Source organism: Epinephelus lanceolatus, chromosome 14, assembly GCF_041903045.1.
Source record: "Epinephelus lanceolatus isolate andai-2023 chromosome 14, ASM4190304v1, whole genome shotgun sequence".
NCBI lineage: Eukaryota > Metazoa > Chordata > Actinopteri > Perciformes > Serranidae > Epinephelus > Epinephelus lanceolatus.
Genome location: NC_135747.1, coordinates 3,107,781 through 3,179,869, shown reverse-complemented (window position 1 = coordinate 3,179,869; position 72,089 = coordinate 3,107,781). Strand labels below are relative to the sequence as shown.

The 72,089-nt window shown below is 42.2% G+C and overlaps 1 protein-coding gene and 2 long non-coding RNA genes across 4 annotated transcripts in view; 2 read left to right on the top strand and 1 right to left on the bottom strand.

The window, feature by feature from the left end:
* The window catches only part of LOC117263561 (uncharacterized), a 3,575-nt gene extending 837 nt beyond the window's left edge, over positions 1-2,738 (top strand). The window contains exon 2 of the long non-coding RNA XR_013493251.1: positions 712-2,738. This is a non-coding gene — a long non-coding RNA (uncharacterized LOC117263561). The remainder of the gene's footprint in view (positions 1-711) is intronic.
* Positions 2,739-6,719: 3,981 nt separating this feature from the next.
* LOC144466847 (uncharacterized) lies at positions 6,720-8,243 on the top strand. Its single transcript, XR_013493252.1, has 3 exons — positions 6,720-6,900; positions 6,973-7,166; positions 7,950-8,243. It is a non-coding gene; the product is annotated as an uncharacterized LOC144466847 (long non-coding RNA).
* A 5,700-nt stretch (positions 8,244-13,943) lies between these two features.
* c14h2orf76 (chromosome 14 C2orf76 homolog) lies at positions 13,944-54,527 on the bottom strand. Of its 2 annotated transcripts, XM_033617185.2 has the most exons (5): positions 54,175-54,524; positions 54,033-54,083; positions 34,472-34,509; positions 29,258-29,339; positions 13,944-14,298 (listed from the first exon to the last, which is right to left on the bottom strand). In XM_033617185.2, the coding sequence occupies exons 1-5, from the start codon at positions 54,302-54,304 to the stop codon at positions 14,222-14,224; spliced, it is 378 nt and encodes a 125-aa protein (XP_033473076.1). In that variant the 5' UTR covers positions 54,305-54,524; the 3' UTR covers positions 13,944-14,221. The 2 variants fall into 2 exon arrangements, with proteins under 2 accessions (XP_033473076.1, XP_033473077.1); XM_033617186.2 differs by lacking the exons at positions 13,944-14,298; positions 29,258-29,339 and adding an exon at positions 30,771-30,900 and having other exon boundaries at positions 54,175-54,527.
* Positions 54,528-72,089: the final 17,562 nt, after the last annotated feature.

Below are 72,089 nucleotides of genomic sequence, written 5' to 3'. Positions count from 1 at the left end.
CTCTTAGCCACGGCTACTGCTGCCGCTGCTACCACTGCTACTACTGTTACCGCGGCTATCGCTGCTTCGCTGTTGCTGCTGCTTTGCCGGCTTGGACTGGGCTTCCTGTCGGCTGCGTGTGTGTCAACCTGCTTCCTGCTGTCGGCTTGCTCTCCTGCTTCTGCGGGTGTGGTGCTGCTGGATGCGTGTGGCTGCCGCTCGTGCTGACCGGGCTTCCGATCAGTGGGACGCCACGAGCTCAATCAGGACTTTCAGCCACCCATCTGGACTGGGCTCTGTGTGTGTGTGCACGTGTGTGCGTGTGTGTGTGCGTGTGTATGTGTGAGTGTTAATCAAGGTTTGGCTTAATTGTTTTGTTTATTTTCTTATTTAATCATTGGTCGATTTCCTTGAATTTCTTACTTTAGTTCCTTGTTTTGTTTTGGGGAACTTATTGTAATTAAGTTTCATTTGGGAGGGGAACTCCTCAGTTTGAGTCCTCAGTTATTTGTGTATATCAGTTATGATGATTAACTGTTGAATTGATATCTCTGGCCAGAGACTCCTTAGTTTCCTTTGTGTTTCTTTTGTTTGGTTGATTTATTATTGATCTAAATCCATATTTGTCAGTTTATTAATCCATTACAATTTGTTTCCTTATGTTATGGGATATTGTTTGTTTTCTTTTTTCATACTTGAGCCTTGACTGTGTCTCTCCTTTTTCCCCTACAGCTGAAGGCCGACGGTGGTGGTGGTGGTTTCCCTGGGTGGTGGTGATCCCCTGTGTGCTGTGTGACCCCTGTTCAAGATTTGCTTTGTGTGCACTTCACGTTTTTGCTGTGTGTTTGGGGTGCTCTCCCTTTTCTTTTTTGACTTCACTCCCCCTTGTCACCCCCTTCTCCAGCCGGTAAGCCTCAGTCTGTATCCCCTAGTTGGGCTCTCTTCTCCTTTTTTTGGTTATTGTGCCAAACCCTGTTGTTTTAATTAATAAAATATTTTTTTATGATCATTGAACTCCGTCTCCTGCCTGCCTGAACGAACGAACCTGAGTGTCTTTCTGGTGATAGTTCACCTTTAATATGGGTCCTTGGGCCCTACCCCAAGGTGGCGTTGTCGGTAAAGAGATCCCCTACTATATAAATTAATAATCACCCCTTCGTGTTGCCACAAATCTGGCGTTGTCGGCAGGATCAACTCAGTGGAGACGGAGACGTGTGTTCTGTTTTTTTTCCTTCCTCTTTGTCTTTTGGGTTTTCAGATTGCCTGTGTGATTGTTTGTGTGTGAATAAGCAGCAGCTTAAGGCGAACCAGCGGGGGGGTCCATTGTGTTTTTTTGTAGCAGCGGTACTCATAGCATAGTTGCAGAAAATGGAGGGAGAGCTGCAAGAGTTGAGGGATTTGGTGGCACAATTGAGGGCGGAGAATGTCAGGTTGCAGCAGGAGCAGGCTGCGACCGTGCCTGGTCCTAGTGCTGCACCTACCATTCCTGCTGAACATCTCCCAGCATCATCCACTTCTACCGCTCCTGTCACAGAGCGACTGGTCCTTGTACCCCGAGATAGGAAGTGCCCAGTGTTTAGGGGTAGATCAGGTATAGGGCTAGAGGAGTGGATTGAGGAAGCTCAAGCTTGCATGAGGGCACGCCACCTGTCCCCGTTCGATCAAGCGTACTTTCTTTACGACCATTTAGAGGGAGAGGCGCGTGAAGAAATAAAATATCGCTCGACTGCAGATAGAAGTGATCCAGCTAAAATTATTGCGGTTTTGCGAGAGCTGTATGGTTGTTCTGATTTGTACGTTGCTTTGCAAGAGGCATTTTACTCAAGGCGACAGCAATATGGGGAGACCCTTCAAGAGTTCTCCCTTGCGTTGATGGGTTTGATGTCTGCGGTGAAACAAAGCGCTCCAAGCGAGATGCCAAATGCAGACGTCTTGCTGCGCAATCAGTTTATTGAAAACGTCATCGATGGTTCCCTTCGCCGAGAACTAAAACAACTCGTACGTAGGCAGCTGTCTCCCTGCTGGAGGCTAGGGCGGAGGCAATTAGGTGGGAGCGAGAGGGATTGCCAGGGGGTGTGCGGGGCCGAAGCCACTCAGTTCCTTTGATGATGGGCTTGCAGTGTGGTGTCCAGACTGCTCCTTCAGTGGCTAGTCCACCCCAGGCTGCAGAATTGCAGGAGGTGAAACAGATGCTGAAGCTCCAACAGGAACAGCTTAATCGTCTCACAGAAGCTCTTGCTCAGCTGCCGATCAATCAGCAGCGTAACCATCCTCCTTACCGTGGTCCGGTAATTTGCCGGCGGTGTCAGCAGCCTGGCCATTTCGCCAGGGAGTGCAGACGGGGCCGTGCCCCTCTTCCACCTTCTCCTTCGGGCGGCCAGCCGCTCGGCAAGATACGGGTCAGCATTCGGAAAACTAGCGCCCGTCGAACTGCGGAGCCAAAGTTCGGGGGGAGCTGCCACTGGCTCACCAGTCATGTTGGGGGGTGAGGGAGAAGCTAAGCTAGTCGGCACTTGTCCACACACGAATGTGGTTATGGGCGGAGTAAAGGTTCCTTGCTTGGTGGACACTGGGTCTATGGTGTCCACGGTCAGGGAAAGCTTTTTCCGGCAACATTTTGGGACTTGGGACCAAGAGAAACTCCAGTCTTGACATTGGCTTCAGCTTCAAGCCAATACCATACCTTGGCTACTTGGAGCTTGATGTCGAGCTCTGTGGTAGGACTTTGCCAGGGTGTGGGATACTGGTTGTCAAGGACCCTCCAGCCGATGCATCTCCTCCTGCCTTGGGTGTCTTAGGGATGAACATCTTACGACGATGCTATCGTACCTTGTTTGGGCAACATGGCTCTGCCTTGTTCGATCTTCCCACCGTTACTGAAGCACCACAGTCTGTGGTTCAGGCATTGCAGAGATGTCATCAAGCCTCTCTGACTTCCCCTTCTGATTTCATTGGCAAGGTCAAGCTGCGAGGCAAGAAAGCTTGCCGTATTTTTGGTGGCACTATGCAGCTTGTTCCAGCCACCTGTTCCGCCCAGCACTCTGGGACTTCTGTGCTTTTTGAGCCCTTGGAGCGGGGCCTTCCTGCTGGGCTGCTGGCGTCTCCAGCACTGGTTTAAGTTGAGGGAGGTACTGTGTACATACCCATTGTAAATGTGGGCACTTCTGATGTGTTGCTTTACCCCCGTACAGAGGTTGGTGCTTTGCGTGAGGTTTGTGTGGTGAGCTCAACTTCTGGTGTTACGGAGGTTCCATCTTACCTGGCCACCATTGCATCCCAGGCTGCGGTTCCTACGCTGCAGGATCAAATGGATGCGATTGATCTGTCTGCTCTGTCAGCTGAGGAACAAAAGGAAGCCAAACTCCTTCTCTGGAAGTATGCTTCAGTCTTTTCTTCTCACGATGGCGACCTGGGTTGCACCAACTTAATAACGCATGAGATCCCACTTCTTGACGACACTCCCATCCGTCAGCGTTACCGGCGTATCCCGCCGTCGGAGTACGAAGTGGTCAAGGAACACATCAACCAGCTGCTGGGTGCGCAGGTCATCCGGGAGAGTTGCAGTCCGTTTGCTTCACCGATTGTTCTGGTTAAGAAGAAGGACGGTAGCTTACGCCTATGCGTAGACTACCGACAGCTTAACAACAGGACTAGAAAGGACGCATTCCCTCTCCCTCGGATTGAGGAATCACTGGATGCACTCACTGGAGCCCGCTGGTTCTCCACTATGGATTTAGCCAGCGGGTACAATCAGGTTCCGGTGGCCGAGGCTGACCGACCCAAGACGGCATTCTGTACTCCCTTCAGACTGTTCGAGTTTAACCGTATGCCCTTTGGGTTGTGCAATGCACCCAGCACTTTTCAGCGACTCATGCAGAGGGTCTTTGGAAATCAACAATGTCAGTCGTTGCTATTGTATCTGGACGACATTGTGGTTTTCTCCTCTACCTTTCGACAACATCTTGAGAGACTGGAAGTGGTGCTGCAGCGGTTACAGCATTAAGGTCTGAAGGCGAAGTTGTCAAAGTGCTCGTTCTTCCGAAAAGAAGTGGGTTATTTGGGCCACGTCATTTCGGCCGAGGGTGTTTCCACCGACCCAAGCAAGGTTGAAGTGGTAGCCAACTGGCAGCCTCCCACCACCATCTTGGCCCTGCGGTCCTTCCTTGGGTTTGCTAGTTACTACCGCCGTTTTGTGGAGGGCTTCGCCAAGTTGGCTGCCCCTCTACATCGCCTTGTCGCTGATCTGGTGGGGTCCAAGTCTAGACGGTCAGAACAGCAAGTTTTTGCAAAATGGACCGAAGGACATCAGCAGAGTTTTGACGCTTTAAAATCCAAGCTTACTACAGCTCCGGTCCTTGCATATGCCGACTTTTCCCTCCCATTCATCTTGGAAGTCGACGCAAGCCATGGAGGCCTAGGTGCCGTGCTCTCGCAAGAGCAGGAAGGAAAGGTCTGGCCTATAGCATTTGCCAGCCGAAGTCTGAGACCGACAGAGCGAAATCCAGCCAATTACAGCTCCATGAAGCTGGAGTTCTTGGCGTTGAAGTGGGCTATGACGGACAAATTTCGTGAGTACTTGCTTGGTCACAAATGCATTGTCTTCACAGACAATAATCCGCTTAGCCACCTGTCCTCGGCTAAACTTGGAGCCCTTGAGCAACGCTGGGCAGCCCAACTTCCGTCGTTCGATTTTGAGATTCGTTACCGCCCGGGCAAGAGTAACACATGCGGACGCGCTGTCTCGCTTGCACCCACCAAGAGCTGTAGATCTTGAGACATTTGTCTCCGGCACATCACTTCCTCAGCCCTTGAAACATGCTCTCCAGGTCAGAGGACCTGTAGCCTGTCAGGCTGCTGTCCAGGCCCTGCCGCAGTATTTGCCGGCAGACACTGGGGAACTTCAGTGTGCCGACCCCGTGACCCAGGAAATCTTTGGGTTTTGGCAGCAGAAACGATACCCGAATCACGAAGAACTCAAGCAGTTATCCCCATCAGCTTTGGTGCTTCTCAAACAGTGGGAGCGGTTGACTGAGCGGGCCGGAGTGGTGTACCGGCAAGTCTCTCACCCCGATGGGGGAGAAGTGGTTCTCCAGGTGCTGTTGCCAGCTGCACTTAAGGATAAAGTCCTCATGGAGGTCCATTAAAATCACGGCCACCAGGGGGTGGGCAGGACTTTAGCACTGCTCAGGCAGCGGTGCTATTGGCCGGGGATGTCGTCCGATGTCAAGCGTTGGTGTCAAACATGTGAGCGGTGCCAATTGGCTAAGGACGCCGGGCCACCAGTTTGCAGCTTCATGGGACACTTGCTTGCTTCGGAGCCTAATGAAATCCTGGCGATGGATTTCACCATGCTCGAACCAACCCATAATGGGCTGGAGAACATCCTTGTGCTAACGGATGTTTTTAGCAAGTACACCCTTGCTATTCCCACCCGTGACCAGCGTGCCCCTACAGTGGCGCGGGTGCTTGTCACAGAGTGGTTTTCCAAGTTTGGTGTCCCAGCACGCATTCATTCCGATCAGGGTCGCAATTTCGAAAGTGCGCTCATTCAACAGCTGTGCAATCTGTACAACATTGAAAAATCCCGCACCACACCGTATCATCCTGCAGGTAACGGTCAGTGTGAGCGTTTTAACCGCACCCTTCATGACTTGTTGCGCACTTTGCCTACCTCCCGAAAGCGTGATTGGCACTCTTGTCTACCGCAAGTACCACACGCTTACAACACCACACCGCATCAATCCACTGGGGAATCCCCGTTTTTCCTCATGTTTGGTTGGGAGGCAAGGCTCCCTGTTGATTTCTTGCTGGGAAGAGTGCGGGATCCTGTCGATGGGACAGTGAATGATTGGGTCCGGGAGCATCAGACCCGGTTACACTTGGCTTTCGAGGGTGTCCGGGACAGGCTGAAGGAGGCAGCCCAACGTTGGAAAGAAAATCATGATCAGCCCGTCCGGTCAGAGCCGCTTGTGGTGGGACGGGCAGTGTTTTTAAAGGAGTTTGGTTGGAAAGGTCGTCATAAGATCCAGGACAGGTGGAATCTTGTAGTGCATCAGGTGATCAAAGCTCCCCCCGGCAACGATGCAGTGTATACAGTTGCCCCAGAGGACAACCCTGCCAAGGTCAAATGGGTGCACCTAACGCTGCTTAAAGCCATAGTCGGGGTGGCTGCTTCAGGCGACACCCCTGCTCCCCTTCCCATTTCCCTTGACCGGCCTACAGCGGCTGAGAGCTCATCTGATGACGAGGACTTGATGGTTGTGGTGAGGGACACCATCCCCCCACCAGCTGGGCATCCTGTTGTAGTTCAACAGGCCCCAGCATCGGCAACACCTGTTGCCTCGACTGTTCGTTCGCCCTCAGGTCTTTCAGCCCACTTGGCCGCTCCTTCTTCTGGGAGTAGTGACACTGCTGTGCTTTGTACGCCATCGTCATCCTCTGTGCTTCCTGCCCACTTGACAGTGCAGCCACCTTCTGTCGGTGCTGCTCCCTTAACAATCCCTCCTCTAAGGAGAGATGAAGCTGTCAGACGACGGACGGCCCGACCTACAGCTGGCCAACACTCAAATCTCCATCATCTACCCAGGCCTGCCCACGAGGTGTCTCAGGCTGGGTCCTCAGCCGTTCAGTCGAATGCTGTGTCTGCTTTCTTTAGACCATGGTCTTAGAGACACGCTCTGTTAGGAGCATCGTCGGGTCGACGATGAAAATTGGGGGGGTGGATTGTAGTGGTATGAGATACCACTGCCACACTGAACGCAAGTCGTGGCTTCACCATGCCCTTTCTGGGCTATTAGCCTATCACCGCTCAGGCGAAGGGGATAAAGGAAGGCCATGTCCCTCCTCCTGACCTCTCGCTTCCTGCCTCTTCGCCCCGCCCACTTCCAGGTCGTTGCACTCGCCGCTCGCTGCAGAATACAGGTATGCACACCTTAGCATTGTATTTATATTCGGCTGCGTGTTATGTATCTGAAACCATAACCTTTTCATTAGGTCTGGCGTCTCACCTGCAGTCGAGGCGATTATCCAGGGTGGTCTATCGCTGCCGACCGGAGCGTAGCCTGCTGCACGGGGGATACGCGGTGGCTGCCTTCCCCTGCCGCAGTGACTCTCTTCACCCCTCTCCCTCTTTGGGCGGACACCGGTTCTACCCAGCTGGCCACCAGAACACACGAACGCTAAGCTAAGTAGGAGCATTGCTGTTTGTTTATGGTCTTTTAGCCACGGCTCCTGCTACCGTTGCTACTGCTGCTACTACTCTTAGCCACGGCTACTGCTGCCGCTGCTACCACTGCTACTACTGTTACCGCGGCTATCGCTGCTTCGCTGTTGCTGCTGCTTCGCCGGCTTGGACTGGGCTTTCTGTCGGCTGCGTGTGTGTCAACCTGCTTCCTGCTGTCGGCTTGCTCTCCTGCTTCTGCGGGTGTGGTGCTGCTGGATGCGTGTGGCTGCCGCTCGTGCTGACCGGGCTTCCGATCAGTGGGACGCCACGAGCTCAATCAGGACTTTCAGCCACCCATCTGAACTGGGCTCTGTGTGTGTGTGTGTGTGCACGTGTGTGCGTGTGTACGTGTGTATGTGTGAGTGTTAATCAAGGTTTGGCTTAATTGTTTTGTTTATTTTCTTATTTAATCATTGGTCGATTTCCTTGAATTTCTTACTTTAGTTCCTTGTTTTGTTTTGGGGAACTTATTGTAATTAAGTTTCATTTGGGAGGGGAACTCCTCAGTTTGAGTCCTCAGTTATTTGTGTATATCAGTTATGATGATTAACTGTTGAGTTGATATCTCTGGCCAGGGACTCCTTAGTTTCCTTTGTGTTTCTTTTGTTTGGTTGATTTATTATTGATCTAAATCCATATTTGTCAGTTTATTAATCCATTACAATTTGTTTCCTTATGTTATGGGATATTGTTTGTTTTCTTTTTTCATACTTGAGCCTTGACTATGTCTCTCCTTTTTCCCCTACAGCTGAAGGCCGACGGTGGTGGTGGTGGTTTCCCTGGGTGGTGGTGATCCCCTGTGTGCTGTGTGACCCCTGTTCAAGATTTGCTTTGTGTGCACTTCACGTTTTTGCTGTGTGTTTGGGGTGCTCTCCCTTTTCTTTTTGGACTTCACTCCCCCTTGTCACCCCCACCTCCAGCCGGTAAGCCTCAGTCTGTATCCCCTAGTTGGGCTCTCTTCTCCTTTTTTTTGGTTATTGTGCCAAACCCCGTTGTTTTAATTAATAAAATATTTTTTTATGATCATTGAACTCCGTCTCCTGCCTCCCTGAACGAACGAACCTGAGTGTCTTTCTGGTGATAGTTCACCTTTAATATGGGTCCTTGGGCCCTACCCCAAGGTGGCGTTGTCGGTAAAGAGATCCCCTACTATATAAATTAATAATCACCCCTTCGTGTTGCCACAATACTATATGATAAAAACTGTCCTGTAGAAAAAAATAATAGGAAATGAAAATATGCTGATCATCCTTGGATCACAAAGGGTTTGCAGAATGCCTGCAAAAAGAAAAATACATTGTACAGAGAATTTGAGACAGAGAACCAAGGAGGCAGAAAATAAATATAAAAAATATAAAAACAAGTTAACTAATAAGAACAGCTAGGAAATATTATAACAAACTATTAGATGATAACAAGAATAACATTAAAGGTATATGGAACATACTGAACACTGTAATAAAAAATGGCTCTAAACAATTAAGTTATCCTAAGTATTTTATTATCAATAACACCGAAAAGCATGATATGAATGAGGTGGTTAACAGCTTTAATAAATTCTTTTTAAGCGTTGGACCTGACCTGGCAGAACAAATCAGATCCAGTAACATCTGAGGAGCAGTATGACAGTCTAATAGACCGGAATCTGAGTTCAATGTTCATCACAGCAGTGGATGAGAAAGAAATTATAAATACTGTTACCAAATGTACAAATAAGACATCTAATGACTGTGATGACATTGATATGATTGTTGTGAAAAGAGTGATTGAGGGGATTTCAAAACCATGAACATACATCTGTAACCTATCATTTCAAACCGGTACATTTCCAGACAAAATGAAAATAGCAAAAGTCATACCTCTGTACAAAACTGGGAACAAACACCAATTCACAAACTACAGACCTGTGTCATTACTATCTCAATTCTCTAAAATTCTAGAAAAACTTTTCAATAACCGACTGGACAAATTCAAAGACAAACACAAATTACTCACTGAAAGTCATTATGGATTTAGATCCAACAGAGCAACATCATTGGCATCAATCGATTCAGTTGAGGAAATTACAAATTCAGTAGACAAAAAACAGTATACAGTTGGGATATTCATAGACCTAAAAAAAGCTTTTGACACAATAAACCATGATATATTATTCAAGAAACTAGACCGGTATGGCATCAGGGGGAAAGCATTAGAGTGGATCAAGAGCTACTTAACTAAAAGGAAGCAGTTTGTGAAATTGGGTGATGTTTGTTCAGTGTGCTTGGACATTACCTGTGGCGTCCCTCAGGGGTCAGTGTTGGGTCCTAAACTCTTTATACTTTATATCAATGATATATGCAATGTATCAAAAGTTTTGAAGATGGTTTTGTTTGCAGATGACACAAATATTTTTTGTTCTGGCAGTGATTTACAAATTTTAACACAAGTGATTAATTCTTAATTGAATAAATTAAAAGCATGGTTGGACAGAAATAAATTATCATTAAACCTGAGCAAAACAAGAATGATACTTTTTGGCAATCATAGAACTAATATGCAATTAGAGATACAGTTGGATGGGGTTAGTATTGAAAGAGTAAATGAAATCATATTTTTAGGGGTGATGATAGATGACAAGATCAGTTGGAAATCACAAATTAAACATATACAAACCAAAATGTCAAGATGCATCACAGTATTAAAGGGGAACTAAACCCCCTCTCTGGGCATTACTCCGCCCAGAGCTTGATTTCAAAAAAATCAGAAAAGGTGCAGGCGAGCGGCTGAGGAAGGGGGCGGAGTGAAGATTGTCCCTCGTTGCGGGGAGAGGAGAGAGGGCTTTCATTGTGCCGATGGTGGCTTGGAACCCCCCCCCCCCCCGCCCCAACTGTGTCACACGGGCAGAAGGGAAGGCAGAAGGGAAGGCGGTCGGAGCTCAGCTGGTCCCCTTCTCTCCCGCTCCTCTCTAGGAGCCTGGGCTCACCGCACAGCAGCCCACGCATCCATCCACCCTCCCTCCCTCGCGGCCCCGCACATATACCCCCGAGGCTCGGCTCTCTGTCACGGCGCAGCGGCCCTCCACATCCCTCCCTCGCCGCCCCGCACATATACTCCCGAGCCTCGGCGCTTCTCCTTGACCAACTAACCTAAATACTATAAACACACTACTAACTGTAAACCTACACTAAAATACACTATGCTAACAATACAATTCGACAAATTACTAGCTACTCTCTCTGCTCTGATCCAACCTACTCGCTATCGTTATCGTTTGATAACTGCGGACAGAATGGTTTTATAGTAAGAGGAGGAGGAGTAAAGGGAGGAGGGCAGGCTTTAGCGTAGACGGTTAGTGACGTCATTCGCCTCCAATGTAATGTAATGTAAATTCAATTCAATTCAATTTTATTTATAAAGCCCAATATCACAAATCACAATTTGCCTCACAGGGCTTTACAGCATACGACATCCCTCTGTCCTTAAGACCCTCACAGCGGATAAGGAAAAACTCCCCAAAAAAAACCCCTTTAACGGGGAAAAAAAAAACGGTAGAAACCTCAGGAAGAGCAACTGAGGAGGGATCCCTCTTCCAGGACGGACAGACGTGCAATAGATGTCGTACAGAACAGATCAGCATAATAAATTAACAGTAATCCGCATGACACAATGAGACAGAGAGAGAGAGAGAGAGAGAGAGAGAGAGATGCAGGTAATGACAGTAGCTTACAACAACATTAATGAAAGTAATAATATTATAGTTATAGTTCTGGCTACTGTGGTACAATATGTTGAAAGTATGTATTAGTATCAGACAGTATACTTGTGTGACAATAGTCATATGTGTATAATAACAGTAGAAGTATGACTAATGACTAATGATGGCAGCAGCAGCAGGAGGCATCTGGCAGGACCACGGCAGCAGCACAACCACACACGTCACACTGTCCAGGCACCGCTGCGGTATGAGTTATTCTGAGAGACAGTGGAGCACAAAGGCTCCGGAGAAGAAGCCGAGTTAGTGACATCCAGAATGGCCGAGTTAGCAAGATGCAGTAATAGGATGAGAGTGAGAGAGAGAGAGAGAGAGAGAGAGAGAGAGGGAGAGAGAGGGAGCCCGGTGTATTATAGGGGGTCCTCCGGCAGACTAGGCCTAAGTCAGCCTAACTAGGGGCTGGTACAGGGCAAGCCTGAGCCAGCCCTAACTATAAGCTTTATCAAAGAGGAAAGTCTTAAGTCTAGTCTTAAATGTGGAGACGGTGTCTGCCTCCCGGACCGTAACAGGAAGATGATTCCACAGGAGAGGAGCCTGATAGCTGAAGGCTCTGGCTCCTGATCTGCTTTTGGAGACTTTAGGGACCACGAGTAACCCTGCGTTCTCAGAGCGCAGTGTTCTGGTGGGATAATATGGCACTATGAGCTCTCTAAGATATGATGGAGCTTGACCATTTAGAGCTTTATAAGTTAACAGTAGGATTTTAAATTCAATTCTGGATTTTACAGGGAGCCAGTGCAGAGAAGCTAAAACAGGAGAAATATGATCTCGTTTCTTAGTTCCTGTTAGTACACGTGCTGCTGCATTCTGAATTAGCTGGAGAGTTTTTAAGGACTTAATCAAATGTAGTAACCAGGTCCGCATTCTATATTGTACATTCCCAGCAAGCAATAGTCGTGATTTAAACGTATTGGCTATATTTAGCTCCGATTTAGTCTATATGCAACCCAAATCTAGCCGATTTAATTTTGAAATTGATTAAATGTAATTTTCGCCATTGCAGATGGTGTGCGGTATGATATTCAATCACGTATGGAGAGTCAACAGTAATTAAAATATGTTTATCTCCATTTTTTGGACATGGTCTCTACATAGCCGTATAATTGATGACGTCTACACTTTGGCTATGGTTAGACGTCTACCAAATTTTCACTGACAGCCCAAATTCAGCTGTGATTTAGCCTAGACGTCAGGTCTTCATGTAGACGGCTATTAGATGTTTTTTAAACCAAAAAATGCTTGCTGGGTTAGTTCTTCCATACCTCATTTACTGTGCAGAAGTCTGGGGCAATAACTACACAAGTACAATACATCCACTTCTAATTTTACAAAAGAAAGCAATACGGATCATTCATGGGGCAGGATACAGGGATCACACAAACTCACTATTTTAACAGTCAAAACTCATAAAACTCAAAGATATTGTGGAATTTCATTCAGCACAAATATTATTCAAAGCAAAAAATAATCTGCTACCAGAAAATATTCAGAAACTATTCACTGGAAGGGAAGGGGGTTATAATTTAAGGGGAAATTTTAATTTCAGAACACTGAAGGCACGCACAACAAGAAAATCTTTTTGTATTTCAATTTGTGGGGTTAAATTATGGAACAGTTTGGAGGGGACGCTCAGGGAATGTCCAAATATAAACCAGCTTAAAAAAAGTATAAGGAGATGATTTTTACAAGGTACAGAAATGAGGAGGGTGTTTGATTATCATTGTGTGTTTACTGTTTATTTTTTGTTATTTATGTATCTTTATCTTCAGTATGTGTGTGCATGTCATATGTATGTGTAAATGTGTATATGTATGTGTGTATGTGTATCTATGTATATATGTTTATATTTATTGTATTCTGTGTTATTGTCAGTATGTGTGTGTATGTTATATATTTATAATAATATAAAGAATAATATTTTATTAGGATAAATATTTTCGCAATAGATTTATGTCTTGTTAGATATAGCACTAAGGTAATTGAAAAATGACAAACAGAATTTATTATTATTGCTATTATTATTATACTGATAGGAGGAATATATTATTATTATAAATATTTAAGTGTTATTAATTTATTAAAAAGGGGTGGGATAAAATAAGTTTATACTTCCTCCCACTCCTTTTCTGATATGTAAACAAGATTTATAGTTTTCAGTTTATGTTTAGCTTATTTTTTTTAATTTTTATTATTTTTATTTATGTCTGTCCATTAGTGTATGATAATTTTGTTTTTTACATGTTTGAAATTATCTGTCTATCCTTAAAAGAACATCTGTACAGATGTGAAGCCCTGTATCTGACTGATCTTTAATGAAAGCTGTTGTCTTGTGTTTTTTTCCTCTGAAAATATTAAACTCATAGTCAAACACAATTTATTTAGCCTATGTAGTTGAGGGGACAGGTCTGCTCTGCAGCAGCAAATTGATATGCTGATTTACATGAGAATTCATGTAAAATGGAGATTGAACCGTGAACATAAACTGTCGGGAAACAGCTTTTTGTCACCGCCCCCTGCTGCAGCCGCCTGATCTCATCTACTTTCTAGGGGAGGCGCAATTCATCTCAAACAAGTCTAATGTTATACAGACACCGAAGACATCGCTGCTTCCATTTAATGGAGCTATGACAGACATTTTAGATTCCAACCACTTGAGTGCAAATTGAAAATGTGGTCAGTGGTTTAGATATCTTTATAAAAAGTAGCTAACAGCTAGTGCGCCATTCTTACCGAATGATTGACTACCAACTTACCAACCTTTTCCGTTTTGTCCATTAAACAGGGTCAAGGGCATTTGCAAGTTTGTTCAAAATAGATTTTGTCCCTGAGAGAAACTACCATGGTAACGGTTCTCCAATTGAGTCAGACTCAGCATAAATGTTTTTTCTAATAATCATAACTGCAGCACCTAACCAAAGCTCACCTTCTAGAGTACAGTGCAGTACATTTTACTTTGTTAGTACCCTATCAAAAACTACAGTCAAAGGCCACCTGTCAAAGAACTTTATTTAGCACATTTTAAAACAACATAAAAATGTCCATGGTCATAACTACCACAAGAAAAATCAAAGAACATGAAACATATAAATAAAAAAGGCATACCAGTGTGGTGGACAATAAGCTGCACTTTTAAAAACACCCCCAAAAACTAAAACTCTCTGATAGAAATACAATTTCACCATTGTTTCTGGCATGCTTGACCTTTGACCTCTTTCCTCTAAGAATCCTCTTTGCTAAGTAAAAGTAAAGTAAGTAAAATACTGCAGTCACCAAGCAGTTTTTGGATTTGCTTTGTAGAGTCTGTAGTCATCTTTCTTGAAGAAGGCAACTTCAGTTTCATTTGCTGAAACAACAAACACAAAAAAATTTAAGTTAACACAGTCTCATACTTCCAGCAGCAGATCATTAATATTAAGCTCCTAAAATTATAGCTTTATTGCTTGGAAATTCATTTATAGGACCTATATTACTGGCCTTAGTATATCATTACAAGACATTAGGCCTGTTTCCACTGAAGAAGTTCCTGGTACTATTTGGGGGGCAGGAACTACTACAGGAACGTCCTCTCGCTCGGCCCCCTCAACCGCCGTGTCTCCACTGAGAGAGCGGAGTAGGAGGACAGTTCCTGTAAAGTTACCGGGCTCTGGATGTTATGTAACCGTTGCGCGACCATTTTGACCGGGGCAACATAGTGGCGTAGGGACGCTGTTAGCTGTTAGCCGATAGCGGTGTCTGTAAAAACTCACTAAACTCACAAAGTGGCCCGTGAAAAAAATATTTTTTCCAGCGGATGTCTTAGTTACAACATGATTGAGCTAACTGGAGTAGTTTCATGTCGTTTCCGACAACGGGAGGCTTTTAACAGATGATGTCCTGATGTTAGCTTTGCTGCTGCTGTTAGCTGTCCCTGTCAGCTGATGCTTTCTAGACATCGTGATTTTCCAAAACTGAATAAATACCACACATAGCCACGCAAAACTGCTTTGCTAGCTCAATCATGTTGTAACTAAGATATCCGCCGGAAAAAATATGTTTTTCACGGACCGGTTATTGAGTTTGTTTACATGGCGGTGGAAGCTATGAACGGGCTAACCCTCATCTGCTGAGTTTTAAAAATGCCAGCTATTTTGTTGCTTTCTGTTGACGTCACATTCCGCCTTGAATATATCTAATCAGCACCAACTAACCCCCAAGTCCCAGCCAGGAGTTTTTCGGGGCCGTTCTGAGTACCTACTCTGAGGCAGGGACTTGTTTAGCCCCTGTAAAAGTTCCGGAACTCTATCCTTCGGGGGTGGTTCCTGCGGTGGAGACACGCACCAATGGCCCCGCCCCCTGTAAATTTACCCCGAAGTTCCTGCGGTGGAAACGGGCCAATTCAGAACTTATTACTGTACAATATGAATACTATTTTCTGTGAATAATTATCACAGACACATATACCAGAAATCTGGGGAGATGCATTTAGAATAATTGTTATAATAATAATAATAACATAAATAAAAATGTTAGTTATTTATATGGCAAAGAACAAACTGAAACAAATAAATAGTCCTTTTTCACACATAACAACCAAAAAACTTAATATTTTGTATGGCCTCCTTTGGCCTTGATAACAGCTTGCATTCTTGCTGGAATTGTTTTTATGTACTTTTCGACAGTCTCTTTTGTTATTGAGTTCCAAATAGTTTCTAGCTGTTCCCACAGACTTGCTTTAGATGAAATTTTTGTGCGATCGATTTTTGAATCTACTAAATCCTAAATTTGTTCAATAGGATTCAAATCCGGACTTTGACTTGGCCAGTCCATCAGTTCCAGTACTCCAGATTCCTTTTTCTTGGTCAAATAGTCTCTGCACAGCTTTGAAGTATGCTTGGGGTCATTGTCTTGTTGGTATATCTCTTGGGTAGTCCTTTTGAAATTTGTCGCTGATATCTCTGTAGTGGTTAAATATAAAATGTAATTCATTTGGGGTATGTCTAATGGGCAATATTCAGTCTCAGTATATAATCATTATAATATTACATGTTGTAACATTGTTAATTTAATTGTTGTTCTTTGTATGTATTCTTTTGCTTATGTGTTTTTACCATTCAATAATGATTTTTAAGATTTTTTTGTAATTTATTTATTGTATTTAAAGATTAATTGTATTTATTGTAGTTTTTATTCAACAGCATTTCAAATTTTGATTATCTGATATGAATTGTATACCTGATGTCTGAAGTGTGGCTGAATAAAATTTTCCTCTAAACATCTGACCTGTTTGATCCCATTTATATTGGTGAGGATAGACTAAATGAGCAACTGCTGTTAGTATAATCCAGTACAGTTCAACAGCACCAAAATCTACAACTCAACACTTCAATAAAATGTTAGACTTACATTAAACTGCTTTTGTTTTTTTCTTGGTGTACCAAGTGATTTGTCAAGTCTACATAAAAATGCAGACAGAAAGCATAATGATGAGACAAATGCAGTGATGGACAGTAACTAAGTATATTTACTCAAGTGTACTTAAGGACAAATTTGATGTACTTGTACTTTGGGTATTTCCATTTTGTGCTACTTTATACTTAGAGGGAAATACTGTACATTCTACTCAAGCTACATTTATTTGATAGCTATAGTTACTTTTCAGATTTTCAGTTTGTTTTACATGTTGTAAGTTTCATATTTACAAGTTGATGTGCGTTGTTATAGATTAGACTAGTACACTAGTGAAAGGTGTTAAAATTAGTTCTACCATGAAAACATTTAAATGCTTACATGTAGCCTACGTGTAAATTGATCAATTAATACTCAATACATATTCATGTATATGATGATTACAACACTCTGCATAATGAGTACTTTTAACTTTTCATTTTAAGTAGGCGTATGTTTTGCTGACAATACCCATATACTTTTACTCAAGTCAGATTTGCAGCACTTTTACTTGTGGCTGAGTTTTTGTTCTTTGTTGTGATATTACTACTTTTTCTGGGTACCTTGTCCACAACCGTACAAACATCAAACAATAGAGACATGCAAACAGCACGTCTCATCCTCATCCTCCGCCTCATTCTCTGCTGTCTTTCTCGGACCTGCCTCCTCAGCTGGGAAGCCTCCTCCTCAGCCTGCAGGTACAGCAATCCTGCTGCAATAACTGCACCAACTGGCTTTTGTTTTGATTATGCATAATCAGACGCCAGGTGCGGGAACTGGATATAGATTAAATATGATCAAACGCCAGCTGCGGGGAAAAGGTTTTAAAAGACATGAAAATATTTCGGCTATGTCTATGTTTTTGTATGTCAGTTATATATGTTGAAACGTTAAAAACATATACATATCAACTTCTTACAATGACAATGAAAAGACGCAGGGCTGGGCTGTGTTTATATTGTTTTATTCTAAATGCATGTATACAACACAGTACAACAGCCAAGTCGAGCAGAGGTGGTGGCATCATCAAGTTCACTGCTGTTCCAAAAGCAGAAATGACTGCACTCTCGCTTGGACTTGCCAAGTCCACAAGTCTGAAACTGCTGAACTTGAGTATTGAGAAACGGCTACGGTGTAGGTCACCTGTACGAAAGTAGTTAGTGCTGAGGATGCGTCCACCAGTAAGCACGCGGACACGCGCATCTTTGGAGCATGGGCACGCGCCTCGTCAGTTTCAAGCAGCACAGTGCAGCAGTGAGAGTTTAACACGGACAATTAACAACTTTCTCCTTCTCTCTTTTGATGTATGTGCATAAATGATTATGGTGAGAAGCCATATTTGTAAGAATTGAGTGTAAAGCTATTTTTCCTTTTGTTTATTTCAGAACCACACACATACACACTTGTTGTGAACCTCTGGCATTGAAAATTGAAGTATCCTCTCGAACCTGATTCTCTGGCCGGAATCATTTACTCCATAGTTGTCCTACCCAAACCAGTGTGTCCTTGAGGTCCCCTTCCTCGCATCGCCCAAGCCGTGAGTTGCACATGTGCGTGCGCTGCTGATGTTACACGATGTCAATCGTGTAGCGCGCCAGGAATTTGACCGGCGTTTTAAATCGGCATATTTTAGACTGACCGGCCGGTTGCAGGTCATGGCTGATCACGTGAAAACTGGCCCGATTCCAAGCACTGCCGATTAATCGGTGCAAGCCTAACAGTTATCAAGACAGACGTCATGCAAGATGATGTAAATCCAAGTGACAGTGTGTCAAATGTGGGAAGCAGAGTATCCAAATCACAAAACTCTGCTACAGGAAGCAAGTCTGTTGCTTCCAGTATTTCTTCTGCGTGTCTCAGAGCCGAGGCTGACTTGGCAGCATTACGGATAAGACAAAAATTATTAATGGACAAACATGAACTGGAAGAAAAGGAGGAACGGCTACGTAAAAGGAAGGAACAGCTTAAATTGGATGAGGAAATCGCAGCAAACATGGCTAAACTCAATGTGCTCAAGTCTCAGAGCATTCTAAGTGGGAAAACCTCTGTTACAAAGCACTTGGATGGAATGAACTCCTATTTGGAAAAAGGACAAGGAAAATCACAGACCCTCAGTGCTAAAGCAAAGGCGTTTGTACCACAAATGTCACAACAGGAAATCAAATATATCCATCTGGATACAGGAACAAGGCCTAAGGAGAAAAATCAATCTCAGTTAATCCATTCAGAGCCTATGTCAGTTACATGCTATGAACCCAAGCAGCATTCAGTGAATCACAGTCCTCAAGAAAAGATACAAATGCAAGATGGAAATACCCTGAATGTAAATATTGGTCCAAATGAAGATCAAAACAATATGTTTGGCATTATGAGAAAGCAAAATGAAATAACTACACTGTTGATACAGCAGCAATGCCATTCATCTTTGCCAAAGAGGGAGATACCAGTTTTTGATTGTGATCCATTAAAATATCATGCATTTGTGAAGGCCTTTGAGAACAGTTTGGAGAGGAATACTGCAAGTCACAGTGACAGACTGTATTTCCTAGAGCAGCACACAAAGGGTCACCCCAAAGAACTGGTAAGAAGCTGCACATGGAGCCTGAGAGAGGATATGCTAAGGCAAAGGCTTTATTAAAGGAGCAGTTTGGAAATGAGCAGAAGATTGCCTCTGCATGGAAAGAGCTCTTTCACGGCCACCCATCAAGACTGAAGATGTAAAAGCTCTTCAAGATAACAGCATTTTCCCAAAGGCTGCTGTAATGTCATAGAAGAAGTGCATGAGCTAGACATGCCAGCTAATATGCTGACCATTATAAGGAAGTTGCCTTACAAATTCCGGGACAAGTGGTGAACTGTAGCCTGTGAACTGCAGGAAAGGTGCAGCCAGAGAGCTACATTCATTGACATCACTAATTTCATTGAGAGACAAGTGAGGATTTTAACTGACCCAGTGTTTGGAAACATCCAGGATGCCCCATCACTGACAACAAATAGGGGTGTAAACAAACCTAATCTACAACCTCGTTCTGGAATTAAAGGAACCAGCTTTGCCACCACTGTAGCCCCTGTGGAAAACAAAACTCAGCCTGGAACTAAAGGGAAGGAACATGTTCAGTCTGCAAGGAGGACATGCATTTGCTGTGGAGGAGGACACGCATTGGATTTGTGTCCACAGTTGGGGAAAAGGGCACACAAAGAGAAGATAGGCTTCATCAGAGAAAATGGTGTCTGTTTTGGCTGTTTTGAGTATTGGACACATCAGCAAAGTTTGCAGAAAAACAGCTTTCCTGTGCAAAATGTGGTCTCAAACATCCAACTATACTTCACATTCCTCCAAAAGAAAAGGGCAAAGATTCTGACCAAGCCGAGAGGAAATCAGAGGTGTCAGTGGACAGCACTCTGGTGTCAAGTGGTCTTACTGGGGCTGGTGGTCATGACTGTAAACTTTCCATAGTTCCAGTCCAAGTTAAGTCCAAGGAAGGCAGCAAGATTGTCACCACATATGCTTTCTTGGACCCATGAAGTACAGCAGTATTCTGTACAGAGGCTTTAATGAACAAGCTTGACCTTACAGGAAAGAAAGTTCATATTCTCTTACGGACAACGGGCCAAGAGAAAGTTGTGAGTAGCCACATTGTGCCAGGACTGGAAGTAGCTGGCTTGAATGAGGAGCCCTTCTGTGAGCTGCCCAAGGCTTACACACAAGTATGCATGCCTGTTCACAGAGGGAACATTCCAAAACAGAGTTATCTTCAGAAATGGCCTAATTTAAAACAAATTCATTTGCCTGAGATCGACGCAGGGATCGTGCTGCTGATTGGGACAAATGTTCCTAAGGCCTTGGAACCATTACAAGTCATTTGTAGTATTGATAATGGACCCTATGCGATCAGGACAATGCTGGGTTGGACTGTGAACGGGCTGCTGAAAGGAGACAGCAGGGACGCAGCAGATTGAGAGCAGCCAGAGTTATCAGTGAATAGAGTGTCTGTTGTGAATTTGGACGAACTTTGGCAACAGCAGTTTAAGACAGATTTCCCTGAATGCAGCATGGATGAACAGCCTGGTATGTCAAGAGAAGATCAGAAGTTCATGGATCTGGTCACAAACTCAGCAAAACAGGTGAATGGCCATTATCAGATCAACTTGCCTTTGAGGGAAAGGGATGTTAGCATGCCAAATAACAGGAAAATCATTGAGCAGCATGCCTTACACCTCAAGAAGAGGCTTCAGAAGGATTCCTCATTTCATTCTAACTATACAGCCTTCCTGAATAACCTTATTCCCAAAGGCTATGCTGAAAGGGTGCCTGAAGAGAATTTGGAACGTAGTGATGGCAGGGTCTGGTACATCCCACACTATGGTGTTTACCATCCTACAAAAAGGAAGATCTGAGTTGTTTTTGACTGTGGAGTGAGTTTCCAGGGAACATCACTTAATGCTCAGCTCTTACAGGGGACTTACAAGTTCACTGATTGGAGTGGTGAGCAGGTTTAGGAAAGAACCAGGGGTGATCATGGCGGAAGTGGAATCCATGTTTCATCAGGTCAGAGTGCCACCAGAGGATGCTGATTTGTTGAGATTCCTCTGGTGGCCTGATGGGGATTTAAATCAGGACCTTGTTGACTTCAGGATGTTGGTCCATCTCTTTGGGGCAAAATCCTCTCCCAGCTGTGCCAATTTTACCCTCAGGAAATGCGCAGAGGACAACAAAGAACAGTTCAGCCAGGAAGCAGTGGATAAGGTCCTATATTGCTTTTATGTGGATGACTGTCTTGTGGCTGTGGCTTCAGAGAAGGAGGCAGGGTCTCTTTATCATGACCTTGTGTCGATATGTGCTAAAGGTGGTTTCCAACTCACGAAGTGGATAAGCAACAGGTGTGATGATCTGGCTGCAATACCTGAAGAGCACAGAGCTAAGGACATGAAAGGTGGACATGGACCAGGATTTGCTACATGTGGAGAGAGTGCTTGGTGTGGAATGGTGCATCCAGTCTACCTTTAAGTTCAAGATTGTTGTTAAGGACAGACGACTCACCAGGAGAGGAATTCTCTGTATGGTTAACTCCATCTATGACCCTCTTGGTATCTTGAGTTCTGTCATCTTCTCTGCAAAGAAGATCTTAAGGGATATGTGCAGGAGAGCACTTGGCTGGGATGATGTCATACCCGAGACTGTAGCTCAGGAGTGGACAATTTGGCTGGATGAACTTTGCCATTTGGAGAAATGTAACATCATGAGATGTCTGAAACCACTGGACTTTGGAGAGGTGACCACAGCACAGTTACATGATTTCTGTGACGCAAGCAAAGATGGTTATGGAGCAGATGACCCTGAGGTCTAGAAAGCAGCCACAGTGAATTCTGTACAGGCCAATGAGGAGGTTGATGCAGTGACTCGCATGATTCATTACTATAGCTCTTGGACCCATCTGAGAAAGTCTGTGGCCTGGATCTTGAGATTTAAGACCTGGCTCTTGTCTCTCTGTCGGAAGAGAGACAACTGAACATGGGTCTTGCGCAGTCTGACTTAGATGTGGAACATCAACAATGCTCATTGGAGAAGGATATGGAAACTTTCAAGAGAAAGATGGCTCCAAGTTGTCTATCAGTGGAGGAGCTTGAGAAGGCAGAACTGGAGATCATAAAGTTCAGCCAAAGGAGGAAGTTTCAAGAGGAATTCTCGAGGCTGCAGAAGGGTAAAAGTGTTAAGGGGCATAGTCACATCTACACACTCTGCTCACTAATGGAGGATGGTGTTCTGAGAGTTGGTGGTCAGCTCAGCAGGTCATTTATGCCTGTAGAAGCTAAACATCCTATAATACTGGCTAAGGATCTACCTATCTCAACCCTTCTTCTAAGGCACATCCATCCAGAGGTGGGACATGGTGGGCAAAACCACATGTTGTCCAAGCTGCATGAGGGATATTGGATCACTGGAGCTAGTACAGCCATGAGGTCTAGTTCTATCAAAGTGTGTTATCTGTCGACGATTGAATGCTCAGCCAGTGCCCCAGCAGATGGCAGACTTACCTTCTGAAAGGGTTACTCCAGATGAGCCTCCATTTACTCGGGTTGGAGTAGACTATTTCGGACCTTTCATGGTGAGGAGCAGAAGGAGTGTTGTGAAGAGTTATGGGGTCATTTTTACCTGCATGGCAATACGAACAATCCACACTGAAGTGGCACCTTCACTCAACACGAACGTCTTCATAAATGCACTTAGATGCTTTACAGCGAGACTTGGCCAAGTTCAGGAACTGCGCTCTGATAACGGGACAAACTTCATAGGAGCAGAGCGTGAATTGAGAGCAGCCATTGAGCAGTGGAATCAGTCGCAGGTAAATGACATTCTCCTTCAGAAAGGGATAAAGTGGACTTTTAACCCCCCAGCTGGCTCGCATCATGGAGGTCTTGGGAAAGGTTAATCAGATCGATCCGGAAAGTCCACAATTCCACTTTGAATATGCAAAACTTGGATGAAGAAGGCCTTCATACAGATCTCTGTGAAGTGGAAGCCATTATCAAAGGCCGTCCGATTACCAAAGCATCCATGGATCCTCATGACCTAGAAGCATTGACGCCAAATAACCTGCTACTTTTGAAGACCTTACCATTTTTGCCACCAGGAGTCTTCCAAGAGGCAGACATGTATGCTTGCAGGCGATGCAAGCAGGTCCAGTATACGTCAGACCTGTTCTGGAAGAGATGGGTTAAAGAGTACTTACCTCAATTGCAAGAGCGTCAGAGATGGTCAGGAGTGAAGCGCAACCTTGTTTCTGGAGATATAGTGCTTATAGTGGACAACACGGCACCTCCTAACTCATGGGTCACAGGACGAGTCCTACTGGTACACACAACGACACCTTGACCTCTGCCTTGACTCTGACTTTGACTGACAGAGTGACTGTGAAGATCACTGATCACATCAGGGTAGAGGGCTGCATTGGGGAGCGGGCTGTTTGGACTTTGCTGCGGGCGGGAACGGGCGGCTAAAAAAACCCACCACGGGATCTTGGTGCACATGCATAAGCGTTTCCACTCTATATTTATTCAAAAAATGGACAAATATGCCCTGAACCACCTTTCATACCAATTTGCCGCTTGCTCCACCTGTCTGCCTGTCTATAAGCTCCATCTGTGATGACACAAATATTAAAGAAGACGTGCAGTTTATTGTGTTTCACCGGCGACGAGCTGTCATTACGCGCAACAATTACGCACGGCTGCGCGCTCTTTATTATGCAACATAGGTTCACAGTGAGTTATAAAGATTTGCCCCCTCGTAATTTTTAACCGCCCCCTCAGTAACTTCATCCTGGCGCCAGGCCTGCCTTAACCTCAATCACTGCATGATTATATAAAAGTAGAAAAATAAATAAAATACAGAGGAGGAGAATAGAATATGAAACAGTCTTTATTTCATTAAAAACTAAATGAAAACAAAGAAATAGGAGCGCAATTCCTGACCAGTGCGTCAAAAGACATGCAGGCCAGGGAAACGAAACAAACAACCCCATGAATCTCTTTCTTAATAGCCTATAAAATGACGTGTTTTCTCCTGCGGGACAGGAGAAGACACAAAATCATCGATCTCTATTATTGTGCGGGCATAAATTCTCAGAGTTTTGCGGGTGCGGGCGGGAGTGGACATACACATTGCGGGAGCGGGCGGGAGTGTAATACACACGTTGCGGTTGCGGGCGGTAATGTTCAGAAATTCAGCGGGAGTGGGCAGGAGCCGGTTGATGAAAACAGTCCCGCGCAGGGCTCTACATCAGGGTTATGTGCTGGTAACCTCTGGCCCTACTGACTTATGACTCATTCACAGGATCGAGAGGAAGAAAGAAGACAGAAATGTAAAGTGAATATGTGGACATTGAGTAAGTTTTAATTGCTTCATGCCTCCTATTAATGTGTGTAATGTAATTATTATGTAATAGCCTAATAATGAGGGGCTGGCATGTAGGAGCCATGAATGGATTTATTACGATGAAGTTTAAATAGTTAATTTTGTGGTTTATATTAGGATTACTTTGGTTGTTATATTTTGTTGTTATTTATTTTTACAATCACAGTAATTAGGTCACAGGGATATGGGCGGTGATACCTAGTTAATATAATCACCTGTGCCTTCTATTTCTTTAATAAAAGTTATTAAACGTATTTTTTTATCTCAGGGAATATTTTATATATATATATATATATATATATATATATATATATATATATATATATATATATATATATATATATATATATATATATATCGCCGTTGTGTGTGACGTTGTGGCGCGGATGTATACCTGGCCAAATTATGCCGTGGGGGGGCGAGAACAAGTCCGAACACATGTGAAATCATAATTAAGTTATCACATCAAACGCTAGCTGACATGGATGTTGTTAAGCCGGGTTTGCTTCAGGGCAAATTTGTTTTCAAGAAGCTTCCCAATGGAAACCTCGACAAAACCAAGGCGGTCTGCACCTTGTGCAAAGTGGAATTAGTTTACTGTAGGAGTTCCTCGAGTCTCAAGTACCACCTAAAAGCAAAGCACACAGGTGAGCTGCCTTTAGGTGTTGTTGTTAGCAAGGAAGATGCCGGGCCAAGCTATGATGTAGCTGGGAAAAGTGGTTTTCGTCAAACAACAATGTTCGAGTGCAACCGAGGCAAGCCCGTCAGCGCTGCTCAGTCAGCCAAGCTAACTAATCTGTTAGCTCAGTGGATTGCCATCAACTGTCGTCCTATCAGCGTGGTTGAAGATGATGGGCTTGAGCTGCTTCTCCAGGCAGCCACAGGTGACCCATCTTACAAGCTACCTGCGAGGTGAACCATCATGAGGAGAATTCATGACCAGCACGCCGCAGAGAAAAACGCTAAAGAGGAGAAGTTGGCAGGGACGACGTATGTAGCACTGACTGGGGACCACTGGACATCAGTCAACAACGAAAACTACCTCGGTGTTACTGCACACCTCATCGATGTCAGCTGGGAACTTCACTCGTTCGCCTTAGGTACGTTGTAACTTAGCTACTTCAGCCTAACATTTACACAGCTTAAGTTAACGTTATTAGGGCTAGACTAGCTAACATTAGCTACGTTTAATAACATAATAACGTCTGCTGATTGCTAGTAGCCTAGCGAACTTATTCTGATCTACTTTCTGTCTGTCCTAGGTGTGACGAAAACAGAGGAGCGTCACTTTGCCGAAGTGTGTGCCAGGCAGTTTCTCGACGTCGCTAATCAGTGGGGGATAGCTGACAAAATCACCGCTATTGGAACAGACAGCGCTCCAAACATGATAACTGCAGGGAGGATACTGCCCTTCGAGCATTTGCCCTGCATCGCGCATCTTTTACAGAGGGCCACTGTTGTGTCTCTTCGGGATGGTGGTTTTGATGTTGTACTGGCCAAGTGTCGCAAAGTGGTGGGACATTTCAAGCACAGTCCGGCCAACTCAGACGAGCTGAATGCCCAGCAAGCCTCCCTTGGACAAGACCAGGAGCCACTCGTGCAAGACGTTCCCACACGCTGGAATTCCACCCTCGAGATGATCAAGCGCGTGAGACGCAACAGAGACCCACTGCACGCAACGCTGACCCAGCAGAAGCACAATCTGACCCTCCCAACAAACGCTGAATATGAGAAGCTGGAAAAGCTGGAGAAACTCCTGGAGCCATGCAGGTATGGTCTACAAAGATGGCTAGGTAATGAAAAGGCTTACTAATTCTTGAAAATGAATCGGTCATTCATTTCAATTGCTCTTTCTCTCTCTCTCTCTGTCTGTGTAGGTACATCACTGAGCTCCTTGGTGGGGAAAAGTATGTGTCCTGCTCTGTGGTTCTACCAGCCTTGTGCCACCTCCAGCAAGTGGTGAAGATCTCAGATGATGATCCTGCATACACTGTGCGATTCAAGACTGCCTTCACACAGGACCTCAACCAGCGGAAGGAGAAAACAAACCTGGAATGGCTGAAGGTATGTCAGACTACTGTTGATTATTGTCTGACAATTATAGACTGTTAGGGCAGTAGAAATAAAATAGATAAATGAATAGGTCGTGAAAAAATAAGGAGGTTGGATATAAAAAGTGTAATTTTCATCAAGCTCAAAAAATGTTTTTTTTTTTTTTTTTTAATTCATCAAAGGTGGCAACTGCTCTGGATCCACAATTTAAGGACCGCAAGTGCCTGCCCAGAGCAGAGAGGCAGCCGGTGTGGGCAAAGCTGAGTGAGCTGGTGAAGGGAGAAGAACTTGCTCCGCAGCGGCCCAGGGAGGAGAACCCTGAGCCACCTAAGAAGAAAACAGCCTTCCTACTGATGGGATCCGAGTCGGAGTCGGATGAGGAGACACCAGTAGACAATGCTGTGGAGAGGTACAGGGTAGAGCCCAGTGCCACCTTGGATCAGTGTCCACTGAAGTGGTGGTCAGAGCACACTGCTGTCTATGGCAAGTTGGCCCACATTGCCTGGAAGTACTTGGGGACTCCTGCCACAACTGTCCCATGCGAGAAGCTGTTCTCTTTAGCAGGCCATATTGTACAGAAGAAGAGATCAAGTTTGTCACCAGAAAATGTGAACAAGCTGGTCTGCCTGAGTGATTGGTGGAAGAAGGAGAAGTAGAGACTGGACTGGGAATAATAGAGACTGGATTCATTGCCTCAAGCCATGTCAGACAGCTACTGACTGTTAAAGTAGTTTTTCATGACCCAATATAGGCTTACTGTTCAATTAATTTGAACTGTTCCTGCGCCCTCTGATGTTCATTCCAGGTAGTTCAGTAAAGGGCTTTGTCCACATGGAGACATATGAACCTGCGTTAGATTGCCTAACTTTATTGGTGTTTAACAAAATAAAAGACTAACCAAAGTAAATCTTATTGAAAATTTTCATTGCCAAATATTAGAGTAGAACAGCTTTCTTGTGCAGTTTGTGATGCATTTTCATTATTTCAGTAACACATGCTGTCTTCGGCAAAATTCAAATGAAACATTTTAATCTAGATTAATATAGGTTAACTCCAGAATTAGAGATTAATCTAGATAAAAAAAAAATCTATGCCCAGCACTAATATATATATATATATATATATATATATATATATATATATATATATATATATACACACACACAGTACAGGCCAAAAGTTTGGACCTTCACACCTTCTCATTCAATGCGTTTTCTTTATTTTCATGACTATTTACATTGTAGATTCTCACTGAAGGCATCAAAACTATGAATGAACACATGTGGAGTTATGTACTTAACAAAAAAAGGTGAAATAACTGAAAACATGTTTTATATTCTAGTTTCTTCAAAATAGCCACCCTTTGCTCTGATTACTGCTTTGCACACTCTTGGCATTCTCTCCATGAGCTTCAAGAGGTAGTCACCTGAAATGGTTTCCACTTCACAGGTGTGCCTTATCAGGGTTAATTAGTGGAATTTCTTGCTTTATCAATGGGGTTGGGACCATCAGTTGTGTTGTGCAGAAGTCAGGTTAATACACAGCCGACAGCCCTATTGGACAACTGTTAATTCATATTATGGCAAGAACCAATCAGCTAACTAAAGAAAAACGAGTGGCCATCATTACTTTAAGAAATGAAGGTCAGTCAGTCCGGAAAATTGCAAAAACTTTAAATGTGTCCCCAAGTGGAGTCGCAAAAACCATCAAGCGCTACAACGAAACTGGCACACATGAGGACCGACCCAGGAAAGGAAGACCAAGAGTCACCTCTGCTTCTGAGGATAAGTTCATCCAAGTCACCAGCCTCAGAAATCGCAAGTTAACAGCAGCTCAGATCAGAGACCAGATGAATGCCACACAGAGTTCTAGCAGCAGACCCATCTCTAGAACAACTGTTAAGAGGAGACTGCGCGAATCAGGCCTTCATGGTCAAATAGCTGCTAGGAAACCACTGCTAAGGAGAGGCAACAAGCAGAAGAGATTTGTTTGGGCCAAGAAACACAAGGAATGGACATTAGACCAGTGGAAATCTGTGCTTTGGTCTGATGAGTCCAAATTTGAGATCTTTGGTTCCAACCGCCGTGTCTTTGTGAGACGCAGAAAAGGTGAACGGATGAATTCCACATGCCTGGTTCCCACTGTGAAGCATGGAGGAGGAGGTGTGATGGTGTGGGGGTGTTTTGCTGGTGATTGTTTCAAAATTGAAGGCACACTGAACCAGCATGGCTACCACAGCATCCTGCAGCGACATGCCATCCCATCCGGTTTGCGTTTAGTTGGACTATCATTTATTTTTCAACAGGACAATGACCCCAAACACACCTCCAGGCTGTGTAAGGGCTATTTGACCAAGAAGGAGAGTGATGGAGTGCTGCAGCAGATGACCTGGCCTCCACAGTCACCGGACCTGAACCCAATCGAGATGGTTTGGGGTGAGCTGGACCGCAGAGTGAAGGCAAAGGGGCCAACAAGTGCTAAACACCTCTGGGAACTCCTTCAAGACTGTTGGAAAACCATTTCAGGTGACTACCTCTTGAAGTTCATCGAGAGAATGCCAAGAGTGTGCAAAGCTGTAATCAGAGCAAAGGGTGGCTATTTTGAAGAAACTAGAATATAAAACATGTTTTCAGTTATTTCACCTTTTTTTGTTAAGTACATAACTCCACGTGTTCATTCATAGTTTTGATGCCTTCAGTGAGAATCTACAATGTAAATAGTCATGAAAATAAAGAAAACGCATTGAATGAGAAGGTGTGTCCAAACTTTTGGCCTGTACTGTAATATGTAATATATATATATATATATATATATATATATATATATATATATATATATATATATATATATCTACATGAGTGTATGAGTGTGTACAATGAGTGTTTATTGAATAGCAGTGAAATACTCTTACCAACACCAGCAGTTGCAAGGGTTTGGTCATCTTGCAGAATAAGCTTTTCATCTTCATCTAAACTCATCACCAACTCATTACTCTGCAAAACAAAATAAAAAATAAAAGACTTCCACTTCAATCACAACTTTGAATTTCAAAGGACCACATAATAACCAAACTTTGTGCTTTTGTAGAACATACAGTCAGGCTGAAAATGTGACTATTTTAAACTATTATAAATATTTCATGCCTTCTGATATTGCAATGAGGCAAACACCACTTGTTCAGTTGTTAATAGTGATGTTACGTGCTGTGCCGATGCTTCGAAGCGTGTCGAGTGATCCAGGAAGTGTTTCCGCGATGCGCGTATCGAGGCTTGTATTGTTTCAGACGAGTGGCGTCATTGATGACGTCCGAAGCCTCGCTGCCCGGCTATACCACATAACTGGTTCGGGAAGCGATTCAGATCTTGGTGCGAGGTTTTGACAGAAGTGACGGAGAACACGAATATTACCCCTCCTGCCATTATTATATTATATGACACTACACAACAATATGATTTTGGCCAAATGATTATTTTATACACATAGGATGCAGTCACAAAACAATAAGTTTATTATACATGTATTTGATACAGTATAGTCATAATATAGCCTACTCACTAGAAAATTCCCAACAGCCGTGTATCACAGATTACATGGTTAAGATCACAGCTGCTTGTTTTACACACTTTGGCCAGCAGGTGGTTTCGTGTGCACATGAAGCCTCAAGAAATTAACCCTTTTCTGAACCAATTTGCTAGAAAGCTTCTGTGCTTCATGAGGCTTCATCTCACCATCACTAGTTGTTACTGTACAGGACCCAATATTTCAAAACTTTTAATCTGGATCAGAATGATCCGGATTTTGTAGTCCTCCTTTTTGTTATCCCAGATCAAACTGATCTTGTAGATTTGGTCCTGGTTTTTCAAAGAATTTTCAGATAGGATCATTCTGATCCAGATACCACAAGATCAGGATTGCAGAATCTGGATTTGAGGTCTTTGGATATAGGCTGACTACCATGATCATCCCACTTGTATTTTTACCCCTCATCTATTTTTATTTTGCTATTCTTCATGTTGCCTTCAGCACAAGATTATGTTGTTTGTCACTTGTTTTAGACAATAGATGCAATTGTGAATTCACTACAAAAGCAATTCAAAGTTGCTTTGGATGAAAGTGTCAGCTAAATGACTAATGAAATGTCTTTGTTTTTCAAACTACTACACAACATTTCATTGACACAGATGTGAGAATGTTGGGAAATATAAGTCAGTTTCCATAATGATTCATATCCATCTAGTTGCTTTATAGTACACAATACTATAAGGTACACAATACATATAAAGCCAGAATTGCATGATGTGAGTTGGTCATAACCATCAGTCTGTTCTAACTATTGCTTTAAAGTTATTTTGTTTTATCCTATGTGAAGCACTTGTGTCATGTATTATTCTCACTGAAAAAAGCCAAACACAAAGCTTTTGTCACCACTCAACTGTTTTTATTGATCAAAAGAGTCTAAGTAAAGTTGTGGTTGACTATGGCTTCTCTCATTGACCGTCCATTTGGTCCATCTGGATGCAGTCCTGGCAGTGGCGGGTCAGGGACATCTTGGGGCTGTGAATGATCACCTCTTTAATATGTTAAAAAAGAATGGTTGACATGTGGGTACTGTCTCTCCCCCTTTTTTCTTTTTGGCTTTGTTGTGTTTTTTGGTTGATTTTTCTTTTGTATGGTGTTAACTATGTATGAAAGGACAGCAGTTATACATTTTCTGTTTGCTCAATTGATGAGTTTTGTCTTGGCTGACTGGAATAAAATAAAGAGTTAAAAAGAAAAAACAAAGTAAAATTATTTTGAGTTACATGTGGGAATTGGTTGGGTCTAGTGATCAGTAGGAATATCTAGGATGTGATAATGTGCTTTGGTATTTATTGTGCTTTGTGTAATATTAACATGTATTTTGTTTACTATTGATTTTGTACGGCAGCTCTTATGATGAGAATTAATGTAGCCTAGGCTATAGTTTGTAATCTGACATTCTGGTTTCACAAACTTCAGTTTCCCAGTAAAGTTAAGAAAACAAATTGAATGGTGTCAGTATCCCTCTGTCCAGCCTGACAGTCAGCATTAGTACATTGTGCAATGTGCCATGTGTCCTACATCTCTCTACATCCACCTTGAATCCATGCTTGATCCACCCTTCCAGTGGGATCAGGATAATCTTGATTTTTAGCTTCTAAACTATCCCAGTCTCCACTTTAGAATTTTGAAATACCCAAAAACAGCATTTGATCAGGATTCTGGGTAAGATTGGATTACCAAATCCACATCCCAATTTTACTAGGATCAGGATCACATATCCTGGTTTGAAATACCAAATTTTGAGATTTAATCCTATCCAGACCAGTCTGATCCAGATTAAAAGTTTTGAAATACTGGGCCCAGATGATTTCCACCTCGTTCCACTGAGACCTCAAATTGTAAAGCTTTTAGCTAATTGTTCAACCAAGGACAACTCTAAGGGCACAAACATGATCAACGCAAGTAACACAAATGTCAATGCCTAGCCCAGCAGGCACAGACGTACAACCTCAGTGGATATACAAAGTGCACGCTTATACACAGAAGGTGGAAAACAATCTTAGTCCTCATGGGGGCATCATACAATATACAGCTAATCAGAGCATTTCCATGACCACAGTATATGTTTTCTGTTGCATTCCTGTCTGAATGAAGAGGTGATGAAGTGTCATACGACGACTCCGCGGAGGTCCGCGCGGACTAAAAGCAGACGTCCGCAAGCCCTGTGCGCGCAAAGCTCCGATTTTACGACCGCGCACCAGTGTCACTCAAAAGACTGCTCGGCATGTATTTTTCACATCGCCATGAAACGCGCAAGAATTGGGGTTAATGTAGTGTTTCATGGACATTTTTACAGGAAACTCCAACGCGGAAGTGCGCTCGACTGCGGACATTCCTCACGGAGTCCGCTCCGCTTATAGTGCGCCTGAGTCCATGAGCACCTTAAATTAAAACCCTCGGCGCACACTTCAGCACAATCAAACAGATGCACAACTCGGAGCATCAGAAGTGTCTCTGACACCAGACTCAGAGTGGCTCTGAGTGCGCTTGTTGGGTTAGTGTTGAGTTTATGGCCTCCCCCAAAAAAAAAACGAAAAAAAAAGTGCCGAAGCTTCGAATTGTTTTTTTCAGAATCGAAATCCTGTGCCATCGAACGAAGCTTCGAAGCTCTGAATTTTTTGGGTCAGCCCTAATGCAATGAGCCATAATTATTATGTAATTACTGTTAAGGAGTAGCACTGTTAGAACAGATAGCTAATCACTGCGTTTGAAGGTATAGGGCAGTGGTTTTCAAACTTTTTGTGCCCAAGGCACACCAAAGGGCAAGTCAAAATCTCAAAGCACACCTGTATTTATATCTGTGCACAACAGCTTCTATTACGTGTGTTATCACTCTTATCCTGACATAAAACAATAGAAAAATAAAATGAAAAAAAAAAAAAAAAAAAAAAACAGGTAGCTTTCCTGATACAAATCTACTGACAGTTTTTTTTCTCTTTTCTTTCGGTGGCAGGTCATAACTTTTTGTCTAGTCCCTGTTAAATATTGCAACAATAATGTGTGGTTGTTTGCAAGTGTAACGTTACAACCAAGACAGTCAAACGCCACCCCGGAGTTTTAAAACTCAACCGGAGTCAGTGATGACTGATATGTTTTAGAATAAGGTTACAGGGGCGTTACACGAGCAGTTATGTCAGTCCAGTCAGAGGCCTCCATGTGGGGAAAAGAGACAGGACGCTCGGCCAATGGTCTGAGTTTTCTTAGAACCATATGAGAATGGTATATTCATGAGTTTTTATCTCTGGCGGAATTCACTCACATTTTAGTGTGCATCAGCTTATTAATAGCATTTTAACCGAAAAACAAAGAAAAGCGTAAAATTTCCAGAAAGGTAAGTGTTGCTTTAATGGATATTTTTATTTCTATTTTCCATTGCTGTAATTAAACCCCATTACCCTCTCGCTCCTCCTCAGATTTATTCCAGGAGCTGAATTGTCAGCTCACCTGTGAAAAATAATTTAGCTATAGTTTTAAAGTTTTAAATTTCACGTTTCCCTCCACTACACAGCTGGCTACCCCCTCACCCCCAGCTGCTGGCACCACACCTCCCGAGGGAATACTCCTGATGCCAGTCAAACTGTCTCTGTCTTATTTACTGATATTTGTTGTGGAGTTTTTTGTGTACTATTTTTTTTTTTTTAATATTCTGACACCAACGAAAGAAAAACTGCTCTGTTTTTCCGGGTTTTTCATTTAAGGGTTAAAATGAAAAACAGTAAAACTGTGACACACTCCAGAACATGCTGATTAGATCCATCTCTCTAAATCACAGCTCTACCAACTGTGACAGTGGAAATTAAAGAAATTAGTCTACTGCTTGATTTTTAACATTCATTTTTGACAAGGGTGTGTTTTGAAGTGCATGTCCATGAGTAATTCACTCACTTTTTTCTGCTTTTGTTGTAAGCTGACTTTCATTAGTGTGTGTTACATCTGGCCAATATGTCAGCATCCTTCATTAAAGTCAAACTTTTGAGTGACCCTGACAACAAATTGGCTGATGGTATGATGCTCTTGTGGTGGCATAGTGGCATATGCAGATTCCTAGTTGAATGCAGCTGCTGTTCAACAACCACGTGGCACTTAAAACAGCATGTAACTTGTATGTCACTGATGACCCTTTCATCAAGGATACTTTAGGAGCTGAACTTTGTGGACGTGCGCGGAATGCATTTTGCATGAACCTGGGTGATGGCAGATATTTTTGGCCAGGCTCAAAGTATTTTTGTCCAAGGATTGTGATTATGTAACTTAAGTTTTGGAGTTTTTTCAGGCAAGAAAGTAACGATTTAGATTTTAATACTTGGTCAGTTTAACCAAACACTACTGACCTGGATCCCCTCAGCAGCTTCTGAAGTGCACCTATCAGCAGACCAATGACATAACACTTTTATGTATTATATGCCACTAAAGCAAAGGTGTCATACTATAAGCCACTTTTCAGTCTTGTTGCTGCAAAAGTTAAGTTGCTTGAGGACACCTGGCCTTCAGGCTCACACCTAGTGTGCGGCCCAGCAATGTGACACTTCCTGTAGATAGATACCTTTGCTCCATGTGCTTGGTGGATAATTTTCATTGTGTCTGAAAAGACAAGAGAATGGAATCAGATGCAGAGCATGTATTTTGCCAGGTAGTGAATACATAAAATCACAACAGTCTTGGATTTGGAAGATTTGTGCTGATTACCCCTGAAGACACACTATACGTCCTGCCATTGAGCAGCTCATTAGAAGAAGATATAATTTATTAATCCCAGAGGGGAAATTCCATTTTTTTTCCCCACTGTTGTCCCATACACACAGGCCTGAAATACACACATATGCACAAAGACGACCTACACATGCACTGAATGGAGAGAGATCAAAGCGACAGGGCTGCCCAGGAAGCAAACTGGCACCTCTCCAGCTACCAGTTCACACTCCATACTTGATCTGAACTTAAACCAGCAAGGTCCGTGTACCATTCGTTCATTTGAATTTCAATTAAGAACGAAAAAACAATAAAATGGAAAAACAATTTGTTATTTCATTATTTGTTTTCAGTGTCCAACAAAAAACAGATTTAAACTTCTTTTTCAAATTTAGTGCACAGGTCAAAAATAGAACATTTAAAAAACAGTCTGGGTCCGTGTACTTTTTGTCAGTTTGATATTTCGTTTTAACCAAAAAAAACGGGAAAACGGAAATACCATGGTTTTTCATTTTTTCGTTTTAAACAAAAAAACTACAAATGATAAAACAGAGCTGTTTTTCCGTATTTGTTGTCTGAATCAAAAAACTAAAAAACGAGAAAACCAAATTCAAATAACACTCCGATTTTGGTTTCTTCCAATGCCTGTTTTCATCTTTCCTCTTGAAAAGAACGTGAAGAAATGTAAGATAGGTGAGCTTCCCGGAAGTCCAAGTAAATATGGGCCTTTCAAAATAAAAGCCAAGAGAATACAATAGCCATTCTATAACGTTATGCGAGCACATACCAGGGTAACATCTGAGGGAAAACACATTAATATAAATTAATCAATCAGACAAATTAATAAGTAAATAAATACACCAAAAAATGGACCGATGGAAACAGGGATCGATTACATGTAGATTAATATTGTGCATTTGATTCATCTACACAGCATGAGTAAAGTCTTAGATTAATGATTTGCATTTTTTGGTGCAATACAGTTCGCAATATAGTTTAACCAACAATAACCAGCAATTACTGTGTGTGCAGAGTTGTTACTGTTAGCAGTGGTATTTAACTGGGTTTCCACCGTAATGCGCTGTTGCCTGAGCGAAACAGAGTGGAACAGTGGCGATTGCTCTAAGACTGCAAGGGAAGCTCAGCTTCCCCTAAAATGTCAAAAAATAAGTGGTCAAATATGTACTGTTGTGTTTACATTTCATTGACTAAATATGCGCTAGAATGCGTTCAACTTTTGTTCAGAATCAGCTACTTATCACAGGTCACTGACGCGACTTTCTTGTCATTCATTCCCATAGCGTCACAGTGCATTAAACAGTGGAAGCTCAGCGTCCAAAGACTTCAATGGGGAAGCATAGAGTGGGTTGTTCCATTGCAGCGAAACTAGACAGTCATTGGATAAATGCTCGGTTTTGTCCCGCCCATCAGATCCTCAGCGTCTCTGGGGGTCTATGGGGCAGTGGACTGGCCTGGACGCTGGGCTTCTGCATGATGATTGGATGATCTGTCTGAGGCTGAATCCCTTTTTGATTGACAGCGAAATGAGCGAATCAGCGATCTTGATATATAAACCACCACCGGAGCATTTTTCAAGTTTCATTCCGTTGTTCCAAGTTGATCTGGAGATTTTTCTAATCCTCTTAGTGACTTTTTCTTTGTTAAAAACGACTAGCGACAAATCTAGCATCTTTTTCTGGTGTTATTGGAGACTATACTCGTGTTTGGAGACTCTGACTTCTGTCACTCTGCAGTTACTGTCCCCAACGAGCAGCGGATGCTGCTGTGAGCCCCTCCACCGTCCCAAAGCACTCACAGGCGGTCACACTAGCCTCGCGCAGCAGCCCCAGCTAGCAAGTGAGCTAGCAAGCTGCACATAATGGCAGACAATTTGAATATTGTCAACCAGATTTTGGCGAAGCCATTTGATAGTCTTAAACAGCAGGGCAGATCAACACCTCAGACTGATTTGGTGCAAAGGGTGGGGAAAAGTAACAGGTCTTTTCACCCATCTGAAAATCTTTGAGGTGTGTTTTGCTGTGGTTCTATGGCATGAGTGTGGTTGAAAAACAGCTTCAATTAAATGCTCCTTTTATAAGTTACTGCCTCGCTATAATATGACAACTTTTATGATGTAAACTTAAAGTGAACTTGCTCTGTTTGAAAGACCAGCAGCTGCCACTGGAGTGGAAGTAGGTTAAGCTGATTCTCCACCAGTAGATGGCAGTATGAGTACTTAAATGTATGCCTGGTTTGTCTCTTTGTGAATTGTTGGCTTATTTTCCAGGTTATTGATGCAGATGTATTTAATACTATTCATTTAATTTGATATTTGATGTTTATGGTTTATTTACAACCTAGTTATAGATAGCATATATTTACTTTTCATTTCAGAACCACACGTAGGCCTACCTGTATGGAAGAATGAGCATGTGTTGATAGTGTGGCAGAAATGAAAATGTAAAATAAACTAAAAATAAAGACACATTTGGGTTGTTCTTATCGGACACGATTCAGTGGATCAGGCCTCTGTTACCAGCCAGTCACAGCACCACCTGTACACTATATCTTCATCATTTACTCTCAGCTCAGAGTCAAACCTGCATGTCCTTCTGTTCCAACTCTGCTGTTAGCGTCTTACATCAATAATTTCTTAATGTAGGCTGTTTGGTCTAAAGAATGATTTACTACTGTGCTATATAGTGTGAACACTGCTTTAAGAGTTGACTGTATCCAGCAGTATGCTCATGTCTGGGCACTGCTGAGCAAATTCTCTCTCTGCGGCTTCTGTACTCTGAAAATGGTTGCTGTCAAAGTCTGACACCCATGTCATTGATCCCACCTCATACCAGTCTACAGCCATTGATGCATCTGGCAGCAGACCAGTAACAGCCAGTTGAGGAATGAGCTGACGGCCTCCCTGCAGGAGCTGAGAGGATAGGTCCAGGAGTTGCAGCAGGACAGACAGGCTGGCTACGAGGAGATAACTCAATGCTATGAGAGAGGAGCTGAGACAGCAAACCATCCTCAGCCTGAAGGAGCAGCAACAAACCTCCATCACCACCAACAGCTCCCTTCACCCTGAATCACAGCCCTCCACCTCCACCCTGACTGGCAGCAGGTCATCACAACAACATGCCGCAACGGCCAACCCCACCCCACCTACCACTGACTCACACAGGAAGGCCACCATCAGCCGGCCTAGCAAGACATTTGGAGAGGAAAAGACAGCCAGTGATGCTGAGGTTGTGATCCTAATTGAATCAAATTAGAAACTGGTTAGTGAGAAACGGCTTTTCCCCAAACGCAGTTTATAAAATCCAGTGCCCTAAGACTGTCAAGATACACCTTTGGTCAGCATAGCCAACTATGACAGAAACAGGTAGTAAAGACCTGAGACTACATAAGGTAACAGAGTCTGTGAAGAGACTAGTACAGAGAGCCAAACAGGCCTTCCCCTCCAGGATCATTGTCTCCACCATCATTTCATGAAGAGACTTCCATCCTGACACTTCACCCATATTCACCAGGCTTCACCCTGCACCACATCCTATATCACGCCACGAGGAGCTCTGCTGATGCGCTGATGACACTATCTAGCACTGACAACACTGCAGACCTGAGAGAGCTCACCTGCTCAGGCGTATATGTACCAGATTTATGAGCTGTGATACTTGAATACAGTGGTGTGAAAAAGTGTTTGCCCCCTTCCTGATTTCTTACTTTTTTGCATGTTTTCCACACTTAAATGTTTCAGATCATCAAACAAATTTAAACATTAGTCAAAGATAACACAAGTAAACACAAAATGCAGTTTTTAAATGAAGGGTTTTATTAATGAGGAAGAGAAAAATCCAAAGCTACATGGCCCTGTGTGAAAAAGTGTTTGCCCCCCAGCTCCTGTTAAAACATAACTGTGGTTGATCACACCTGAGTTCAATTTCTGTAGCCACACCCAGGCCTGATTACTGCACACCTGTTCCCAATCTAGAAATCACTTAAATAGGACCTACCTGACAAACTGAAGTAGACCAAAAGATCCTCAGAATCTACAGACATCATGACGAGATCCAAAGAAATTCAGAAACAAATGAGAAAAAAAGTAATTGAAATCTATCAGTCTGGAAAAGGTTATAAAGCCATTTCTAAAGCTTTGGGACTCCAGCGAACCACAGTGAGAGCCATTATCCACAAATGGCGAAAACACGGAACAGTGTTTCCCAGGAGTGGCCGGCCGACCAAAATTACCCCAAGAGCGCAGCGACGACTCATCCAAGAGGTGACAAAAGACCCCACAACAACATCTAAAGAACTGCAGGCATCACTTGCCTCAGTTAAGGTCAGTGTTCATGACTCCACCATAAGAAAGAGGCTGGGCAAAAATGGCCTGCATGGCAGAGTTCCAAGACGAAAACCACTGCTAAGCAAAAAGAACATTAAGGCTCGTCTCATTTTTGCCAGAAAACATCTTGATGATCCCCAAGACTTTTGGGAAAATATTCTGTGGACTGACGAGACAAAAGTTGAACTTTTTGGAAGGTCTGTGTCCCATTACATCTGGCGTAAAAGTAACACCGCATTTCAGAAAAAGAACATCATACCAACAGTAAAATATGGTGGTGGCAGTGTGATGGTCTGGGGCTGTTTTGCTGCTTCAGGACCTGGAAGACTTGCTGTGATAAATGGAAGCATGAATTCTGCTGTCTACCAAAAAATCCTGAAGGAGAATGTCCGGCCATCTGTTTGTGACCTCAAGCTGAAGCGAACTTGGGTTCTACAGCAGGACAATGATCCAAAACACACCAGCAAGTCCACCTCTGAATGGCTGAAGAAAAACAAAATGAAGACTTTAGAGTGGCCTAGTCAAAGTCCTGACCTGAATCCTATTGAGATGCTGTGGCATGACCTTAAAAAGGCAGTTCATGCTCAAAAACCCTCCAATGTGGCTGAATTACAACAATTCTGCAAAAATGAGTGGGCCAAAATTCCTCCATAGCGTTGTAAAAGACTCATTGCAAGTTATCGCAAATGCTTAATTGCAGTAGTTGCTGCTAAGGGTGGCCCAACCAGTTATTAGGTTTAGGGGGCACACACTTTTTCACACAGGGCCATGTAGCTTTGGATTTTTTTCTTCCTCATTAATAAAACCCTTCATTTAAAAACTGCATTTTGTGTTTACTTGTGTTATCTTTGACTAATGTTTAAATTTGTTTGATGATCTGAAACATTTAAGTGCGGAAAACATGCAAAAAAGTAAGAAATCAGGAAGGGGGCAAACACTTTTTCACACCACTGTATGTTGTCAATCAATTCTATCAATCAATTTTATTTATAAAGCCCAATATCACAAATCACAATTTGCCTCACAGGGCTTTACAGCATACAACATCCCTCTGTCCTTAGGACCCTCGCAGCGGATAAGGAAAAACTTGTGAACACTAATCATATACTGTTTGACTAATCAGCCAAGTGCTAATCCCAAGCTCCATATAGACCACCACTGTTTACAAAAAAATATTTATTTTCACTGTGTATAAAAGAAAACATCCTACCTAAACTTTAACCACCCTCTTCAATTAGGACGTTTGTGCCAAATTTGAATAAATTCCCTCAAAGTGTACTTGAGATATAGCATTCAAAATAATGATGATAATAAAGGATGATTATGTGCATACACAATTAATGACTGTAAGAAAACCAGAAGTGGCATTAGACACCAACCTGATGAAGGGAAGCCCAAAGTGTTTGTTGAATAAAGCATTGTGTACCTGAGAAGAGTAGTGGAATAAATACAGTTGAAAAAGTCAACATTTTCTGACAATATTGTACTTTTTATTCCACTCCAATAATTTCACAGTTTACTTTACAGGCTAGTGACAAACTGTCAAAAAGGGCTTTAGTTTCTGAGATACCCCTACCGGGGGTAGAACAAAACCTAACAATGTTTTTCCTCATCTCTAAGGTCTCCCATATATGAAATGGATTCTTAGGTTTAAATACTTTACTGCAAACATTGTTAAATTGATACATATTGTTATACACCCCAAACTTAAAAAAGAACCAAAATATAGCCTGGCCGTATGGGAGTTAAGACATATAAACTCATGTAGATTAAGAACACAAGCTCTGACAGCTTTGAAACTTCACATAATTGTGGTCAGGAAGTTGCTTCACCTACTAGAAAAACCTGGATGTGAATATCTTGATGTGTGTAACATATAGAGACCCATGAACACTTGCCTAAAATAATCAGACATGCAAAAAAAGAATATCTATGCAGTATGTTCTCATTTACTTTGTAGTTGCTTGGCCAGGGATTGTCATAGAAACACATATGATGACTTGTTGGAAAGGTAGGGTTGTGCTGAATCCAGCGGTACCAAATATGTGAATATAACATGCATAGTCAATGTGTTATGTCACTAAATGTTTGAAGTGTCCCAAACGAAGGAAAGTGAAACATTGACATAATCAAGTCTCCAAAGCCCATTATCAATGGTGAGAAGAATGTTGACCAATTCAGTGTTACTGCAAAGTAAGTCACTTGAGGTAAGTGCTACTCTATATTTATGATACATTTAATAATAGTATATTTCATATGACACCTTATACAGTTCATATGTAAACAAATATCCAGTAGAATCAGGTTAAATTGAAATAGAACACCTTTATTAAGATATCTACATCCACTTGAATTTATTTTCAAGTCATTACAAGTCATTAGTCATGCATAATGGAAAATAATAGTGTTAGCTTATATCTTTGTCCAAACTAGCAGAGGGCAGTAGAGCCTCCACTACTTACTTCACTCCCTTGGTGTGATCTTTGATTAAAGAGTTGTGATCTGCAGTGAGCTGGCTACTGTTAGGCTACTGGATGAATCCAGCTGTAGCTAACTACATCATTGTCTTCTTGTATATGTCCCTAACCTGACAGGTAAATCATTGCAAATACTATGTCATGTGAAAAGACCTAGAAATGACCTAGCCTAATCTAAATTAAGTAGCTAACTAGCTAACTAAGCTTTCTATAGCTTACTATAGAAGCTACTTAGCCTATTATTATTATTATGTCATGAAAGGGACATAACATGTATATGACATGTCTATACATATGTAAGCAGGGTCCAAAACTAACTTCACTTACCAGCCAGCCTGGCTGTTATTTAGCATGTCATTTGGGTCTTGTATGCGATTCTCGACCAATATTTTAATAGTGTGCACTAATATTAGTAATAATGTATGCTAAAATATGAATACTTGTTTCAACAGTTAAGTGTAATATTTGGGTTAATAAATTCTGTAGTGTTCTTACTACAGTGCAAAAAGAATCTTTCATTAAGGAATTTTACATGAATCACTGACTTCAGTCTCCTTTGGACAGTTGAGACATAAGATTTTAGCTCGACCAGACTGCAACAGCAGGGCCTGCCCTATATAAACATGAATGTCTGACCAGTGGTGGACAAAGTATTCAATGACATGACTTGAGTGAAAGTAAAGATACTCTTGGTCAAATATTACTCCAATACAAGTGAAAGTTGTTCAGTCATTTTTTTTACTTAAAGGGCCACAGTGACATCAGTGGTCAAATTCTAGATTGCAGGGCTCACTCACTCACCCCTCCTGTCGGGTAAATGACGGTGGCAGGGACAAAAAGCCTTGCGCAGACATGAGTTTTTCAGGAGTAGGTCTATCTAGCGACGAAGTGAATGTTTATTTAGAAATCTAAATCTAAACCATGGTACGATATTGTAATGAAACCCAGTTAAATACCACTGCTAACAGTAACAACTCTGCACACACAGTGGGTCTCATTCATGAAAAGTGAGTAAATCTGTATGTAGATTTGCACATAAAAGCCTAAAACCTACTCCGGATTCAGGAACGCCTCGGGAAACTCAGATTTGATCATAAACACGTGTGTATGATCATGAATGCCAATCCATCGTAAAGTGAAAGCGCGCTCCTGGTAATCAGCAATTAGCATAAATCCCCGCCCATGAATAGCCAATGACCACCATATAAGGAGGTGTAGGTGCATCCAGTCGACCTGTCAGTCATGGCGCAAAGAAAGAAAGAGAGAGAAAGTGGAGATCGAAATAATTTTGGGGGAAGTGGACTTAAAGTTACAATGTGTAATTTACGTGGTTGTTTATTAGCAAATATCAACTATTGCTTTCATAAATATATATTTACTAAAGTGTAATGCAATTCACATACAAATGGAAGCTTTCTCCTAGGCTTAGAATGATTTCTCTATATATACACAGGCAGGTATGCTGGAGGCTGCATCGCCATATTTGAATACCCTGGCCGAAAGGGATATACGCGCTTCGAGTTTATCTAGAACTTGCCATCACTGGAGACAGAGAAGGTGAAGCCCAATCCGGGGCGCTTCTGCGTGAACCTGCTTTGTACTTTTATGATTCTGTCGCACTTTAAATGGAGGAGCACACACGTTTTGCCCGTAAGAGGGAAACCACGCCACCAAATAAAAGAAAAAGAACAGATAAGCGAGGAAGGGACAAAACACGAGTGAATATCGGCGTTGCTTATTTTATTTGAACTCCTGTGGAAGAACACTCTGGAAACGCATTATAATCGTACCAACCTATATTTGCCGCACTGTGCCGTGACTATCACGTAAAACGTGTTATTTTAGCATTACTGTGCTAATGTTTGCTTGTGTTATCACCTAACATAACGTTATATCTCACAGATAACCTATATGTCATTGGTAAGCTATAACATATTGTAGCGTCCGCCAGGACATGTGGAAAGGATGACGCAGTTATTCGGCAAACCACCGTTTATTACTGAACAGTACAGGTTACTGTTGGCCGTAACTACGCCAAAACAACCAACAAACAAGAACTTAGCTGTAACTCCAACTGTGCACTCCTGCTCTCTCCTCCATCTCACTCATACACACACCAGCAAGCGCACTCACACAGCCCTCATTCCCATCACACTCGCACCCAGCCCCCCTACCTATAGCCTACTCATTCAATCCCAAACATGCCATTAACTCACAGAACATTGACATTATAACAGAACATTTACCGCAGGGTCGCTACAACATTGTAACATGGTTTAGATTCCTAAATAAATATTCACCTCGTCGCTAGATAGGCCTACTCCTGAAAAAAAAACTTGTGGATGGATCTCTGCTATCTGCACAAGGCTTTTTATCTTACGAGGCCACCGTCACTTACCTGACGGGAGGGGCGAGCGAGTAAGCGCGAGTGAGCCCTACAATCTAGAATTTGACCGCTGATGTCACTGTTACTCACCATTTTTACACACTGAGGCTTTAAGAAAAAACATTTTATTTTCTTCAGTTAGTAGTGGTGTGACAGGGACAGGCAAAGCGAAGGCCTGGGGGGAGGTAACAGATGCTGTTAATGTTGTCTCTGTGGTACAAAGAACCATGTCAGAGGTGAAGCGTAAATGGTTTGATATGAAACTGGAGGCAAAGGAACGCATAACCACACACACAAAAAATACAGCGGTCACCAAACAAACAGAAGATTCATTTGTGGGGTTTTGAATGAAGTGGGAATGGGAAACCAGAGATGTTTTGTGCGCAATGGATAAACTCTAAATCAGTGATGGCTGTTGGAATGTAGAGCTATTTAACATTTATTTTAACAAATGATACGGATAACATATAGCCTACAGCAGTTTTGTGTGCATTGTCTTCAAATTATTTGAATCTTAATAGCCTAAAGCTCTGTTTTATACAACGTAAATTAAACATTTTTCAAATCAGATTTATTCATTCAAATGATCAAAAAGCCACAGAAAAAAAAAAACACGTGTTGTCTCAAATAATTCTTTCAGCTGGCGCGTGCTCCTTCGTAGCTCCACCACCTGCTGCTCCCAGGCACCGAGGCCGAAGAGGCTGTGATCTGGCTGTCCTTACGGATATTTTTATTATCATCATTCAACATGTAGAAAGAATGTGTAATCTATTGAGTCGATTTACATAGATAATTCACAATCATGAACCTAATCTGGATCTTAAACCTGCTAACTGCCAACTAATTTAACTAAATGTGTTATATTTTTAATATTTTGTCATGTTTAGATTAACTGTTTCAAAGGCATCTGTGTATTGTGTACATAACAGAGCGCAATACAAATTAAAATTGTAATTTCCAATAGTGACAAGCAATATTTATGTGCTTTACTAAATTTACACATGCACTACGAGTGGTCAGGACCAGGAGTAGATTTTGTTAGTAGCTACGAAAAGATCGGAGCTACTAAAATATTGATGAATGCAGACATGCACGTAAATTTCTGTCTGCGAACAGTTTACACACAAATTCCTTCTGCTCATGTTTCATGAATGAGACCCAGTAATTGCTGGTAATTGTTGGTTAAACTATGTTGCGAACTGTATTGCACCAAAAAATGCAAATCATTAATCTAAGACTTTACTCATGCTGTGTAGATGAATCAAATGCACAATATTAATCTACATCCAATCAATCCCTGTTTCCATCGGTCCATTTTTTTGGTGTATTTTGTGACGACCCCTCCACTATTCTGTGTGGTGCCGGCGTACTGTGTGCTGTTGTCTTCCTGGCAGGTTCTGGTCCGAGGCGGGGTCGTCGTCATCAGGTGATGAGCTGCACCTGGGCCCGGTGATGTGCTCAACCATATATCCCTCCTACACGGCTGGTCGCTGAAATGGACTTTTTGCCTTCTTCTGTTTTACTTTTATAAATAAACTCAGCGCTATTTGGCACTGATCCCCTCTCTGCTCTCGTTTCTGGTTGCGGCCTCAGAGCCGGGTCGTAACAGATGGGGGCTCGTCAGTTTTATGAATGAAGCCAGGTGTGATTGTAGCGTGACGTGACGTCGGCGCACAGCTGTTGTGTGTAACACCAGCGTGTGGCGATTAAACGCATAGCTAATTGCAGCAAGAGAGTAGTGTGACGGGGTAGGGATGTAACGATTACCGATATTATGGTAAATTTCGGTTAATTTTTACACGGTAAGAATGACCATTTATGTTTAAATTAATTGCATTATTGAGGTGGATTATCAGGATATGTAATAACAGTCTCATTCAAGTCTCGCGATGCAGGTGCTGCATGAATGCGTAGCATATGTAAACACAAAGAATGAAAACATGGCGGAAGGTGGTAATAGCGGCACTCAGGACATTTTCCCCCCCAACTAAATGCACAGAGTCTGAGGTCTGGGCGTACTTTGGGTTTCTGAAGAATGCCAAGGGACAGCTGGTGGAGGACAACTATCCTGTGTGCAGAACATGCAGAAAGAAAGCTGCTGCGAAGGGTAGCAACACTACAAACCTGCTGGCTCATCTCCGTGACCATCACCACAGCTTCACAGCCAATGCAAGTTATGCTATGCAAACGTCAGTTATTGTGTGAGGGACTTCGGTTTTACTAAGATTGTCATAATGTGTAACTCTCGACGTATGCGGGACATTTGAGCCGTATCTGTCCTCCTAAACAGCGACTAGGTTTTTCCGTTTTCACACTTAGGAGCTAATACTAGCTGATTAGCTAATAGCGGTATTAGCAGCTATGTTGCTAACGTTAAGTGTTTCAAAACGAAACGGAGCTGAAAACACTGAGCGGACCCGACAGAATATAAACCGACGTAACGTAACGCTAATTGAGATCAACTATGATTGAATCACTATGATTATGGTTATTGTATGGCGAGCTAGAATCGATATAGGCGGCCAGTTATGCTTTCTCGACATAAGCTCAAGGAAACAACATAAAACGCTGCCGTGTTAACCTTTGACCGAGAGCATGCACTCCTTTTGTCATACAGGTAATCCTCTGACTCACATGCACACTTCTAATGTGTGAATTATTCTGTGTAATGATGACCATTGCCCTTAGGGTTTTTTTTGGTTTCTCCTGCACATTTGTGATATCTGTTCTATATATTGTATGTCTTTTGTCTTTTGTCTTCTACTCTTGCATTGTTTTGTTTTATATATATTTTTCCTCTAGTGCTAATAAATAAATAATTAATATATAAATTGTTTACATATTTTGCTGACTTTTAAAATGCACCAGACAAATAAGCTTTGCTCCTGTAATGTGTTTACATATTTTGTTAATTTTTTTTTTTTTTAATTAATTGTTTTTTCTTTTTATTTTATTGTGCAATGACATTACAGTGACATTACAGGACAGACAAACCAGGTGTGAACAACAAACAACAACAACATTTGTGGTTTTGTGTGTGCGTGTGTGTGTGTGTGTGTGTGTGATTTGAGAGTAAGAAAAACGGTATTATATATATAATAATAATGATAATATTAATAATAATAATAATAATAATAATAATAAATATTATAATTGTCAGACAGGCAAACGGAATAATAATAATAATAGAAATGAGTAAACAGAAGGGAGCAAACAAACAAACAAAAAAATATAAATAAATAAAATAAATAAATAAATAAGAAAATGAAAAGAAAGTAGAAGCAAAAAAGCAAAACAGAAATACCACAATGCAAACTTATAATTTCTGCAACAATAATAATAATAAGAAGAAGAATAATATCAATAATAATAATATTCAATATTAATAAAGATGATGAGTAACAATAATAATAATAATATGGAGGGAGGGTGTTAATTGTTAATTTAAAATAAAATTTTCTGTTGCTGTGCCAATCCCTTGCCCCTTTAATGTGAAAGTTTCATTTTAATATAAGATTTTGGCTGTTAACATTTTAGTATGTTAAGGAAGTTACAAGATGAAGTTATTTCAATGTATCTATTTTTTGGACATTTTACAGCGCTTAACGCTTGACAGGGGTAAGTGTTTATGTCTTTTGGTCTTTTCAGTGAAGCTGTTGTTTGTTTGGGAGCCAGAGTTAATGTGCTGGTGGTCAATTTGTGGCAGTGAGTTCAGCAGTCTGGTACAGCCGCTGTAGTTGCCGGTGGTTCTGTCCCTGTTAGGCTTAGCACGGATTCCTTTTTGGAGTTCGTGGGGGGGGGGGGGGGGGTGGGGGGGTGTTAATGTGGTGTGAACGTGGTTGGAGCTATACCGCAGCCGAGGCTGCGGTATAGGGAGTCGCCAATTGTTGGTTGCTTCATTGGGTTTGCGGTAATTAGTGCATAAATACAAAAAATGCAAAGTCCCTCTAACCGCCTGCCTGAAGACTAGGGGGGAGTTTAGCTAGATCTGGGCAGGCGGTTAGAGGGACTTTGCCACTGTGACGTTTGGGCTGTGTGACGGGCTGGGTGAGCTTGGTGTGCCAAGTGTTTAGTTGTGACTGATTGACTGTGTGTAGGTAAGTGAGGTCTAGTGAACATGGCGAGTGTAAACGAGTTTTTGAGAGCACCATCAGAGGAGCTGCTGGAGGGCTGGTCACGTGAACAATTGATCTGGATTGCAGAGTATTTTAACTTTGATGTTGGTGATAAGAGGATGAAAAAAACGTAAAAAATTTTATCAGAGCTAATCTGGCTGACCGGGGTTTTTTTGGTCCTAAAACACATGTTGCTGGACTTGTAGACAGCGTTGAGGTGTCTGGCTGTGGCAAGGCTAGTTTGTCTTTTGAGCAGAGGAGGGAGATGTTGCTCCTGCAGACAGAGATGGAGAAGTTGGCAGTGGAGAAGCTGAGGAGAGAGGCTGAGCTTGAGAGGCTTGAGAAGAGCGGAGGTTGAGTCTGAATACTGGTGGTCCTGTTCATGTCTCTGGCTCTGCTGGTGGATCCTTTTCTTCATTTGATGTTGCCAGTAATCTGCGGTTAGTTCCTCAGTTTAGTGAATGGTGCCCAGATACTTTTTTCTCTTTGTTTGAACGTGTAGCTGAGAGCAGGGGTTAGTCTGATTCTGAACTTACCCTTTTGTTACAGTGTGTGTTAACAGGTAAAGCTCAGGAGGCCTATTCAGCCCTGTCAGTGGCTGAAAGCAAGGTTTATTTGAGAGTCAAAGAGGCTGTGTTGAAAGCGTATAAGTTAGTTCCTGAGGCCTACCGCCAGAAGTTGAGGTCCTGGGAGAAGTCTGGTAAGCAGAGTCACATTGAGTTTGCCAGGGATTTGGTCACCTTTTTCAGCCGGTGGCGCACTGCTTTAGAAGTCAGTACCTTTGATGCCTTATCTGATTCGGTTGTTTTGGAGCAATTTAAAAATTCTGTTCCCAGTCACATTGCAGTTTACATCAGCGAGCACAAAGTGAAGACTGCAGCTGAGGCCGCTGCACTGACTGATGACTATGTGCTGACCCACCGTGGTGAGTTCAGGGCTCCTGAGGGTGGTGGTGCCTATCGTGCTGTGGGTAAGTGGGAAGAGAAACAGCGTCCACACCATGGTAAGTCTGAGTATCCTACACGGGCTCAGTCGCAGTTCGACACTTCAAAAAAATTTTCACTTCTGTAAGGGTAGAGGTCACTGGAAAGCTGATTGTCCCAAAGCCAATGCTCGTCGGGGGAATAGTGGGGGTCAGGGTACCTCTGGTGTTTGTGCTGTGTCTGTGGAGCCTGTCTCTGTTGTCTCTCCTCCTCAGCAGCTGAAGGATCGAGAGAAGCCTGTCTTCTCAGCATTTATGTCCGATGGCTATGTGTCGCTGGTCGGAAGTAACACCACGGTACCGGTAAAAATTTTGAGAGATACTGCTGTACATGATTCCTACATTTTGAGCTCTGTCTTACCATTTTCTGAGAACACTGAAACAGGAGACTTTGTCCTGATGTGGGGTATGGGATTGATCGTTGAGCCTGTTCCGCTGCATTCTCTCATTCTAGATTGTGGTGAGGTCGCCATGGGGGTACATCCTGCACTGCCTATAGAAGAGGTGGATGTTATCCTTGGGAATGGTCTGGCTGGAAACCGCATGTGGGCCGAGAGTCCACCGCTGCCCATTGTGTCATCTTTACCCATTGTGGCTGGTAACGTAGATGAGATAGCGCAGTGCTTCCCTGGTGTTTACAGCTTGCGCTGTGACGCGGGCTATGAGTCGTGAGCAGGGGGAGCCTGAGCAGGGTAAAGAGGTGAGTGAGGTTGATGTTGTAAGTGTCCCTGACTCATTGTTGTCTGTTTCTCGTTGTGATTTAGTGTCAGAGCAACCGCTGTTTGATGCCATTTTCTCCACTGAGGATGGGAGAAGTGCTGCTAGTGGTTATCTGCTGCAGGATGGCCTTCTGGTGAGGAAATGGTTGCCGCACGGTGAGGATTTCATTGGGAAGCCAGTTTTTCAGATTGTGGTTCTTGAGAAGTTTTGTAGCGAGGTTCTTAAAACTTCACACAACCAGCTTGGACATCTGGGTGTACGTAAAATGTATAACTACATTCTAAGGTATTTCTTCTTCTTTCTTCTTTCTTCCTCATCTAAAGAGAGATGTGTCATGTTTTGTTAAATCGTGTCACACATGTCAGATGACAGGAAAACCCAATCAGGTTGTAAGTCCTGCTCCACTTTGCCCCATTCCAGCGGTTGCCCAGCCATTTGAGCACTTAATTGTTGATTGTGTTGGTCCTCTGCCCCGGTCCAAATCTGGTAGTAACTACCTGCTTACAGTGATGTCTCAAAGCACGCATTACCCAGCCCCATATCCTTTGCGTTCCATCACAGCAAAGTCAGTGGTTAAAGCGTTAATGCAGTTCATTTCCATTTTTCGGAATACCAAAAGTTATCCAGAGCGACCGGGACTCAAATTTTTCATCCAACTTCTTCGCTCAGGTGTTGAAAAGGTCCAAGATCCAGCATAACAGGTCTTCTGCTTATCATACACAGAAAGTCAGGGAGCTCTTGAGAGGTTCCATCAAACACTTAAGTCTCTGTTGCATGGTTTTTGTGTTGAGTCAGGACTGGGAGGAAGGGTTGCCATGGCTTCTGTTGGCTGCCAGGGAAGTTGTGCAGGACAGTAGCCCTAACGAGCTTGTTTTTGGCACTCGCGCTGCTACACGACACATTGTCACAAGTGTGACAAATGTTTTGCATGTAAGGGCGGCAACACTAGTAATTTGTCAAAACACCTTGCGAAAGTGCATCATATTCAGACAGAAATATGTACAGTGTTTGACTGCCCTAGCACAGCTAGTTCATCTACGTCCATTCCAGGTTTGTAACATTATGCTAGCAGCCAACACGTGGAGTTAATAACCATTAGCTATTTTGCAACCCTAGCCTGGGCGCATGGGATCCCCCCCCCCCCCCCCCCCGGTCTATATATCCTTGCCTCTACTAAATTATGTAAAAAAAAATGTTTATGTTTAATATTTTATGTATTTTATATTTCAAGTTGTAAAAAGTAAAATGTTTTGTTAAAAAAATATTTTGTTGCATAATGAGAATTGAGAAAGTAAAGCAATTTATGTTCTTAATTTGTTTTTTTCTTCCTCAAAAAGTATCAATAAGAGCAGGCTTACCATTAAAATACCGTATTGATAAGCAGTATCGATAAGAGTAGTAGTACCGTTAAAATCTTAACGATACCCATCCCTAAATGGCTGTGCTGTGGACTTGGATGATGTCGTCATTTACAGTGATACGTGGGAGAAACTCTCCACGCTAAAGTGAGTGCTGTTAAGAAGTATCCTGTTCCCTCCACGAAGAAAGAGCTGCAGCGTTTTGTTGGTTTGGTGGGATACTACCGCAGTTTTTGCAAGAACTTTTCCACTGTGGTAGCCCCCTTGACCAATTTGTTGAAGGGGGACACCCATTTTCTTTGGTCACCCTTGTGTCAGCAGGCCTTTGAGAACATCAAGTCTGTTTTGTGTTCATCTCCTGTCCTTGCAGCTCCTCGCATGGATCGACCTTTTACACGGCATTTGGACGGGAGCCATGCTGTTTCAGGCAGATGATAGAGGTGTAGATCGTCCTGTGAGTTTTTACTCAAAAAAGTTCAATTCCTTCCAGTTAAACTACTCTGTGATTGAGAAGGAAACCCTTGCGCTCATCTGGGCACTGCAGCATTTTGATGTTTACGTGGATTTGAGTGTTCCTCTGGTGGTGTACACTGACGACAACCTGCTAACCTTCCTACACTCAGTTCATTGCCCTAATCGCAGGTTGATGCGTTGGATGCTGTATTTACAGTCTTATTGCATGGAAATCCGCCACATCAAAGGCTCACATAATGTCGTGGCCGATGCCTTGTCCAGAGCTCTGTGCTCTTGGGTATCTTTTGTCTGACTGTGTTAACCGTTCTGGCCTACTATTTTTCTTGTCTGTTACTCTTAAATGCATCTTCAGGCACTGGAGTTGCTGAGTGAGCGGCTTGGTTGGTGGTTGGCTGGCGGGGAATTACATCGCAAACGGTCAGTACAGTTTTCCATCTGGTGGTGGGACTAGTTTAGTAGTGTTCCTTTATGTTTTTGAAAATATTGTATCTGGATATGTATAGGTCCGATTTGTAGATTTCATTAGTCATGTGAAGTTGATACAAGAGAGGGGTTGTCGGTTTTCCTGTTGGAAACCTCTTTTTGGCGTACTGTGTGTGGTTGTCTTCTGGCAGGTTCTGGCCCGAGGCAGGGTCGTCGTCATCAGGTGATGAGCTGCACCTGGGCCCGGTGATGTGCTCGACCATATAGCCCTCCTTCCTCAGATACCTCTTGTCCGCCGCTGTTCCTACACACACGTTCCACCCGTGGAGCACAGGAGTGCTCCTACACCGCTGGTCGCTGAAATGGACCTTTTGCCTTCTTTTGTTTTACTTTTATAAATAAACTAAGCGCTATTTAGCACTGATCCCCTCTCTGCTCTTGTTTCTGGTTGCGGCCTCAGAGCTGGGTCGCAACAATTTATTTACTTATTAATTTGTCTGATTGATTAATTTATATTAATGTATTTTTCCTCAGATGTTACCCTGGTATGGGCTCGCATAACGTTACTGTTATAGAATGGCTATTGCATTCTCTTGGCTTTTATTTTGAAAGGCCCATATTTACTTGGACTTCCGGGAAGCTCACCTGTCTTACTTTTCTTCACGTTCTTTTCAAGAGGAAAGATGAAAACAGGCATTAGAAGAAACCAAAATCGGACTGTTATTTGAATTTGGATTTCTTGTTTTTTCATTTTTTGATTCAGTCACCAAAAACAGAAAAAACAGCTCTGTTTTATCATTTGTAGTTTTTTTGTTTAAAATGAAAAAATGAAAAACCATGGTATTTCCGTTTTCCCGTTATTTGGTTAAAACGAAATATCAAACTGATAAAAGTATACGGACCAGTCTCGATCCCTTTTTTTATTTTGATATTTAATCTCTCTAATTTCTGTGCCCTGGAAGTCATTCATCCTAGCGTGTACTTAATTTACTGCCTGATGCTGATAGTAGGCTGTTGTTATGGCTGCCTTGGAGTCCAAAGGATTATGCGCTTGTTGCCGCAACGTAAAACATAACTTTGACTCTGTAACATCGCCATTGCTCTCAAAGGCTCTGGTGATCCGATTCATAGCTTCCGACTGGAATTTCTCGGTCCACCTTAAATGTCGCATAACGCCTGTAGATGGTGGTATTCAGTCATTTTCAAGCTAATTCATGAACTGAATTGAACAAATAAGGGGAAGATGAAATGAGAATGATCAGCAGAGTGCAACTGTCCTAAATTTTGAGCAGCAACAAGCGCAACGTTGCGGCAAAAAGCGCATAATCCTTGGGACTCCAAGGCAGCCAAAAAAAACAACAGCCTACTATCAGTACCAGACAGTAAATTAAGTATGCGCTAGGCTAAATAACTTCCGGGGCACAGAAATGAGAGGGATTAAATATCAAAATAAAAAAAAGGGATCGAGACTGTTTTTTAAATGTTCTATTTTTGACCTGTGCACTAAATGAAATATTTGAAAAAGAAGTCTAAATCTGTTTTTTGTTGGACATTGAAAAACAAATAATGAAATAACAAATCGTTTTTCCATTTTATTGTTTTTTCGTTCTTAATTAAAATTCTAATGAACGAATGGTACACAGACCCAGCAACCCTCCAGGCCCTAAGTCCCTAGGGACTAAACTACTACTACTACTACTCCAGAAGATTATTCTATCATCACTTTGGGGTTTCTGTTAATCAATTACACAATTTAAAGGTACAGGTTTTGACTCTGGTGGGTTGTGTTGCAGAATTTACCCTTTTGACACTACAAAATATAGGCCTACATAGCCTATATAATTTTAAAAATATGTATAATCACTGTATGCGGTGAGACTGAAAAACTTTGTCTGCAGCCCCAACATGCTCCTACGGGAACATGCAGAGCCATTGTCTGATTTATGTCGTTTTTTCAATACATTCAGACTTCAAATTATGTTGCTTCAAAAACCAACTGTTAAATCTACAGATCGGAGTTCGGAAAAAGAGTGGATTATTTATTATTAGGCTATTAGAAAAAAAAACCACCTGTTTCATCACACTATAGGGTACCACTAATAAAAAAAAAAATGACAGTCATAAATTAGGCTACATACCATAAGCGTATTTCTTGAAAGGAGGAGGAAGCCCTTGCCTTGTTGCAATATCTGGAAAATATTGAGTTTATCATGACTTCAGATCATTTCCATCGTTAATAACATATGATACGCCACGATGTGATACAATCTGTTTCCTCACCGTCTCTGACGAGCTGAATGAAGTCCTGCACCGTTTGGTCCAAACGGACTCGGTGAAACACCACAGGTTTAAAGTTTCTGTGCTCGAAGGACCTGACCAGCCGAACGGTGACCACAGCTTCAGCCGCCATGTCCTGCTGATGGATACCCGCTGCCCCTCACACTGATGAGCTCGGATTAAAGTGTGTTTTGATGGCGCCGTGTGCGAAACGATGACTTCTTGTGCTGACAAATGAACCAAATAACTCTAATGTTCGGCATGTGCGTGTTAATCTGCGGCTTGACTACCGGGTATCGGCTATTGCTTCTGCTTCTTCTTCTTCTTCTTCTTCTTCTTCTATGGCGTTTATTGGCGGTTGGCAACCAACTTGAAGGTGCATTACCGCCACCTTCTGGACTGGAGTGTGGCACAGTAGATTTGCAGACAAACAAAAAAAAAAGAAAAAAAAAGGAAATTAAATCCTCTCCATCAGCCTTGTATCTTTTAGATATATGATTAGATGTTTGAGTATATTATTTGACTTTACTCCGAACAGGTTCCCTATACTTAAACCTATCTTGGCCTTCTCTGCTGCTGTTATCAATGCCCTCCTTTCCCCCTCATATGCACTACACTCCAACAGAACATGCTGGACAGATTCTAACTGACCACAGTGATTACATTTGCCATCAGGGTGTTTACCTATTTTATGTAGTGTATTATTTAGTCCTGTGTGCCCTATCCTAAGTTGTGTGATGACTGCCTCTTCCCTCCAGCTCCTGCCCATCCTTTTTCCCAACCCAACCTGTTTCTGTATATTATATAGGCTAAGTGTCTTCCCATGTCTTGGATGTCCCAGTGTTCTTGCCACACTTTTCCCGTATGTTTCGTAATTAGGCTATTGATTTACCCTCTGCCCTACTTAACGGAATTTCTGGATTTACAGTGTATGATTTAAGTGATTGTTTGGCCAGAATATCAACCCTTTCATTAACTTCTATTCCTACATGGGCAGGAACCCAAATAAAGCAGACCATCAGACCCCTCTTGTGTATTCTGTAGAGTAGATTGTGTATTTCAGTTATGAGATCTTGCCTACATGACTTCATGGTTTTGAAACTTGTAAGTGCTGCCCAGCTGTCTGATGCTATTAGTGTATTGTTATGGTTGTTTTCTTCTATCCACTCCAAACCTAATATGATAGCTGAAAGTTCCACTGTACTGTGGTTCTTTTCTTGATACGTACTTTGTGGTGTGGAATAAAAACTGCAGCTCCTGTTCTTCCAGTATCAGGGTCTTTTGACCCATCAGTGAAAATCATTGTTTTGTCTGAGAAGTGTTGTTCCAGATAGGTCTGAGCTACCCTCCCAGGAGAGACTTGCTTAGTCCTTTTCTTCAGTTGTTGCTGTATTTCAAAGTTAACTGATGGTTCTACAAATAGCCAGGGAGAGGTATGTGAATATGGGATTGTCAGACTGAATTGTATATGACCTAAACCTGCTTGTTCTGCCTTTGTGTTCCCTATCCATCCAAAGCTCATAAAATTAGAGTCATTTTGCTGCCAACAGTCCTCCAGGATGGCTTTAGCAGGGTGTGAAATGCTATGCCCTTGAACATAAGTTTCATTCTGATGATCCGCATAGGCTGTTCCCCCATTTCCACTTGTAGGGCTGCTACTGGAGAGGATTTAAATGTTCCACTGCATATCCTCAGTCCCTGTGCCTGCTGTACATTCAGTTTTTTAAGATGAGTTTCTGCTGCTGATAAATACCCTATACACCCATAGTCTAGTGTTGCTCTCATAATAGTCTGATATATATTTAACAGTGATGCTCTGGTTGCTCCCCAGTCTCTTCCTGACAGGCATCTTAAGAGATTGTTGACCCTTTTGTACTTATCCCTTACTTTATCAATGTGATGCTTCCAGGTCAACTTTTCATCCAGCCACATACCCAGTAATCTAATGACCCTGACCTGCTCAATTGTTTGGCCATACAGTTTCAAGGAGATATCTTTGTGATGTCTGGAAAAACATATTCCTTGTGTCTTTGCAACCAATAGTTTAACCTTCCTTCTGTGTTCGATAAAAATAACACCTCTGGTATTTGCAGGTCATATTGACCCGAGTTTGTTTGACTGATATAAAGCATGTGGCATAAAATTATCACCAAATTCTGTGTTTCACCTTGTTAGTCAACTTCACTCCAACTTATTAAAGCCCCATACATCTGCCCACTGCTCCACCTTCTCAATTGCCGCCTGCAATTTCTTCTGTATACATTTCATATTCCGCCCCCTTATCCATAAGTGTACCCATCAGTGTACAGTGACTTCCCTATACCTTGCTCAATTTGTTCAAAAATATCATTGATCTAGAACTTTATAATATTGCATTTGAAATGTCAAAGCGTGCCAGGCATTGGGGTAGTTATGGTTCACATCTTGGATGGACACAAATAGAAAAGGAAATCACAGCCCCATTCAAACCAATAGAGATGCATGGAAAGACATAATAACAAATACAGGATGGTCCATCAGGGATGCCCGGATTAGATTATCCACAGGTACTATTACACACCAGTAAGAATTCATAGAATGGATTTGTTACAGAACAACTTATGTTGGAAGTGTAAGGCAGAGGCAGGTACCTTCTTACACTCACTGTGGGAATGCCCTTTGGTTTTTCTTTTTTGGAAAAAAGTCATTGTAAAATTTAGTGAATGGCTTCAAAAATCCTTGCCAGAATCCCCCCGACCTAGGGGATAGGTCAGAGTTACCACCAGGAATAATAAAAGTAGAATTTGGTTTAGCACTGACAGGCTTCATCACTGCAGCAAGAATTATTCTTCGCCACTGGAAGAGTCAGACTCAACCAGCACTTACTGGCTGAGTTAAGATGATGACCAATAATGCCTCCTATGAACTGATGATAGCTATCATAGTTAAATGATAACAAAGGAAAATTTGTCCAGGTCTGGGGCGATTTTCATATAAAAGATGGGAATAAGGACCTGTAACAGGTGAGGGGAGAAGGACAAATGTATATTTTATTCAACACCCTTCATGGCTGAGGATTTATGGGATTTAGTATTTTGTATGATGATGTAGAATGGATGATGTGCTGTCTTGTTATATTTATGTGCTGAGATGTATAGTTTTGTTTAATTGTATTTTATTTTACATGATTGTTTTGTTTACGTTTGTTGAAACCAAAATTCAAATAAAAACTTAAATGACAAAAAAAAAAAAAAATCACTGATCATGATGTTAAACAGGATTGAACTGCAGACACTTCCCTGTGGTGTTCCATCCCATCTCAACTTGATATATTTGAGAATATTCTGTACCCACTTTAACTTCTATTGTTCTCCCATACATGAAATCTAATACCCAGTTGTACAGTTTTCCATTTACACCTAATTTATTGAGTCTGATGAGTAGTCCCTCTTTCCATAACATATCGTACGCTTTCTCAATATCAGAAAATACAGCAATGACCATTTCTCTGTTGGTCTGAGCTTTCCTTATTTCTGATTCTAGACATGAGACACTATCCATCGTCCCTCTTCCCCTACGAAATCCACTTTGATAATCTGACAATAATTTTTTACTCTCTAAAAAGTGTGTTAGTCTCTCTGTCACCATCCGTTCCAAAGTTTTCCCTAACTGCGATGTTAGTGCGATGGGTCTGTAACTAGAGGGATTTGATGAGTCCTTACCTGGTTTTAGTATAGGTACTATAACTGATACCTTCCATATTGATGGGAGTTTACCTGTGTCCCATATTTTATTAAACAGTCTTAACACTGCTTCAAGCGCACTGTCTGTCATATGAGCTAACATACTGTAGCATACACCATCTTTCCCTGGTGACGTTTGTCGTGCATTTAATATTGCTCTCTTCATTTCAAATCGAGTAAACGGTAAATCTAGGTCTTCTCCTGATGATGCCTTTCTTTCTGTAATTCCTATTTTGTGTAAGGGTCTTATCTCTACACTGCTTAGCTTTTATAGATAAATTATCTGAGCTGTGAACCTTCACAAACATCTTCACTAGGAGCTCTGCTTTTTCTACAGTACTTAATGCTGTCATGTTATTGCTATGCATCACTGGTATTTCAAAGTTACTCTTTATGCCATTCATTTTCCTAATCATTCCCCATACATCTGCCAACTGTGTTTCTCTCCTAATTTTATTGCAGTATTGTCTCCAGTATGTCCATTTTGCTGATCTTATTGTTTTTTGAACTAATGCTTGTGCTCTTTTGTATTGGATCAATGTGTCTAGTGTGTGTGGTGAGCTTTCAATTTTCTAAATGTTCTATTTCTCATTTTTATTGCTTTTCTACAATTGTCATTCCACCATGGCACACTCTTTCCTCGTTGACTACCTCTACTCTTTGGAATAGTTTCTTCTGCTGTCTGTATCAACGCTGTTATCAATTTCCTGTTCATTTCCTCTACATTTGTTACATTCTCTTCCAGCAATTTAACACACCTGACTTCACTTAATATTTGGAATGCATCCCAGTCTGCTTTATCCAACTTCCGTCTTGGTGTTCTTGCTCCCCCATCTTGGTGTATTTCTATCCCAAGCTTGACCATTATTGGATAATGATCACTACCTACTGTTGACTGGTTTAACACTTCCCAAATACTAATACCTGCAATTATAGTTGATGTCAGATCAATTACACTCTCTGTGTTCTGTGAACTATTATACCTTGTGCCCTTTCCATCATTTATACACACCAAACCCATATAATCTATAAACTCTTCTATTAGTGACCCATTTGCATCTGTATTATTGCTCCCCCATAATGTGCTGTGAGCATTTAAGTCCCCACACCATACTACTTTCCCTTGTATCAACCCACTTGCATCATTCAATATATTGGTACTCAGTCTATTATGGGTTATAGTAATTGACTATTGTTAAGCTGCTCTTTTCTGTCCATACCTTAATTAAAATGGATTTTTGTTCCTTTCCTATTTTAATTAAATTATAATTCACCCCCTTCTTCACAAATGTTGTCACTTCTCCACCTTTTCCGGTTTCTCTATCACTTCTTATTGCAGTATAACCATACATAACAAAATCCCATTGTGGTTTTAACCATGTCTCTTGAATACATATTACATGAGGTTTTTCTGATAAGTTTGATACAAACTTTTTAAACTCTTGTCCATTAGAGATAAGACTCCTTGCATTCCACTGTAAAATAATTAAGACCGTGATGATCCACAAGCCCATGTCTGAAAGTTAGATGTTTCCCCAGCTAACATTTCCTCCACTGCTTCCCAGCTTATCCCCTCAAGTCCAAGATATTTCTCAGCTGCTCTCACAATAATCTTAATCTTTTCAGTTTTCCTGCTTGCTTGTGCCGAACAATTAATCACCTTAACCATAAACAACACAAATTCATTTTTGCCCACAATCAGCATATCCTCCTTTATTTCTGGTTTAACACATCCTCCACAAGGTCTGCTGTTACTGTCTGCTCCCACTGGTTTAGAGGCAACTGTCTGCACTGTTTTTACTTTTTTCGCTGCCTCTGCGTATGTAATCCCCTGGGAGATTTTAACTCTCTGCACCTCAGCCGCTGTCTTGCTTACGTCACATCCTCGATAAGCGGAAGTATGCTCCCCTCCACAGTTGCAACACTTTAGCTTAGCACATTGGCCGTACACGTGCTCACCTGCACATCTACCGCATCTTTGATTGCCTTTGCAAATTGCTGCTACATGACCATACTTTTGACACTTGAAGCATCGCAGTGGTGGAGGAATATATGGTCTCACCTCGTAGTTCATGTATCCTATACACTTTGCTCGGCAACCTAGGCTCATCAAATTTAATCAGTACAGACAGACTGTTGCATTTCTCTCCATTTCTAGTTGTTTTCAACCGTCTGGCTTCCAACACTTTTGCACCCACCACATTATCTTTAACCTGGTCTGTTGATACAACTGTAGGTATTCCTGAAATGACTTCCCTAGTCGGCTTCCTATCCTCAGGTATTGAGCACTGTACTCTTTTACTGTCAACTTTGTTCAGTCTTATGGCCTTTATTTGTTGTCTCTACAGAAGATCAACAATGATCCATTTTGCAACACTTTGGCATTCTTAATCTCTCCTACCGACTTGTGAATTGCCTTTGCCGGCTGATTTGGGTTCCACTCACCGAACGATGCACTGTCTTGAGAGAGAGTTTGATATAGATTTTATATTCCTCACTCTGCTTTGTTGTTGATGTTACACTTCCCTCACTTTCAGTTCCAGCCTCTATCATTTTGCTGTCTCTGTTTTTTACATTTTGTTTATTTTGACCTGCCAAACTCCAGCCATCTTCCTTCCCGCCTGCCACTTCAATTCCTCCCATCTCACTTCCTGATCCGTCACTTCCCTCTGCCATCTCCTGCCCATTCACAGTCCAGCTGTCGCCAACCACCGTCCAAATACCGGGTATCTGTCTAGACTCGATGGGACGATAACCAAAAAATTTTTCTTCTTCTTGGCAGATTGCAAACTATCATAAATGCTGTGTCGGAGAATTTTACTAGTGAAAAAAAACGCATGTGTAATGATTTACATGCTGTTACAAGCTCAACATTTCCTGCATCCATTTCAAGTGAAATAAACAACAACAACAACAACAACAAACAACAACAAAAAAACCTGTAGCATTTAAGTGGACAGAATCTATTTCCAAATAAGGCTTTTATTGTGAAAGCAGGAAGCAGCAGGAATGTGACACAGTAACGTCAAATGTAGCTACTGTCATCTTGTGACAGTTTGCGGTATAACAAAATACAATTCAGCTGGAATATTGATACAAACACTTGGATGCAAAAGTTTGGGCACCCATGGACAAAATTTCGTTCACTGTGTATAGTTATGCAAGTGAAAGATGACCTGATTTCCAAAAGTCATGATGTTAAAGATGAAACATTTCTTCAATATTTTAAGGAAGATTACTTTTTTTTATTTCAATCATTCACAGTTTTAAAATAACAAAATAGGAAAAAGGCCTGAAGCAAAAGTTAGGGTACCCTGCATGGTCACTGCTTAGTCTTTCAGTTCTTGTTTTGGGGATTTTCTGACATTCTTCCTGCAATAGGTTTCTAGTTCTGTGAGAATATTGAGCCATCTTGCATGCACTGCCCTTTTGTGGTCTATCCACAGATTTTTATTTTTTTTTAGGTTGGGGGACTGTGAGGACCATGGCAAAACCTTCAGCTTGCGCCTCTGAGGTTGTCCATTGTGGCTTTCAAGGTGTGTTAGGGATCATTGTCTTGTTGTTGTAGAAGCCATCTTCTATTCATCTTCAGTTTTTTACAGATGGTGTGATGTTTGCTTCCAGAATTTGCTGGAATTCGAATCCATTCTTCCCTCTACCTGTGAAATGTTCCCCGTGCAACACAAGCCCAAAGCATGATCGATCCACCTCCATGTATAACAGTTGGACAGATGTTCTTTTCATGAAATTCTGCACCATTTTTTTCCAAACATATCTTTGCTCATTGCATCCAAAAAGTTCTATTTTACTTCATCACCCCACAGGACTTGTTTCCAAAAAGCATCAGGCTTGTTTAGATGTTCCTTTGCAAACTGACACTGAATTTTGTGGTGAGGATCCAGGAAAGGTTTTCTTTGCACATGTGTCACTTCACAGTAGAACAGTGCACCACAACTCCAGAGTCTGTTAAATCCTCCTGTAGTTCGTTTGCAGTGAAACAGGGTTTTGATTACCTTTTCTATCAGACTATGAACAGCTCTCTCAGAAAGCTGTCTTGATCTTCCAGACCTCAACTTGTCCTCCACAGGTTCTGTTACCTGCCATTTCTTAATTACATACAGCCCATGGCTGCTGATTGTTGGTACAAGGGTTCAGGAGTCAGGGTATTTATAAAGCTTTGAAATAAGCATCACCTGGCTTTTCCTCATAATGACTGTGAACAAGCCATGGCCCCAACAAGTTAACAAAACGGGCACTGTGTAGGAATTTCTCAACCTGATCTCACAGAAATACATGAAATGACCACGACCTCTTAACACCGCATTCCATGTAATTTCAACCCATTACGTGCTGCCACCACGAAAACAATGCCAATGTAAAGTCAATTAGGGTCCTCTCCCGTGGTGGACACACGGATTCCCTGATTCAATCACGTCACGTCAACCTCGTTTTCCTCAATGATATCTTTAACATTCCTGTATACACACAAAAACGCGGAAGTGTTCTTGATATTAAAATGGCAAATATATTCCTCTGTTATAATTTCCCACCAATAATAATAATAATGATAATAACGTGATAGTTCAGCTGTTCTAGATATTTGTTATAGCCTATTCAAATATTCAATCCCAAAAACGCCGTTTCTAGAGAACTTGCTAAAATATCTGAAATGAACCATCATGCCTACTTTTTCTTAACATATTTCATCTAGGTGCAGTGTCATTACTAGTTCAGCTTTACTAGACATTTGATATATTCAGTAGATGTATCTTTTTACAACCCTGTTTTACAAGCCGCAAAAAAACCTACCATCCCAAAAACGCCGTTTTTAGAGTACTATCTAAAATAACTACGATTAGCCAACACCCTTGCTTTTTTTCTTAACATAGTTCATCTAGGTGCAGTGTAATAACTACTTCGGCTTTACTAGATATTAGATTTATTCAGTAGATCTATCTTTTTACAACCCTATTTTACAAGCCGCAAATGAACCTACTGTCCCAAAAACGCCGTTTCTAGTGTATTAGCTAAAATATCTAAAATTAGCCAACATCTTTACTTTTTCTTACCATAGTTCATCTAGGTGGAGCATAATAACTCGTTCGGCTTTATTTGATATTAGATATATTCAGTAGATATATCTTTTTACAACCCTATTTAGAACCCTACTTTGCAAATCAGAAGAACTATAATTATGTTGCTGATATGTATCAAACTGCATGGCGCGGTCCCAGGGAATTGTAGTTTTTTAAAAATCTAAGTGTTTTTCCCAGATTTGGAAGTTGTAAATACTGAATTGAGAGTACACTGTGGACTTTAAGGGGATGGTAAACACATTTGTGAAATCAGATTTTAAATAACTAATTTCTAAATGGGTGAAAATTAATTTTATCCATATTTTATCCATATCTGACAGCACCCTCAGTTGTTGACTACACTCACATGGTAGCTGAGGTCAAGAGCTCTCTATAACAGTTGGTCCCATGTCTGTACCCCCTTTAGTTGCTGAGTTATAAGCCCTCAAACATGCACTGAGGTCAAGGTTCAAAGGTCAATGGCTGAAAGCAGGAGCCATGTAGAATCTTCATACTGACATACGTCACTCTCCAGGATGAGACCTTTCCAATGATGTATTTGGTTTAGCTCTACGACAAAGTTTAGATTTTTTCATTTTTTGGACGCAAGCCATGCCAGGTGTAGTTTCAGAGAGCACTTTGAAGGCCCAGTGTATAAAATGAGTTTTGTTTGTTTCTTTGCTTGTTTTTTTCTTTTTTACTGTAGATAGTTACTAAAATGAGTCATTCTCAGACAATGCAATACTACTAAAAAGTAAAACCAATTATAACAATAATGAAATAAGCAAAAATAATATTAAAATCATATTGAAATTTTAAAATCTATTTACAGAGTGGAATGGTAGCCTAATAGATAACTTAGATAATATTTATTATTGTTTAGACACTTTATTATTGCTTGGATACTATTTAGCCTATTATTGTATTTACTTTTAGCATGTTCTACTTTTGAGTAATTTCCGAGAAGTTATGATAAAAAAAAAAATAAAAAAAAATTACAGACTATCCACCTTATTTTTCACGGAAACACGGAGGCAAAACAGAACGCAGCCAGCTTCCGTGTTTTTGTGCGACACTTCCAGACCAGCACTCTTACCACTGTGTAAATGGGAATCCCCTTATTGTTTACCTTGCTGAGTTTAGCTATATATATGTATATATCACATTTTTCACGTCACTATATCACCGTTTAGACTAATCTGATGTTTGTAAAGTCTATAAACACAATGACTGAACAAACATTAGTATTTTCTCTGTGTGTAATTAATAACATGGTTATCGTAGATTAGCTGGGCTAACCGTTAGCCGTTAGCCATGTCTGTAATAACTCACTAAACTCACAAAGTGGCCCGTGAAAAAAATATTTTCTCCAGGGGATGTCTTAGTTACAACATGATTAAGCGAATTGGAGTAGTTTCATGTCGTATCCGACAACGGGAGGCTTTTAATGGATGACGATCCTGATGTTAGCTTTGCTGCTAGTGTTAACGTTAGCTGTCCCTGTCAGCTGCAGCCACTGATGCTTTCTAGACATCATGATTTCCCAAAACTGAATAAATACCACAGATGGCAACACAAAACTGCTTTGCTAGCTCAATCATGTTGTAATGGCTGGATGGTTGATGCGTACATGCTGATTCGGGTGCTATCAGAGCCGATCCGTGCATCACTATGGCTTAACGATCAACTCACTCAATTAAAACAACCCGTCCTGTGTTAGGAGTGTATGTCGCTGACAGAAAGAAAGAAAGAAAAGGGAAAAAAAGATAGAAAAGCAGCATACACCTCACATATTTATTTCTCACAGTTGCGCACACATGTGGCTGGCATGCGAAAGCACTGTCTGTGTGTCTGTGTGTCGAGGGTGCGAGCCGCAGCTTCAGCTGCTCAGGTAGAGAGGCTGTGTAGCCCGGTGTGTTTTTTCGCTGATTCGGTTCTGCAGATTCTCTGCTGGTACACTGGAGACGGGGATCAAGCAGTTTGTCTCACTCGGGATTAGATTGTGCTTTTTTGGTTCATAGTTTATGATTGACGTGCGATTTATTTGCGTTTAGAGGGAATAAATTTCCGTTATAACGGAAACGTGGGCACAGTTATCTAACGTTATACAAAATACACAGACTAACTAACTAACTAACTAAATAACTAACTGATTGACTAACATAAACAACTGAAAACTGAAAAAAAATTAGCTTGCACCGTTAGCTCCGGTAAGGGAAAGCATGAGGGAAAGCGGCTGACCGGAAGTCACGCACAAAAAAATGGAAGTTGATCACTATTTACTTCGTTTGAAAATAAGGTGGATAGGAGACAACCTCTTCAGTGTCTCACGTCAATTAATTAACACTATTTGTCAGCTTTTTATAATGCCTTTTTTTTTTTTTTTTTGCTGCTGTCTCCAGTTGAGAGTGGTGATTTGCTAAATACATTCTACAATAATAATTAGATTAACATTTGGTCTCTAATATTGTTGGTTATATTACGCATTTTAATTTAAAAAAAACGAAGAATAAAAGAAATAAACATAAATAATTACTTTTTTTTTATTGATACTCCTCTCTGACACACACACACACACACACACACACATTGAACACGTGATTGAATGAATGAATGAATGAATGAATGAATGAACATTGGAAGTGGTTCAGCCACAGTCCCGCCAGTTGGCGTGGTCACATTGAGATTACATTTGTTTTTTATTACTAACAAAATGTTTTATATTGACCGTATGAATGGTTTCGTTTTCAAATAAATATTTGGACACGAAAATATGCTTTGGTGTACTTTTACAGAGTTTTGCAATATGTATATAGCCTATCTGTATCAAAATGTATAATTTTCAGCAGCGGTTTGTGTGACAGCTGCCACGGTCGGAGGTATAACCAGCGGGGCAGCCGCTGGTTCTGTGGCGCTGGCTTGGGGTCCACTCTCCCCCTGGTGGAGTGGAGGGTGGCCGGGTTGCCAGGGGCAGATGGCTCCATGGGATGGTGTTTCCTCTCTGGTTCTTCTGTGCTCAGCCTTATTTTTATCTTCTTATTTATTTATTTATTAGTGGCGTCTGGATTCAGTTACGGCAGACGAATGGCAATCTGAAATGGAATGAAGCCCACAGACGGCAGACAGCAGCTACAAAACAGTAGTGGAACGCGCCCCATCCGCCCACAGCACAATGCTCTTAAAGCCCTATGCTATCAAAAGCTGGCAAAATACATTTATTTTATTTTATGGCCTTGACATTAACCTGTCATATTGTTGAGTTATCAAGGACACTTCCGTGTTTTTGTGTGTGTACAGGAATGTTAAAGATATCATTGAGGAAAACGAGGTTGACGTGACGTGATTGAATCAGGGAATCCGTGTGTCCACCACGGGAGAGGACCCTAATTGACTTTACATTGGCATTGTTTTCGTGGTGGCAGCACGTAATTTCAACCCATTACGTGCTGCCACCATGGAATGCGGTGTTAAGAGGTCGTGGTCATTTCACGTATTTCTGTGAGATCAGGTTGGAATTTCTCCCATCTAGTGTTGAGATCGTATATTGCATTCAAATGGATAGCGCACTCTAGCGCCTCACTGTTTCAAATGCGTATTGCAACAACAGTAGCTGCTGTGTACCAAAAAGCTATCATAACATTAATGAAATCATGTCAGCCGATACTTCATGGAGTTTTCATTCAGGCTCCTACACAGACACACACGACGCGAGTTGACAAACCCCCTCCTCACCATGCTGGCTGTGTTTACAATGTAGGACTGTTGGGGCGGGTGTAAATCGAAACAAACCAATCACGTCTTGTCTTTTCACAACTGACAAGTGGCTCAACCTCACACACCTCATCCCTCTCCTCGCAACACTGCGTTGCTAACAGCTGTTAGCGACCAGCGCCGTTAACAGCAATAACAGCTCTAACAGCAGCTAACAGCTGTTAGCGGCGCTGTTAGCGGCTGAAGGAGAATCACAGCTAACAGTGGCTAACAGTTGTTACTAATAGCGGCGCTGTTAGCGGGGCAGGTCGTTAACAGGCTGTTAGCGACCAGCCCCGCTAACAGCGCCGCCCCAGGCTGTTAGCGACCTGTGCTGCTAACAGTGTGTTAGTAACAGCTGTTAGCCCCTGTTAGCTGTGATTCTCCTTCAGCAGCTCTCTCCACCTGGGAAAGGCTACCCCGATGTTGACCCTCGTTTTTTGAAATCGCCGGTCACGTTGCCTTTTTGCCTTTTTTCAAATGCACTTCTCACTAGCCCGCTTGCTGCTGCTTTTCTTCTCTGCCTGCAGGCGGAAACCGACAAGTGAAAACGCGAAAGGCGATTCTGTATTTCTCAAGTATAGGCCTGTTTCCACTGCAGGAACCTCGGGGTAATTTTACGGGGCAGGGGCCATTGGTGCGTGTCTCCACTGCAGGAACCACCGCCAAAGGACAGAGTTCTAGCCCGCTTGCTGCTGCTTTTCTTCTCTGCCTGCAGGCGGAAACCGACAAGTGAAAACGCGAAAGGCGATTCCGTATTTCTCAAGTATAGGCCTGTTTCCACTGCAGGAACCTCGGGGTAATTTTACGGGGCAGGGGCCATTGGTGCGTGTCTCCACTGCAGGAACCACCGCCGAAGGACAGAGTTCTAGCCCGCTTGCTGCTGCTTTTCTTCTCTGCCTGCAGGCGGAAACCGACAAGTGAAAACGCGAAAGGCGATTCCGTATTTCTCAAGTATAGGCCTGTTTCCACTGCAGGAACCTCGGGGTAATTTTACGGGGCAGGGGCCATTGGTGCGTGTCTCCACTGCAGGAACCACCGCCGAAGGACAGAGTTCCGGAACTTTTACAGGGGCTAAACAAGTCCCTGCCTTGGAGTAGGTACTCAGAACGGCCCCGAGAAGGCCTGGCTGGGGCTTGGGGTTTACTTGGTGCTGATTGGATATACTCAAGGCGGGATGTGACGTCAACAGAAAGCGACAAAATAGCCAGCATTTTTGACAGTGACAGTTGAAAAATAACTCCCGACAGGGGAATGGAACCCCGGAAGGGAGTTATTTTTCAACTGTCACCGGCTCACTATAGAGGAAATTGCTTTGTTTACAAATGCTTCTGGGTAGAAAACCAGCAGAATTTAGCTATATCACATTTTTCATTTCACTATATCACCGTTTAGACTAATCTGATGTTTGTAAAGTCTATAAACACAATGACTGAACAAACATTACTATTTCTGTGTGCATGTTTTGTAATTAATAACATGGTTATCGTAGATTAGCTGGGCTAACCGTTAGCTGTTAGCCGTTAGCGGTGTCTGTAATAACTCATTAACTCAATAAACGTGAAAAAAATACTTCTTCCAGCGGATATCTTAGAACATGATTGAGCTAGCAAAGCAGTCTTGTGTCGCTATGTGTGGTATTTATTCAGTTTTGGGAAATCATGATGTCTAGAAAGCGTCAGTGGCTGCAGCTGACAGGGACCGCTAACAGCAGCAGCAAAGCTAACATCAGGACGTCATCTGTTAAAAGCCTCCCATTGTCGGATACGACATGAAACTACTCCAGTTAGCTCAATCATGTTGTAACTAAGACATCCGCTGGAAAAAGTATTTTTTTCACAGACCGCTTACACCGCTAACGGCTAACGGCGTCCCTACGCCCCTACGTTGCTCCGGTCAAAATGGTCACGCAACGATTACGTAACATCCAGAGCCCGGTAACTTTACAGGAACCTTCCTCCTACTGTGCGCTCTCAGTGGAGACACAGCGGTTGAGAGGGCCGAGCGAGTACCAGGAACTTCTTCAGTGGAAACGGGCCTTATGTCCGTGTACGTACCTGTATTTTCAAGATGGCGCACGTACATGATGAGACACCGGTCGCAATGTATATGTAATGAGAATTTCAGAGCTTACGGATATACTTAGATACGCTGATGGAGGTAAATACACATGTGCTAGGACACACTTTTGACTGCAAAATTTGTTCGTCTGAAAGAACAACTGAAATTGTTACACATAGTGCTTTTAAGGTCTGAAACACTGTTAAAAGTTGTCTGAGAGCCCAAATGTCTTGGGGTGCCAAAACTTTTGCATGGTGCTCCTTTCATTTTCATACTCTAAAATTGTACAAAAAAATGAATGCAGTAATCTTGCTTAAAATGTTGAAAAGCATGTTTCATCTTTAACTTCATTACTTTTGGGGATCATTTTATCTCAACTATTCACAGTAGCCAACAACAGAACGAGAAGTGTCCATAGGATTTTTACCATTCAGTGATAGTAAGTAAATACGTAACAATGACTGACACCAAGGTAGATTCACTAGGTCAGTGGTTCCAAACCTTTATCCATCAGGGACTCCTTTTCCATCATTGAGTAAACTGACAACTCCTGACTGACAAATTTCATCGACATTTCATATTACACTCAATGTATAGCAATAACAGTGCGGAACAACTGATTAACTATACAATTAACCCAAATAATGAACACCATAACTGCAGCAAGTTTATGTAAAACAAATAATTTGGATACATTTTCAGCAGATTATTTCCTGTGAACATTAGAAAGTGTAAAGGAAATCCTTCATTATTATTGTACTGCATACAACAAAAGCGCTGCTCCACTTTGGTGCAAAACCAACCAAAACACATGTACACACAATAATAAATAGGTAAAAAATATAAATGTATAAAAACATTAAATAAAATCAGGTGTGTGTACTGAAGGAAATAAATACCATTATAAAATGTTAGTGCACATAGTTAAATAGAATAAATATATATTATTAATAGGATATTGCACATCAGTGGCAGTGTCCATGAGTCTGTCAGTGCTCACTTGAGTTCATTGCGCTTATGGCTGTGGGGGAAAAGCTTCTCTGAATCTGGATGTGCGTGTTTTGCCAGATCTGTAGCGCCTGCCTGAGGGCAGTAGGTTGAACAGGTGGTGATCAGGAACTGTTGAACCAGAGATGAGTTTTCCCGCTATTTTTAGAAACTTTTAAACTTTTAATACAAGTCTGTGCCTGTACTGTTTTTTTTTTTTTTTTTAATTAAAAGGCTTCTTTTTTGACACATTCAGTGTTTTCCTCTGTTCTATCAGCTCTTTGGTTGTACTCAGTGCTTAATTTGTAAAATTAGAAGTAGGGGAACAATTTGGGCCTCTAAGAGAGCAGTGTTCCCCCACTCCCAAAAGTGGGGGAACACTTTTTTAAGTGGCACCCGAGCCGCCTCACTGCGCAACTCCGAATGGAATGGTTGTGACATCTAGTGTTGTCACGGTACCAAAATTGGGACCCACGGTACGATACCAGTGAAAGTATCACGGTTCTAAGTAGTATCACGATACCACAGCAAAAATGAAACTGATGTGCCTTTTGTCATTTATAAAAAGATAAATCACTTTTCTATAATACATCAATGATATTTCAATGGAATAAATTACTTATTGACTTATTCATACTTCAAAAACAGCATCAATAAGTGATTAACATAGGGGGGATTGAAATAAAATAGATAAATAAAATAAAAATCAACCAGCCACCCTCCTCCCCTGACAAGTAAAGAACAGTCCCTTCATAAGTAAAGAACAGTCCCTAAATTGCGGTGAGGTTTGTGGACCGTTACCTGCCACAAAGAGAGATGTGAACGGCTCGTTTCTCCTCTGACACGCCACATACCTGTGTGCCGCCACGGCTCGATTGTCCAGGTACTACTGGGCAGTCATGACGCCAATGAAAGAGGAAATTAGACTACTGGACCCAGAGTCGGACTTCTCTGTCACCGGTAAGCCGTTATCTTGCATCGTGGAGCTGCCGTAGGCTATTTGACTGCCGTATTCCTGTCTGTGACCCCCGCCCCGTTCAACCCACAACCGGCAGGATTCGCCTTTCGTTTCTGCTGCTGGTTGAAATCTGTACTTGCACAGTGTGCTGAATGATTTATTTTGCTCGCACAAAACTATTTTTTAGTCACAAATGCGAGTAAAATGCTCGCACGTAGCCTAGAGCTCTGTGGAAAACAAATCACTGCCGACAAGTAAAAAGAAATAAATAATAACTTTCACTGCTCAAAGATACTCACATGTCTACAGCAGCATATTGAGTGCCAGGTGCCAGACAGTCAGATACTCTGAGCATTAGCCTGTTAAACCACTGTTCTGTTCCTCCTGCTCTTTGTGATCACTTATTCTGTAGGCCTACTTTATTACAGCCAAAATTAATCATACAGGCTTAGGCTCTGATCACACAGAAAGCACTTTAGTGGCTGGAGGCAGCTTTTTCAATTGTTTATAACGAATTAAACTTTTGCTTTCTGTTGTGTTACTACACACCTTGCGTTTCTGCACTCTAGGCACCTGGCATATTTTCCAGAGCGCTGTGAACTTCTTGAATTGAAAAACTTCAACTCAGAGCGGAAAAGTGCCCCACCTCATCTCCGCTTTTTCCCCATTGTCCAATCAGATAACTTAAGAGGCAGGCCTCCTAGGGTGGTCACGATGACAAGTTTACAGTTGGTAAACAATGGAGGAGAAACTGGTAGTAGCAGTTGCTGGATCCAGAGCCATACGACTTTACAAACCACAGTTACCACGATCTGAATAGAAATGCATATAAGTGCAGTACAGAAATGGCCATCATGGAGGTGAAGCTTCTGGACCAACTGGTGGTACCTCGATTAGGTTCATTTTGTCTACTCAATTAAATAGTTTTTCAAACAAACAAACCTCTATACTATTCAACTGGTGGTACTTCCCATGATCTAGCCTCTATTTTAGGGTGTCATGTACCCACACAGATCTTGGTTTACCTGTGCCCAACAAACTGTCTGTTTTTATCTCTGGCCCGATCCCCACACTTGGGCGTGGAGCGTGCCGCTTCTCGAGGTCCCATTCTCTCCACACCTGGCTTCTGTCCGCCTGCAATGCCCGTGGCCTTGGTTTTATTGACAATTTTAATCTTTTTTGGAACCGGTCTTCCTTCTTCAGGACCGACGGACTTCACCCCAACAGGCTGGGTGTTTGCTATCCGCAAACATTCAGCACGCTGTTCAGTCTGCTCATCGCATGCCCCCTCCATGGAAACTCTACCTCTACCTGCATCAGTAGTGGCACCGAGTACTATTCCCCCTGCCAGCTCCCTCTACCGGC

Coding starts and splice junctions, on each gene's coding strand:
- c14h2orf76 (XM_033617185.2), bottom strand. CDS start 54,304: ATGGCGGCTGAAGCTGTGGTCACCGTTCGGCTGGTCAGGTCCTTCGAG. Junction 54,084..54,174: donor CATTCAGCTCGTCAGAGACG/GTGAGGAAACAG, acceptor AATATTTTCCAG/ATATTGCAACAAGGCAAGGG. Junction 14,299..29,257: donor CCTTGCAACTGCTGGTGTTG/GTAAGAGTATTT, acceptor TTGTTGTTTCAG/CAAATGAAACTGAAGTTGCC.